This window comes from Anas platyrhynchos, chromosome 5 (assembly GCF_047663525.1).
Source record: "Anas platyrhynchos isolate ZD024472 breed Pekin duck chromosome 5, IASCAAS_PekinDuck_T2T, whole genome shotgun sequence".
Taxonomy (NCBI): Eukaryota; Metazoa; Chordata; class Aves; order Anseriformes; family Anatidae; genus Anas; species Anas platyrhynchos.
The window spans coordinates 19,313,171-19,385,259 of NC_092591.1; the positions used below are offsets into that span (position 1 = coordinate 19,313,171).

At 37.7% G+C, this 72,089-nt stretch overlaps 1 long non-coding RNA gene across 1 annotated transcript; it reads left to right on the plus strand.

Moving 5' to 3' along the window:
• Positions 1-11,486: 11,486 nt before the first annotated feature.
• LOC140002587 (uncharacterized) lies at positions 11,487-58,323 on the plus strand. The gene is made up of 3 exons (XR_011809547.1): positions 11,487-11,573; positions 32,879-33,205; positions 56,765-58,323. It is a non-coding gene; the product is annotated as an uncharacterized lncRNA (long non-coding RNA).
• Positions 58,324-72,089: the final 13,766 nt, after the last annotated feature.

Genomic DNA, 72,089 nt, shown 5'->3' on the forward strand with positions numbered 1-72,089 from the left:
CATTATACAGCATTGGTTAGTCTTATAAATTTGTAGCCATCTAGTCAGGGAGCAAAAACAACGCCATTAAGCTTAGGTGATCTGTTGCATGCTATGAATAGCAAATACCAAAAAAAAATAATACAAAGCCAGCAGTTTACAAATGAGCTCCAGTGAAAATTGTTCCTTCATACGTCTCAGTGAGTATCCCTGAATGACAAAGATAATAGAAAAAAGTCCAAATCAGCTTATGAAGGATTCTATATTAATATATTAATGTAAATTAATAATGAATAATACCAATAATAAGTACTTCAAATATTTCTGGTTACCTTTTGCACGCAGATCTGCTTTCAGCTTGTCATTCCCATGCTGTCTGACTGTAGATTCTAATTCCTCTACTCTGTAGTAGAATGAAATGATTCTACTGCTTTCAGTTGGTTCCAGTACTACAGTGGTACACAGAAGAATTTAATAAATTTAATAGGGCTCCTTCCCTTACAGAATATTTATTTTTTCCAGGAGTTATGACCTAAAAAGCCTTGGACTTCATCACAAAGAAGGCAGAGGAACAAAATATATAATGTAAGAAGAAGAAAAAAAAAAAAGCCAAAAAATCAGCAAAACAAACAATCAAATAAAATAATAATGAAACAATGCCAACCAAACAAATTCCTTCTGTAATAGCTGAGTGACCCTAGAATTTAGGGAAGGTCTGCATTTTATAAACCAGATTGGGAAATGTGAGTAGTTATAGGTAAAATCCATGCTTTGTAGTACCCCCACTCTCTTTAAACTGGGAATGAATTCTATGGCCCAAAGGACTCTTTGCTTGAATTAACCACCTTGTAATCTGCAGGGAAAAAAAAATAATAATAATCAGGCAAACAAATAGACCACATAATATTAATAAACTATTACAGACGTCTCCCACATTCTTCACACTTGGCTGCCTAAAGAAATCAATTCAAAGGGAGAGATCTAGTTAAGACTGGGATGAAAATCTAGTGCTTTATCTTTAAAGCAAGTCAAAACATAACAATTCAACTTTATTATGTACAGTGTGGTTCATACAAATTGCATCCCAAAGGCTTTACAGAGGTAGATAATACTCTTCCAGAGTAACATAATAATATAACAGAAACAGAAGTGATATCCACAAGTCCTTCTTTCAGTGGTGTAAATTGAAACTAACACCACTGAAATCAGTATTCTTTAAACCAATACAAAATTACTCAGAGGTTAGACTCACACCCTGGTTAGGTAACAGAGAAACTATGTATTTTCCTTTGAGAATTGCAATGGAATGGTAAGTCAATGAGGCAGAGAAACGGGAACGAGGTTTTCAGATAACATGAAACTTAAGAAAGAAATAAAGCATAAAGACACAAAGAAGCAATATGGAACAAGTGCATTACAGTTTTTAAAGTCAAGAGGAGCAAATTGAAAAGTGACTTGAAACAACAGTTAGAAGGATATATGTGACGTTCTCACCTTGACACTGTGGAACTCAATGGTTGTTTTTCATCAGCTTCAGAATTTTGTCCTCTGTATCACAAATCAGGGACCTCTTGCCAGGGTACAGAGAGTGCTCAGGGCAGCAGAAAAAGAAATAGACAAGAAGTGCAAAAAGTTAACTCAAGATTTTAGCTGAGATAATGCTGGATTACTTCATAGAATTAAACAAAATTAGATAGGCATAAAATATTTCTTCAGCACACTGAAGTGATAGTAAACTTTTTTATTCTATGAATTTCCTTTACCAAAAAAAAATAAAAAAAAAAAAAAAGAGCAAAAAGGTAGTACCTTTTTTCTGGAATAGCAGAGTCATTTTGAAATATTGGGGGTTGAAATAGCACTACCTTCTCCTACCAGCTGATGACAGACTTCTTGCTGGCACACTGTTATTGTTATGCAACCCTTTATTCTGATGTGGCCACCAGAACTAATCCATCAGGTCTGATGACAGATTCAGCTTCACCACATTCTATTCAGACATATAAGTACACAACACACAGTGTGTATATATATATATATATATATATATATATATATATATATATATATATATATTTCCTCTACAGAATAATAGCTTCTTCTCTTTGGGCAGTGGCTGCTTTTTTTTAAGTTCAGGTCAGCTGATTCTTAGTCTAACCATTGGCTAAGGAAAGAAACATTATCAAATTGCATTGAGCTTTTTGTCATTTATTTCCAGAAGTCCATGTTGTTTTTGTTAAAAAATAAAAAATAAAAAAAAATATTGTGAGTTTAAAAGTACTTTCTATCTCTTGCTCAAGGTGGAAAAGACACTAAAGGAGTCTTAAAACCTAACAACTACATGCTGTGCATTTTACACAGCACCTACAGTTCTAGCAGTGCAAAAAGCCTGTCTCTGATGAGTTTATGATTCTAAAAAGTCTCTGCAGCATTCCCTTAAGAAAGGATGTGTTTTAGGAGATCAATACTTTTGCCTGTTGGCCTTGTTGAACATAAACCAATGCATGTACAAAATCAGCTCAGCAGATGTGATTGTGAAGGCTACCAGGCTATTACACAGAGAGAAGAATGCCTAATTGGACTGACTATTTGAATAGCTCTAAGGTGGGCCGTTGAGCACTTCACTTTCCTCACACTGGGGTTGTGATACCTCAGGCTGTGCAGTGGTAATCTGTGTTGATTTTTTGCAAATCTATGTTGCTCATGAGAAGTTGGGATACTTTAGCTATTATATATTCTACTCCTCATCCACAATGGAGTGTTAATCAAATGAAGATGACAGCTATACCCTGCTCAGAGAATTCTACTGGCAGCCTCCAGCCACCCTGCAAAGGCTTAATGTATGATAAAACTTTGTGAACATTTGTCACGTTGGTGATGTTGTCTGGCCTGTTTTCTTATGTAGATGGTACTGTTAATGTTTCTGATGGAGTTGGAGATGCTATTTAATTTCACTACACAAGGAGATAAATCCACTAGTGTTCATAGTCTGTCAGTGAAGATTGTGTCACTAGCAAACTAAACAGTAAATGTGCCAGATTGCTCAGCAGAAACTGAGGTGGCAGGAGACTGTAAGGTAATAGGATGGTATGAAATTCATCCTCTTTATTCCTCACAGAAAGCTGCCTCCCTTGAGGAAAAATCACAAAATTCAAACACTTCTCCACAGCAATCTTTGAAAGTATATGAAAATATTACGCTCATATAGAGCAAAAGCACAATACTTGAGACAGATTATCAAAGGGAATTTAGACACTAAACTACCTACATGAAAGCCAAAATGCCCACTATATTACTATCTCAAAAGATACTGCTTCCCTAAGCACCTGCATTTCTGCTGCTGGCTATGTACAGAACTGTGTATCATTTAAGACTTGCATTACATCTAGTCCTGGCATAATTTGCAAAGCAGGTATTTCCCTGCCAGATCCAATCCAGTAGCCATACTGTGAGAACATCTGACAATGGACAAAGAAAGATGGTTTGCACAGTTTATTCAATTCTATGAGATCAAAGTTCTAGCTTATGATACAAAGGAAGAATTTAAGTTTGGCTTTTGAGTGTTTTTCAAATAGCATTCTCAAATAATTGAGCAGCTGGGATCCTGGGATGGGGTTCTTCTTCTCTTTCTTCCCCATTGAAACAAATCTACTTTGCCCAAGGTTTTAAATATTCAGTAGGTGATGGCAGAAGGGAAAGAACAACCGCGTAGATTGCTGTAAAGACATGCATGTGGAAGAGTTAGGTTTAAATCGTATTTTTGGTGATCCTTCAGTTAGTTGCAGAAAGCAAAGCATCTTCAGTGGGAGCAACTGACAGAGAGCTGCCTCAGAGCATTTTAGTAGTCCCCCTGCAAAAAGCATTTTCCTCAGAGACAGCAGAGTATAAATACATACTGCAGATCTGCAAAGAAGAAATTGAAACTGATTTTCTATACTACAGATGACTGTGCTAGCCATTGAAATGTTTGGTAAAGGGCTGCCAGAACATTTTTATATTTTTAAGAAAGAAATGACCTCACATAGGTTGCTAACTCTGTAATATTGTTCCTTGCTGTGAATCCTAAATGTGAGAGGCATTTTTCCACCCCGATAGGTCCTAATTCCTTTGGGGGATGAAACCACAACACTTCCCACAGTTTCATCAGCATTTCTCACAGAACATGCTTCTATCTGCTCAACATGTTGCCAGTCAGTACCTAGCTGTGTTTGTGCATGTTTAGCAAGCACAGACCGTGTAGTCAAAGACTAATGACTATGTGCGACCTACTTCTTTCCACTCTTTCCAACACCAGTTTAGCACCTCTGGATTGCAGGTTTTCTGAGACGTTCTTAAGTTTAGATGCCATAACAGTCTGAAAAAGTACAGCCCAAAGTACCTAACTAGGTGTTGGGAATTCCACTATCAAGTAGGAAATCTAAATTATGCCACTGTAAGGCTGAACATAAACAGTTCTTGAAAATATATCTTAATATCCCTTGAAGAAATTGTTGGCATTGCAAGACTTCACAAGGTTGTATCAAATTATACCTCTTTTTCCATGTTTAGATTCTAGAAAATATAATTAAATATGAGTTTCTGATACTGTTATTATCTCACAGAAAGCATTTCAATAAGATTCTTCAGCATGGAAAGCTGAATCTGACCCTTTACAGTATGATATAATATTTGATTATTTGATTACTGCAGCTCTTACACTTCTCTACCCCTCCAGATTTTTAAACTCTTAGTGCAGAAGACCTATTGTAGTGGGTTGAAGTCCACTAATTGAAACGCGAATATATTAGCTCATTTACTACTATTTCAAGTATTCAAAATGACATTAAGATAATAATGTTACTGGACATTCTGGCTAAGTCTAAGCACGGATGTAGAAAATAGTGGACTCATGAATTGATTAATGTGGCAGCAGCCTGCAGGTATTGAATTAGAATGCCTTTAAGATGGGCTTAAGTTACTGCAATTTGCACTGTCCCAGAACTCACCTTTTTTTTTTTTTTTTTTTTTCCTAATGTTAATACATTATATTGCATTTTTAGCTAACATTTTTCTAAATAACCATCCTGCCAATACTAATGCTAATCATTGTTTATTTTACTTTTTTGTTTATATGCACACACATGCTTCTCCTTCATTTTTTTCTCCCTCTTAAAAACACATACACATAAGTACAGAAACCCATAATTGTTACACATGGAATTTTACTATCAAGAGATACAAGTACAAATCTATGCTAATGGCAAGCACCCATTGCAAGTCACTGTCTCCATGATACATCTTACTAAGAACTCTGGCATATCCCCCCAATGGATCATTCCTGAGCTCTTTTGTCTGAGAAGTCAGGGCCAGCCCTCTCCCCAGCAAACGTACCAGAGATATTCTTTGTTCTGCTGGAGAAGACCCAGTGAGATGCTCCAAAACTGGTTAACAGCACGTGTTTCAACTTAATTTATCAATATGTAGCTTAATGCATAAAAGACTCCCTTTCAATGTTTTCCTTGGCTCACATTTCCTTTTCAGCTACTTATTTTCACACTATTTAGTCAAATTCCCTACCATCTCCTAAATTTGAGTCCTAGGTTGATTAGAGTTAATCTCTTTGGTCTTCTCTGAGAGTTCAGAAATGTTCTTTTCAGTCACAACAAAGTTTCCCTTTTCCAACAAAAGTAAAGCTAGCCTCTTTCCCCTCTTTCTGAATCCAATTTTAAATTATCTCCTTGCTTCTAATTTTCAAAGTGGGATTAGCAGTTCTTGTTGTGAGCTCACCAACTATTAGTTACTTGGAAAATGAAAGAGATACAAATTCTGATAAATATGATAGACTTCTCAAGCTAAATGTAACAAAGTACGGTGATGCTAAAGTACAGCTTTAGTACTAACTTAGTACTAAGTTCAAATTTAAGATTTCCAAAACCTTATCACCTGATGTAAACTTTGAAGATGCCAAGTGTTTATGTGTGGAGTGCTGACCTGAGTTTTCACAGTGATTCACAGTATGGTGACAATACGAAATTAATTCCCCTGGTATGAACAAATTAAGTGCTTTTTTTATTGCATCAGAGGTAGCTCCGTGTTGTAAACATTTTCACACCAATGCATCTCAGCCCTGTACAAATGATGTGTATAGTCCTTCCCCCAGACTCACTTTCATTATTCTGTCAATTTTCTGACTGGAACTGATTACCTGTTTCTATTCTTGTCAATACTTGTCTCATTATTTAATCATAATAAATAATCACTTAAGCTGGGACTTAGATTTTTTCAGTTAGCTTAAGACCAAGACAATGACTCCATCCATCCAGACTGTCTGTCTCTGTATGTGTCTCTATTCAACAGGTGCCCCTTTATTTAACCTGGGTTCTCCACTTCAGTTTTCTATGTACAAAAATGTCTATTCTGGAGAGATAATAGGAAGTCTTCACTTAGTGTAATCCTGTCTGACTGGACAGTCACCTAAGTTCTTAAATGCTACATAGCACAAAAAGCTGGGACTACATGGAACTTGATCTGATGATGTCATGATGAGGACAACTTTTTTAAAATAAACAAACAAACAAACAAACATAAAATTTATGTTTTAGAAACTCCAAGAAATTAGAGACTGAGATTCTAGACATAGATATCTGAACAAAACATTTAGGGCTAGTATACTAATTCCTATAAGATCAAAAGGATTTGATGAACTCCTTAAAAAAAAAAAAAAATACAGCCACTGTACAGTCAGAAATTGAAGAATCATGAGATTAGGCTAGAGAAAAGGCTAGAGAAAAGTTGGTTCTATCCCAGAAATTAGGACAGTATTTGGGAATGGGGTTTATATGTAGAATTTGTATCATCAGTCCCTAGATAGTTTAAGTAATCTTTTAGAATAAACAACATGAAGAAAGAATAAGATACCACAAGTTATATATATATATAAAAAAAAAAAAAAAAAAAAAAAAAAAAAAAGAACATTTAAGAGAATATAATACAGCTATCTAGATAAGGTTCACTGTTGTATTGTGACTGTGGCTGCAGGTTGGAATTCCTGTGTTAAAGAAGAAAGGAACCTGTTTTAATAAATTTCATTCTGCTTGCACAGGATAATGGGATAAATTAAGAAAAAGAATGAACAGAAATAAGAGCCCTGGCATACCGTGTGTATTAAAAACATAGTCTAATATGATATTTTCTCTCAGCCTAATTACAATTCTGTCTTGTTATTTTCTTTTTGTTAGGTGATGGAGGTCTGGAATGAAAGTGTTAGGGGGAGCAGGTGATAATACAAGAGACTCTTAACCTTGAAACTTTCTGAATAATTTGCTTTTCACTCTTGGCTGCTTAACATTAGTGCAGTACAATTATGAAGATGTAAACATTGCAAGGTCACATGGCACACAGCCTGTCACAATGAGTTAAACTTGAGTAGCAAATTCCCCAAGCAACCACGGAGAGAGAATGAGCTGCCTCATCAGGAATTCAACTGTGTCAGTTTAGGGAGAACACAGGATGGGAGGGGTTGATCTATCAAGATCAGACATGACCCTAACCAGCCTTCTGTTTTCCACTTTCATTCAGGCAGTGGAAGCAGAGTCAGATGATCTCAGTAAGAGAGAGCACGGAACATACTTTGATGTGTATATAAATATTATTGAAATACTTTTTTGCTGCATTTTGCTTGTTTTAAATGGCTATCAATTACTCAAAGAAGCAACTTGACTGGAGAATAGAGCATTTAATTGTTTTGTTTTCAAACCATTAGCAAATTTGAGGTGAGGTATACTGCAAATTTGATGGACCGCTAAGCTGTGTGCATTCAGGGTACTTCATTACCATGTTAACCTTGCTTCTCCTTTTTCTCTGACAGAAGACAAGGATTTTTAACTGAGAGAGAATAGGTAGTACCGATGAGTAAAAGTAATTTGGACTTTCAGTGATATTTCTGTATTATAATTTAAAAATCTATGTAATGAGCACTTTGCTGAATATACTTAAGTACACAGAAACTGTACCAGATATTTTGAGCAATTCTTTACCTCATACTCTGTAAGTAAGTTTTCAAGTATATATTAGAAATAGTGTCTTTCTTACCTTGTTTGAGAAAAAAATGATTCTCATCTCATTTAATGTTGGTACCATGTCAAGGTAACTTCAATGACTTCATTAAGGTCTCATTAAAGACAGTGGTATGCAAATAACACATTAGTAAAAATAAAATAATAATTAAGAAAGAAAAATGCTTGGGTGGGGGGGATGACATTTTTTCATTACTGTTTTTAAAATGCTTTTTCCTATCTAGATTATTTCAGCATAGCACACACACACACTCCTTCTTTCCTTCTCCATTTGTCTCTTTATTTATATGCCTGTACATATATTGTCAGCATATACATAACCTGGTTAGCTATAGCTTAAAATTGCCATTTTGCCTGAGCTATCCAACTCACAAAACAGCAATAAATTTTGTATAAACATGTCATGAAAATATGCAGTCATAATGGTAAACATCTTGGTAAAGTAAGCTGAAATTTTATGTTGCATCTATTGTTATATTTGTTCTAATTTTATTGTGGCTTACAAAGCAAAGCAAAATTTTAGACTATAAAAATCAAAATTCAGCCATAATTTCTGAATAAAAGGGTACTTACTTCCTTAGTTTAATAATTTTCAATATAATCAAACTGCTGTTTGGAGATATTTAAGAGGTGACAAAATGTCAGATGAAAGCCTCTCAAAACAGCAAGTAATCATACTTAAGAAGGTGTGTGTTTCTCCTTTAATTAACAAGAGTTGGGTTTATTGTGTTTTGTAGTATCTCTGCAACTGAACTGTGCATTGTTCTAGGAATAAAATGCAATTACTGATAGTGAGAGTGAACATGAAGCTGGATAAAAGATGGAGAGGAGAGGAGAGGAGAGGAGAGGAGAGGAGAGGAGAGGAGAGGAGAGGAGAGGAGAGGAGAGGAGAGGAGAGGAGAGGAGAGGAGAGGAGAGGAGAGGAGAGGAGAGGAGAGGAGAGGAGAGGAGAGGAGAGGAGAGGAGAGGAGAGGAGAGGAGAGGAGAGGAGAGGAGAGGAGAGGAGAGGAATTTCAAAATTATTACCTATATTATTGTAAGAAAATAATAAACAGCCAGAGTAACAGAAGTGAATCAGCTGAGTAGTTCTCCTTGTTTTTTACTCAATAGTGTTTTCTGGGGGGAAAAAAAAAGTCATAATATTGTGTTGTGAAAATTGTCTGTTACCTTAGCATCATTACTGCAGTTAGAATACGTAGTGTATCTTCTGGTAAAGTGAAGCTCCATCACACACACAAAAAAAGACATTTTTTAAAGTGAAATGTTAATGCACTCAAACATCTTGAGGTCCCTTCCAACCCCTACAGTTCTGTGATTCTGTGATCTTGGCTTCATGAAGTTTATATTCACTTCCAGAGAGATTTCCAAAGGGATACAATTTTCTGTCTTGATAATCCAGGCAAATCAGCTTCATCTCTGTGCCATGATGTTTCTAAGATCACTGGATCTGGAATGGAGCCAACAAGCAGTGGTACATAGAAGCCAAGAGATCTTCACTGAACAAAGATACTGAACAAGTTATCAAATGGGTCTGCATTAAATCTAGGGATCATGGAAACCCACAAAATCCAAGCCTGAGTGGTTCATATGGCAGCCTTTGTCATTTTTTGGCATGATGATAAGAGAGAAGAGCAGGGAAGAAGGGAAAGCTGATGCAGAGTGAAATTAGTATGTTTGTCACTTTCAAAGCATGTCAGCCATGATTCTGAACAGAAAGTCAGCTGCAGAGCCTGGGAAGCCCATTACTTACCAGAAATGTCCAGCCCTGGTGTTTTTATGCCAATTTTTATTAGTATTTCTATTCATAAGGAATTACAATTTGGGGAATTTTCTTCCTGTGGGGACAAACATGAGGCCCTGAACACCAATAAATAAAAAGCTCCCCTTTATCTTTCACAAACTGGAAGCTTCACTTTTCAGCAAGCTATCATTATGATTGTTACATAGCCATGATGGTTCTAGTGATGCTTTTTTGTCTTCCACAGCAAGCCACTATAAAGACAGGCAAGTGGAAGAAAAAGGTTATTTTCCATCAATTTACTGTTGTTCAGAAGAACACTAAAACAGCTTCAGCTGTCCAGAAATGTCCAGAAAAATGCATGTGAATTTTATCATTACAAATTAATTATTTTTTCTAAGACATTTCAGACAAATGAATTTCTTGTTGTCTATGGAATCACATATATATGTATATATATATGTGTGTGTGAAACAAAACTAAACTTTAGCTTCTGAATTCTGTAATAATTTGGGCTCTCCTCCAGACTTGATGTACTAACACTTAGCATTGCCTTTCTTGGTGCATTGCTGCTATGTTTTGTGTGTGGTGTTTTTATTTTATTATTATTATTATTATTATTTTTAAGTCTTCTTACTTGATTTTCTTACTTATGCTGTGCCTGGCTATACCATCACTCTGTTTCAAAACAGAGAAAGGAGCAACCTCAATAAAGACACTGAATTAGTGATAGTTGCAGGATAGGGCATCTCAGCCCAGCATAGACTATTGTATATAACTAGAACAGAACACTTCAAAATAAAATTTTGAAGTGTTATGGTCATAATTTTTAGGAATAGATGTTCCACTGCTTTTAATAACAGTGACCAATTTATGCATGGAATTATATGTTATTCACATAACATCAGCAATAATCAAAGTTATCAATAGTCTATATGGGAAAGTAAGTCCAATTGTTCACAGTGAGTAGCTGACTTTAATTGATAGATATGTTAACATAATTTATGATTAATCACTTATATCACTTATTCCAAACATTTATTGACTAAAAAGCATGGAACTTTTGTGAAAAATAGATATGTCTTTGCAGACATTTTGCAAACAAATTAATGGTTTAATCTGTTAACTGGTCCAGAGAAAGTGAGAGGATGTTTTCTGCTTTAAAGAAAGTAACACTTTTATTCACAAGCCCGCTTAAGGAATAAATTGATGCTTTTAGACTGAATTAAATATAACTTTTAGTTTGGATTTTACCATAATAAACTTGGTAAGTATTACTGTTAGAACAGGAGGACTTAAACTATACTACTGAGAGCATTCCACCTCCCCTTTTAATAAAACTGTATTTTGTGAGTTTAATGTGAGAAAAGAGGAGAGAGAATAGGAAATATACATTTTATAATATATGGCATTCAAAAGATAAACTGGCTTAAATGGCTCAGAACTACAACTTTGTGTAAGACCAGAAGGAAGCAATGCATTTTTAATGTACTTTTTGATGCTATACTCTATACATCAACTTTTAAGCTTTTATTTATTGTTTATTTATTTATTCTAGCAAATGAGAGAAAACATCCCCTTAAGTTATATGAGAAACCACTAAAACATATTCAGCCTTGGAATACTCTAAAAAAAAAAAAAAAAAAAAAAAAAAAAAAAAAAAAAAAGAGTTCTGGGTTACAACAGAGCAGTTTCCAAGCCAAGGCCTGACTAATACTCTAATACTTACCTAATGGAATATGCTGTGTTCATACTATTTTTACTGAAAAAAAGACAGCTCACTGCTCAATCCTACCGTCCCTCTGGTAAGTCTATTTCACTTATCGCATAAAAGATGTTGATAGAGATTCTTGTAATGTCTATTTATTCCTAATTTATTAATTTAAACACCTCTTTTCTAGTTCTAACCTGAAATAGACCATCCAGTTTAATTTTAAACTAAACCTTAACCAGTTTAAATGATTCAGTCACATCAGAAACCTGTTCCTGTAATAGGTGCAGGGTGTCTAAACCCCCTTGGGATGATCTTATACTTCTGATAACTTGCTTGCACTACTGTGAAATAAAACAAAGGCAAGAACCTTTATATGTCATAGGACAGATGGCTCTGGGACTGGACACTGTCACAGTGGAGTGACAGGGAGTGTGAGCTCTTGGTCAGCAGCTGCCAGGATCTCATTATACTGCCTGGGCCCCCAACAAGCAATTGTACAGTTCTGTGGAGTGAAGAAGACTCAAAATGTACCCCATATAGACCTAAAGACTGGTGCTGATATCAAGGAGTGGTCATTGCAATTTTCTAATTGTACTGGATCAGGTATAAGGACAGTCTCTGAGTGCAGTTATTTTTGCCACTGACTTCAGATGTTAGTGCCTAATATACCTAATATGTCATGGTAGGAGCTGACCAGATCCAAGTAAGACCAGTGGTCAAAGAAGCTTGAACTGTTCTCAACCTACGTTCCTAAAGGGAAGTAGCATTCCTAAAGTTACAGTGGCTTTGTAACAGAAAGTACAGGAAGAATGCAATGGAAAGGTAAAGGTCACAGCCAGAGACTCAATGCTTTTCAGATGAATCATTGAGATATAGAATGTAATAATATTTCTTATTCTGCATTTTCTCCCTGTCCCTCCTGCATTTCGCAGACTGTAATGAAGAAGCAGTAAGGCCTCTCATATTTTTGCCTTTAATCAGGTACAGAAGGCATACTTTTCTGTAAAAAAAGAAATCACAAATCTAGGCTCCAGAGGTTAAGAAGTTTTATTTATTTATTTATTTATTTATTTTGGATCAATAAACATATTCTAAGCAGTGGAAGGCACAATGCCACCTTATTTCAGACTGACTCATCATCTTAGACATTACTGTGTATAAATGTTGCTGTATGGCTTGGAGATTGAAACTGTTGTCACGTCTAATCAGCATGAAATGAAGGCAGCGGAGTTCGCATCAATGTACTTGCATATCCAAATATTACGCAAAGGAGTCTGAATCCAGACAGCCATCTCTTGTTTGGGTGGACAAGAATACCTTTTGCTTTTCTTTGAAGCTAATGTAAGCAACTAAAAAATGTTTTGTCTTTCCTGAGTATCTCACTATCTAGCTGCAAGTAGGTAATCTTACACTAAGACATGGGCTTTTCTAGTAAGTTCTGGTGGACTTACAGGCAGACATTTTTGATTTCAAACTTTATTAATTGTGGGTTCTACTATAGGTTTTTAACAACTGATCTCAAGTTAAATCAAGTAGTTCAATTTGTTTCCTATACAGTTTATTGTTATAAATTTCTCAATAAGAAAGTGTTGCTATATATATTATTTTAATAGTCCCTGTTACTTGTCCAAATGCTTTCTTTGAAAGGACTGTGAGGTTTTAGGCATCAAGAAATCTAGGAGCAAATGGACTTTATACAGTTTCTAGATTGATTATAACAATATAACAGTATATTGTTATCTGAAGGGTCTTTAGCCTTTCTGTTAGGAAGCTCTTGATTTCTGCCTATCTTTTCATGAGTCTTAAAACCCTTATAGATCAATATTTTCCAAAAATATATTCCTACTTGTAGTCACTGAATGATATGTATCAGTGTTCCCAGGAAGAAAGCACAGGACTGTAGGTTTGGTGTTGCAATAGCAGTATAAATGTTATTGGCTATTGCCCAGTTTCTCTCTAGTCTGGTTATTTCATGCAGTGAAGGTTGTCTTGTTCTGTAAATGCAGTCAGACACAAATAAAATTGCCAAACCAGCTATGGTTTACGTCAATGCTTTGAATTTGCTTCTGTCACTATTCACTAACAATGTAACAGTAGCTGAGACCAGATGCTCAAATAAACAAGTGGCAAAGAACAGCTCATAAGTTATTTCAGACTTGATTAGTTTACATTCATCTTCTTGCTGAAATCCTTTGGGCTTCATCTGCTTATATCTAATTAAAGAAAAAGGAACTGACTAGGAGAATGAGGTTTGGGAGGTGGTTTAGTTTAAAATTATAATTACCGCCAATACTAGCTTCATATTACTTAGCTAAGATTAATTGACATTTCCTGGGGCCATTTACACTATAGGTTTAATTCTGATGCTAAGCTTTTCTCTAAGCTTGTCTCTAGCTTGCCAAAATTACCCAGTATGTTAGCTCAAATTCAGGCTACTTCTCCATGTTTATTTCATTATCTAGCTCAAGGTGCAGTTTCAGATAACAAGAAACTTTTCCTGTGTTTGAAACTATATATTTTTGCAAGAACACTTAAGTAATACTGAAAAAATGGTGATAAAATTTTTCAGAGAAATGTTTCTGATATAGCTCATCAATGCTTAATTTACAAAGAAACCACTACTTAGCCAGCCACTTAAGTAACTTGCTTTTCAAATTCTAAGCAGTCATATTACATGTTTGATTAGAACAGTATACTGTCAATAAATAACTTGAAATATAGCTCTATAGAGCAATAAAATTCTATCCAAAATTCCATAGCACATGAGAAAGCTCCTAAAACTACATAGCCATTTTACCTGAAGAGATCTCAGTTTAACTTGGTGCTTTTCAGATAAGTGAGTTTCAGTTTTATCATTTTCAGTGTTTTCTTAGGATTAGGGAGGCAGGTCCAAACAGCCACCATCATACAGTAGCAACACTTCACTGATTTGATTCCAGAAATTAACCTAACAGAGTTTCATCAACAGTTAAAGCAGATTTTTATCTTCACAGTCAAAAAGAATTTGCAAGTATCCTAAAAATACTGTATTGTGTTCCATTATCACTACTTTCAATTCTGTAATGACTGAAGGCTATAGCATTTCTAATATCTTTTTTTTTTTTTTTTTTTTTTTTTTAATGCACAATGTTTTCTATTTGCCTTTTTCATTCTCTATTTTTCGCTCTCTCTATTTTTGGGGCTATCCATGTGTTATTTAATTTCTACTTACATTTATTTTATTCTAGTTAGAATTTATTTTGAGTTTGGTCAAACATATCTTTATCTTGAAGCAGCAATTAGTTGTATACATTATCTTTTTGTACTTCTCTTTGTATGCTTTGATACAACATGCAGTGAGGAATCTGTCAGCAAGCAGTCATCTCTGACATATATTTTTCTTTTTTTCTGAGAAAGATCAATTTTATTATTGGTTTTATTTTCCATATATAAGCACTTTCTTTTCTTTGGTGATATATCATAGAGTCATAGAATCATAGAATATCCTGAGTTGGAAGGGACCCTTAAGGATCATCAAGTCCAACTCTTGACACCGCACAGGTCTACCCAAAAGTTCAGACCATGTGACTAAGTGCACAGTCCAATCTCTTCTTAAATTCAGACAGGCTCGGTGCAGTGACCACTTCCCTGGGGAGCCTGTTCCAGTGTGCAACCACCCTCTCTGTGAAGAACCCCCTCCTTATGTCAAGCCTAAATTTCCCCTGCCTCAGCTTAACCCCGTTCCCGCGGGTCCTGTCGCTGGTGTTAATGGAGAAAAGGTCTCCTGCCTCTCGACACCCCCTTACGAGGAAGTTGTAGACTGCGATGATATATCTTACTTATCTATTAATATTTTTTCAGTCAAAATTCCTTTGACTTGAGTTATAAAGATTTTAAATGCTATATAAACAAAGGTGATTTTGGTGTATAGAACTACATGTATATGTTTCTGGTTTAGAGGTGATTAAGTATAAATAACAAAATAGTTTCTTTTGCTACTTTTGAGATTCTTTGGATTATATATATAAAAAAAAAAAAAAAGCAATTTGAAACTATGTTCTCAACTCATTTACTGAGAGGCAGCAACATTAATTCTTGTTCTAATAACATCTTTTCAAAAGAAATGCATTTGCTTTTTGAGTATGCTGAGTTCAAAAAGGAAGCTTCTCAGAAATTTTGTTTAGCAAATTAGAAATTCTGCATACTTGAAGTCCTTTTTAAACATTGTTGAAAGGTGCATAGGTGAAAGGTCCACACCTTTACTTCCTTTTCCTATTTTCTCCTACAATCAAAATTGCTTATTTATGTCTATATGAGATTATGAGGTTTTCAACATCAAATATACTTTTAATGCCAGGCTCTGATGACTCAGTATTTCCAGCCACAGAAAACTATGCTAATATGAGACACAATCTAAATAATGTATTGACTTTTATTTAACTTAATGTCCTGCGTTACATACAATAACATTTTTTTTTCCTCTAGTCAAGTGCTCATAGTTTGAACATAATTCAAAATTCAAATTACATTTATATAAAACAGTCCTAGATCAAGAATAACATTGGACACTGTTAAAGGAACCAGAATTAGAATAGAAGGTTTGACTAAAATACAATACAATTTGAACAAGCTGTAAAATCAGGACAAGTCTTTATAACAGAATAGCGTGAACAGAGCATACACACTCAGAGATAAAGAATAATGATTGAGATGGGTAAAGGAAGCAATTTTGGCAAAGAGATACCTTATTTCCACAGGCATAAAAGTTCACCATCTTGCCAAACTGGGGAAGCCAAAATAAATTACAGTAAACTCTCTGATATTCTTTCTAGCCAGATGTTTACCTAAAATCAAAGACTGATGTCCTATTTTTTTCTCCTCCACACATTATTTCTGCTTTTCAGAGAGAGGGAGTCCCCCAAATTATATCACTTTTATCTCCCTGTTCTTTCTCTATAATAAGTCCCCCACATTACTTGTTAGGAATTCAACCTAATGTATTCAGCAAAGCTTCCATGACAAATATGTATATCATATCAGCCTTGAAAGCTTGGGAAAGGATTTGATGTTGTTGTTGTTGTTATTATGCTTTGTTTTAAATAAAAACAGTCTTAATCATGAACCTTTCTCTTTCTGATTTAGAAGTGTCTCAGTGAGAATTATCAGGGGATGGTAGACTAATTTCAAGTCCAAACCATACAGAAGTTGGGAACAAAGAAAATACTTTTGACTATATCCTTTAATAAAATAAATTCTTTAGTCCATTCAATTGTTTTCATATCTTAAAATGAAAGGCTTGTGTTCAACAAGGTTCATCTGGCTTACACCTATACATCAGTTTAAACCTGTTTGAAATGTGTTATCATGTTTCCAGGGCTGCTTGAGTTGCCTTAGGACAAAAAGTTCCAGCAATCCAGACAGCCTCTGAAAATGTAGTCTTAAAAGTATGCTAAATAATGGATTATTTCAAATTTTATAGCAATATGACAGATATTATTTGGAGTGCTCTCCACTTTGGCACACTGTTAAGTTGTGCCAAAGCATCCTATGTTTTCCTTTTGTTTTCCTAATGTAACAGTTATTTTCAGAATTAACATTTTTTAAATTATAGTATTCATGCTACTTGACAGGTGCCATGAAAAAAAAAAAAAAAAAAAAAAAAAGGAGAAAAGGATGTGTCTTGCTAAGAAAAGACAAGTCTTTTCTTAAATGCATTACTTATACACTTAAAAGTATTCTGCTTCCTTCTAGCCCAATTACATCATCCACACCTACATCATCTCCCCACATACGTTATTTAATTATTTTGTTGACTTTCTCTGCCATCCTCTAATTTTGTACTCTTCCTAGTATTTAAATACCTAGCTCTAAATGTGGCAGTTTTAGTAGGATCAGCAGAGCCAAAGCTAAGCTAAAACAAAACAAACAAAAAGAGCCTTGCAAGATTCAATTACTTTTCTCACAGATACCGCACTTTTTTTTCATACACTGTTAAAATCTGCTCAGCCCATTGACTATAACTGGTATTGTCATGTCAAAGACAAAAATAAGATGCAGTTGTGCAGAAATTGTATGTTCTGCTACAATTGTATGGGTCATTTCTTATCCATATGTATACTTTCAGCACCTGGGGAAAATGTGAAAGAATGGACTGCATAGGCCTAAGATGACAGAATGTAAAAAACAGACTCCTTTTAAAAGAAGGGAGAAGAAATAAACGAGGATATAGTTTCAGTCTGTGGAAGCCAGGAACTACAAGCAGTCCTCTTAAATAAAGGAAAGAGATTGTCCTGATTGCAATTTCATATATAGGAGAAACAACTAAAACAGATCGCTAATGTATCAATTTCTTTTGGAAGTATCACTCAAAATCTTATACAGGTGGTATGATGTGTCTTTTTTTTTCTACTGACTATGGAATAACTGTAGAAATCTGCAAAATTATACAGCTTTTGCTAGAAGATCACAAACTGAATCAGTTGTTTTTAGGTCAAGCTCCAGGATTTTAATGTGTGTGCGTGTAGGTTTGCTCTTCAGTGAGATATCCACAAGATACTAGGTAGTTAAAATTCAGAAGGCAAGTGTCTAAGGACCATTTGAAATTCCCAGATGAAGTCTCCATGAGTATTAAAGGGATCTAAAAAAACTACCCTGTCTCATAATTCTTTCAATTTTGAAATATTTCTAGGTAGCAAGTATCTTTTAAAAAGGTTGGGGGCTTTTTTTCATGCGGTGATCAGATGAATTAAAAAATATATCATAAGATTTTATCACATCACTCATGTCCAGGTCAGATGTTGGTTTTGACGGTAAAATAAAATGTTTTTAAAATTAAATGAAAACTGTTTTAAATCCCTCGTCGCTGCTAGAATGTATGAGCATTGAACTGAAAGAAAAGCAACCTTATTATATAGGAATAGCTTAATAATGTGTTTAAATGCACAGTATATGGCCTTGTGGCCTTGTGGGTAAGTTTATCTTCAAATCAACAGCATACAGAATTATATCTTTGAGTAAAAGCAAGTACTGACAGTCCAGTAACTCACAAGCAGAGGGCAAGAAGGCTTCCAAACTCCTCCAGAACTACGTTACTGAGAAGCTTGGTGAGGAGAATATGTCTTTCCTCCATAATCTCACTTTGATGGTATCAAATATGGTTTGGATTGCTTAAAATGAGCCTCTGACAACATTCTGTTTACAAATATCTTAAATCTAAGGATGTTTAAAGATGTATGGGCATAACTTCAGAGGCAAAATCCAAATGCCATAATATAGGGGACTTATTTTACCTAGCTCCAAATAATCATAGGCAGCTGCTTATGTCCTGTTGAAATCTGTATTTATATAACCATTAAAGAAGACCTCTAAGAAAGCTGCCTCCTACTTATCTTCCATCTGCAGAACCATAATACAGATAGTGAAAGCTGTATCACACAAGACCTGTTGACATTACTTGCAGCCACAGCACATTAAAAATTCACTAATAACTTGCTGTTATGGCTTTACCTGACTTGAGGGCAAAGTGTGATGCTGTTCTCAGCATTGATGCTAATGAATTATTTTTGGGAAAAAAGTCTTAACCTATAAATCATAGTGATATCAGCTAAAAGTCCACAAGCAGGATAAGTCTGAGTTTTGGGGAGATCATGAGATCAGAAGCAGAGATTTTCCCAGGAGACTACTAAGATCTAAGAACTCAAAAACTGCACAGGACCTATGGGGCAGATGGAGAGAGACTGTTACATACCTAGGAAGAGGGTAGTTGCTACTGGACAGCAACTGAGAACAATCATTGTTTTTATTTATTTTTTACTAATAGCCTGATAATAGCAGGCCAAACAAACCGTTCTTTATCTAATTGCCTGCACTGGTAAAATAGGATTTGAACTGTAGCCATTAGATTGCTGAAACTTGGTGTTTGGCAACTGAATGAGTAGGAAGCTCTAATAGAAAATATGGTCTCTTAAACAAAAATGATTCCTGAAAAGTTTCTTGTAGAAGAAAAAACAGGGAACTACTGACAAATACTTTATTCTGATCCATGCTACATATGGAAAACAGCTTTTTATCATCGTATACTGTCTGTGTAAGATCACGTTAACATATTTCAGTTGTGTTTCTCATCTGAATCTCTGTTTAAAGTAAATGTCAGCATCTGCTGTTGTCTTTATTGCTAGTTAGGGCTAAATTTATTTATTTATTTATTTATTTATTTATTTTCCTTGCTCTGAAAAAATAAAATAAAATTAACCTTTTATTGTAAGCAATTTTGTTTGTCTGATTGAAGAAAGTTCTAGACTTCTCAGATGTGCACAAAGCTGACTTTTTTTTTTGTTTGTTTGTTTGTTTTGGTGGTTTTTAGTGATTAATCTTCAACCTAGCAAATTCAATTTCCTAATTTCAAGCAAATCAGCATTTATTGAATGTAAACAGTCAAACCACTGTAAACACAGTAAGAATTGTTCAAGATTTTGTTTCCTCTATTTCAACTGGCTGTGATAGAAATTTTGCTTTTTTGAAGCTATGGACTTGAATGGGTTTTCTAATCTAATGTCCAACTCCTGTCTAACTTCTTGACAGTAACTTTTTGTTTGAATCCATCCAAATTTATAGTAAGAGCATAAGCATTGTAAAATTTATTTTATTATTATTATTATTATTATTTTATTTTATTTTTGTAATATTTCTTAGGATCATTGGTCTTGGAATAAAACCCCATTGGTGTCCAAACAAACAGACAAAAGGTAGATTTTTCTATATCCTGGAAAGATTATGCTTCTATATTTGTGTCCTTATCTTGAACACTGTCTGAATTTCTTGTCTTTCCTAGTTTTAAGAAAGAGCTGTTCAGCCTGGAAAAGGGATAGTTAAGCAAGTAATGGATCTCTATAAAATCATGAATAATATAATGAGGTATAATATAGATCAACACTCACTGCCTACTCAAAAGAGCTAGAACATATTGAAAGAAAAAAAATTGTCAAGGTAAAGGTGGAAAAAGCAGGTTGTGTGGTGTGTGTAGTTAGGCTATGAGTGATGTTGTAGTGATGTTTGACTATTTCAAAAACATGAGAAAGAAAAGCATGAGAAAAAATATCTCCTAGGGTTATTGAACACAACAGTGAATAACTGTGAGCACTATGACACCCCACCCATTATGGACTTCGCAATTCACCAGCTGCTGTGGGGATATTGAAAAAAATATTGCTACAGCCTATCTACTCTTCCTGAGGTATCTATTATTATTAATATTCCTGTTGGAAAAAGAAGATGTAGCTAGATGGACCTTTTTGATCTGACCTGGAATAGCTGTCCTTTTATATTATTTTCTATTTATATTATGCTGTATCATCATAGAGTTAAGCACTTTGTTGGGAAAACAATCCAGTATTGGTTAGCATCATGTATAGATGATCTCTCTCTAGAAATATATGAGTAAATGTGCCACAGTCTACTGTTGATGTAGATATATGGGCACACTGAGTAAACTGTGCTTTGCCAATTGCCAGTAAGTAGCACTGGATCATGAGAATAAGGAGCATTTGTTCTCCTTCATAGTTCCCACATCCATATTACAACTCTATTCAAAAAAAATATTATCTCATTTCAACTACAGTGTTAATGGGTTCCTTTTTCCTCACAATATTGGATTAATCTCACTGAAATGCAGTCATATTAATATGAAAATCACACTAGCCTTTTGAGAGGCATGACATCTCAGGTAGTACAACAATTTCTGTTCCATATATGTTTAGGAAGAAGGCCTTTATAATACAACATTTTCCTCCTGGTGTATGTAATATACTGTAGCTGAGTGGGAAATATTTATGCATGTGATAAACAGATCTGGTTGCCTGCATGTATATCTGTTGAAGACCTATGAAGTTTATGAAGTGCTGTTAGCAAAAGGGTAATTACAACACTGTTTTCTTTTACAGGCTTGTTTTAAATAGTATTAAATCTCAACACATTTCATAATGGAAGAAAAAGATAAAGTTTCATTCCTTTATAGAGAAAAGGGATATTTTTTCTAGAGCAACTCTTTTCAAGTTTATCTTCACAAAGGGTATATGTAACTTTCTGTGTAGAGGAACTTATGCACTCAGCTGTTTTGCATAGCCAATACCATATATACCCATAGATGCATTAAATTATAGGAAATTTTTGGAATGATGAACTACTCTGGGTATTTGGTTTATAAACTGGAATCATTTGCTTGGGTACTAACAGGCTATATTGTACTGAAATCAAACCACGTGTTTTGAATAAACTTATGGTAACTGGGCTGTTTTTCATGGCACCTATCTAGTCATGAATATATTTGTAATTGTCATAAGTCTTTTCCCACAGCTGAAACTGTAGTCATTTAAATCAGATAGGTATTTCTGCAATCTGAAGCGCTTCATTATTACAGGAGAAAAATAGCAGGGAGTAGTGATTGCAGTATCCAGTCAAAATTCTATTTTTCCACTTCTATTTAATATATATTTTCTCCAAAAAAAATAAAAAAATAAAAAAAATTATCTCAGGACTTAGTAGCAGCCTTTTTCAATCCATGCACAACAATGAGAGTTTCTTGTGTCTTGTTTGTTAGCAGAAATCTGAGGACTTTCCAGATATGACTGCATTTGTTCCATCTATTTGCAGTAATATTGCCTCATAGCATAAGGAAGATAATTAACGACATGGGAAAAATAAAGCCAAAATTAAAAAATGTCTGTGTGTTTGCCTGTACATTATCCTCTGAGGACGAGTTCAGTTGCATTTACATCTATATATCCATCCATATACAGCAGAATAGTCATAAATACTCAGCCAAGAATAATAATGTTCAAAGAAAATGTTCAAGAAAAGAAGGAAACATGAAATTCCAGGAGAAAGACTTTTTCCCTTAACTTGTACCCCTTTTTGGCACTGAGCACATTTATTTATGGCCCTTTGGACCACGGTACTCCTGCATTAGGATCACATGAAAGCTTTGCAGTTTGCATTGTGTTATCTTAGCTTTTGGTGTGGCTAACGTGATAATGTGATACACCAAAATAAAATAAAAAATAAAAATTAAAAAATAATAAAAATTAATATATATATATAAAATATAAAAAATGAAGATTGCTGAACAGACAAGAGATGAATACAAAATCTCCCTTTGTGCCTTCAACATTGTCTTATTTCAAAAGCTATCTCAACTTTTCTCATGTTTGAAGAAAATCTTTCATCTTTCTGAAATTCCTGTTACAGTCTAAATTAGAAAAAGAAATAAATAAGAAAAAATCCCTAATGAGAATATGTAAAATGTAATAAATGTAATTTTCTGGCAGAATATTCTACTTGTATATTACTGAAACAAGCTTTTTTTTTTATTGGTAACTACTTCAGAAATTTGAGGAGGAACTAAGAGATTTTAAGACCTAAAGACAGATAACTGTACTCTTAAAGATCCATAGAAAATCCCAGCCTATATATCATTTTCTATGATATATATAAATATATCCATATATCTTTTACTCCTTCTCTATAATTATATTCAAGTCAAAGAAGAGACTGCATAGGGGTTCATGAGAAAGTGTTAAGTATACGCCTGTTTCTATAAACAACTGAGGCAAAACATTGCTTGAATCTGGCTGGGAAATAAGTATCAGCTTATCTTTGAATCTTGGAGCTACATCTACCAGTGCAACCCAGACCTCTTCCATCATTCTGATGATATTTTGTCCATAAAACTCTTTCAGAATTAGTCTGGTGGAATAGAAGTCTGATTCTGGCACAAAATTTGGCAGGACTAGCTCTGGCAGCATCAGAAAATCTTCCCCAATCATACTGGAGAAAAACAAAACAAACCAAACAAACAAAAAAACATATGTGATATAAATTGAGAACAGATTAACTGCAAGTTAAATACACGTGTCAGCAAGTGACATTTCTTAACTTGAAAAGTTGTGCAGCTGGCAGTACAAGCCCTATATTTGAGCTATATTTTATTAATGCTAATGACATTCTTGAATAGCTAGGGCTATGAATTATAAAATCCAGAATACTTGTGCATTAACCAAAACTAATAACACCTCTGATATTAGCCAGATATTCTATCTATTCAGAAGAATACTTGCAGCTGAAGATGGAAATGCTTTCATAGATCCATAGAAAAACAAAAATTAATATTTAGCATGGGAAAAGGAAATGGAACTGTATAACAAATTACCACATATGTAATAAAATGTACTGGAATATATACTGCACAGGACAGAGTTACAACTAACAGTTTGGTTTAAATTAAAAATGCTGGGTAACTAGACTTCACTGTACTGATGCCTTAACAAATGTGTACCTAGCATTTTCCCATTTGCTGTTTTATCTGAATAAATTAAATCAACATTATGATTTTGATATATAGTTTTTGGCTTAAGGGTCTAGGTTGCCTGTATAAAAGGAAAACTTTTGCAGAGTTTCTGATGAACGACAGAATCACAGAACTGTAGGGGGTTGGAAGGGACCTCTTGATCATTGGGTCCAACCCCTCTGCCAAAGCAGGTTCCTCAGAGCAGGCTGCCCAGGTAGGCGTCCAGACAGGCCTTGAACATCTCCAGAGAAGGAGACTCCACAACCTCCCCTGTCACCTTGTTCCAGTGCTCTGTCCACCCTTACCATGAAGTTCTTTCGTATGTCAGTGCAGAACTGCCTGTGTTCTAACTTGCAGCCATTGCCCCTCATCCTGTCCCCAACAAAGAGTACAGGAATATCCAGTAAGGGATGGAAAAGAGTAGAGGATTTTTATGATGATCCCTCCCATACATACATTATTCTCTGATGTAATGTCTGTGCAATGAGCGTGCATAATTTATGTCAGGATTTATAGAATCAAGTAATCTGGAAGGAACTTCCAGAAGCCATACAGGCCAACCTCCTGTTCAAAGGGTCTTAAAACGTTACTCATGGCCTTGTCCAGTTGAGTTCTTAATATCTACACCGATGGAGATTTGACAGTCTTTCCAGGCAATCTGTTCCAATGACTGACTATCACTGGGGGCACTGTGGTGAAGGAATTCCTAATTTGTACTCAGAATTTACTTTCTTGCAACTTCTGTCCATTGCTTCTCATGGTGTCATTGTTCATCTCTGAGAAAGGTTTGTGTCTGCCTTCTCCACACTATTCCATTAAATAGCTGTAGGCTTCCTTGAACCTTCTTCTCTTAAGGCTGAGCAATGGCAGTTCCCTTGGCCGTCCTTGTGTGCCAAGAGCTTCAGGTCCCTGTCCATCCTGGCAGTCCTATTGTAGGGTATTCTTGTCAAGACTATGTCTTGTGGGGTTTGGGAATATTTTCTAACTCCTAACACTGGATATGCACTCTGGTGACACCATAATAAAACATGAAGGCAAGACATGGGCATAACCTCATTTTTCTCTCCTTCTTTCTGCAGTAACAAACTGTCCTGGTTTCAGTTAGAACAGAATTAATTTTCTTCCTAGTAGCTGGTGGAATGCTGTGTTTTGGCTTAGGATGAGAAGAGTGCTGATAACACCTCGATGTTTTAATTGTTGCAGAGCAGTGCTTATACCAAGCCAAGGACATCTCAGCCTTTTGCTCTGTCCTGCCAACAGGCCTGCTGGGGGTACAGTAAGAGCTGGGAGGGGACAGACCCAGGACAGGTGACCCAAACTAGCCAAAGGGGTATTCCATACCATCTGACGTCATGCTAAACAATATATAGGGGTGGCTAGCCGGGGGGAGGGGGCCGGACTGCTCGGGGTTAGGCTGGGCATCGGTCAGCGGGTGGTAAGCAATTGCATTGTGCATCACTTGTTTGTACAGACTATTATTAGTAGTACTATTATCACCATTGTATTATTATTATTATTTTATTATTATTGTTATTATTATTTTCCTGTCTTATTAAACTGTCTTTATCTCAACTCACGGGCTTCACTTTCCATTTCTCTCCCCCGTCACAGAGAGGAAGGGGGGAGGGTGACTGAACGGCTGCGTGGTGTTTAGCTGCCGGCCGGGTTAAACCACGACACAAACCTTGATGTAGATGTCAGGAAGAAATTACTGTGTGTTTGAGCAGGGTGGTATTACAGTTTTCATTATGGGAAACAGCTGCACAAAAATCTAGCTGTACCTGTCTCAATTAAAGTTGTTAACAGTTTATTTTGTCAAGAATACTTCTGAAGCTTAATTTTACTCCTATTTACTATGTGATTTTCACAATTCTTATGCCCAAAGTACACATTTAATTTAAGAATGTGAAATGTTTTGTTGGTCTTAACATTGTATACATATGTATATATATTATTTTATTTTATTTTATTTTATTTTATTTTATTTTATTTTATTTTATTTTATTTTATTTTAATTTTATTTTATTTTATTTTATTTTATTTTCCTGAATGGGCACTAAGAAATTCAAGGATTATTGATTTAGAACTTTAAGGTTTACCCAAAATGTGCTGCACTGCAATTTACCCATGAATAACTCCTAATGAACTTAAATGTGATCAAACCACATTTCAGATTTTTGTGCATCTTTGCCTTCAGATACTTTGGGGTTGCAAGCACTCGGAGATTTCAAATAACAGATACTAAAATGCCAGGTGTAATTTGCATTTTGTCATTTTCCTTCATATTTTGCCTATTGGGCTTGAAAAAAATAATCAATCTGCATGGAATCCTTCTGAAAGCAAATTATTCTGTCTAAAAGTAATGAAAAGAGGCTTTAAATGGTTTCTGGTGTTTGTTTTTTGTTTTGTTTTGTTTTGTTTTGTTTTTTAGAAATGTCTCTCATTTTTCAATAAGTATTTGTTTGTTTGTTTTTAAAAGAAAAATAAGAGCCATTTGCCTCAGTAGACGTAATTATATAGAGGAAATATACACAGCTCATTAGGATGAGGAAATAAATTATTATTTTTTTTCTATCATTACTATTAAGAGTACTGTAATTATAGTGTATATATATATATATGTAACAATAGAAGTATGAACCCATGCCTATTGAAGGCTCTTACACATATTTGGCAAAGAATGGTTGGTTAGGGGCCCATAACGATTATGTATCTTCTAGAGCTTGCAAAAATGACAACTTCAGAAGATTCTTTTTGTGGGAGCAAGAGTAACTTGTAACTATTTCCTAGATTTAGGATTTCCATCATCAAGAATCCTACTTCAGCTTCAGTTCAGATCCCATGAGAGCTTTTCTATCCGGGACTGTCTGGAACAATAACAACTAGTCCCATAAAATGTATGTTTTAGGTCATTTCTAACCATCTCTACAACACTTGTCAGTTTCAAAGAAGCAAGGGACATGCTCTGCTATTTCCATGAACCTCTGTACCTCTTGCTCAGTTTTTTTTGATGACAGAAGCTATGCGACAATTCAGTAGTGTGAAATATGTACTTGTGACAGGTAAAATAAGTATCATGAATTGATTCTTAGTGAGATTCATCTGGATACAAAAAGTGTGAGGACTTTTCTACTCACGTAGAAGAAAAGATTTCCAAAAACTGTGCGGGATGATGTTTACAGCACAGCTCTTTTGAATAGACTTTGAGACCTCTTGGGAGTCAATTGGGTCTTTAGGGGAATACTGTATATGCAGAGTGGAGTTCTGTATATCATTCAATGTAAACATTTAATTTCTGATTCAGGTCACATTCATGAGTTTTTCCTGGGGCAACAGCACACATATTAGGGTTACTGATCTAAGAGTTAGTTGTCAGGGCAGAAACCAAAGGTATGCTTCTGTTGAATATCAACAGTTAAGACATACCACCTTCACTTGTACCTGTGTACTCTCCCCAAGAGAAACTATAGTCTTGCCACCTTCTGGCTAAAACATAAGATATTATTGAGAGATGTGAACAGATTTGTCTCATCTGGACAGTGTATTGTTATGTTATGTGATAAGCTGTTCAGAGACAGATTCTAAATGGAGGATATTGAAAACACGCCACAGGATGCTCCTCAACATAATATATATTTAAAAAAAATAATCTTGAAGACAAGTCCTAATGGACAAACAAAATATACACACATATGCTGCCAAAGAATATGCGTATATATATATTTATTTATTTATTTGTTTATTTATTTTTCACATGCTTCTCCCAGCCTCCTTCTCCCACATGTGTAAAACTTAAATGTTACCATTTTGGCATTTTGCCCAAAGAAGCATGACCCATCACCTACAACGCATGCAGAAAATCATGAAAACTGAATCATAGCATTCTTTTTCCTGATGCAACTGCCAATAAGGACATTGGCAACTTAAAAAAACTTCTGAAGGTAAGTTCAAGATTCAGAAACATAGCAATGATATTCAGATGAAATAAATTAACAGAATTTGTTGAAAAAAAAATCTAAACATATTTTATATCATATAGCCATAAAAAGGAAACAATGGGTAGGGGGCCTCACATTGTAATATGGAATGATGAAGAAATTCCTTTGCACCACTAAAAATGTAATCATATAGGTGAATCTAGCTGTCCATGTATTAAAAGAATTATCTCAATATCTTTTCCTGCCAAAAGTTTCATTTTGGCAACTGCTCTGGGTCCAAGTTTACCACCACATGCAGTTTGGATTACTGCTCTATAGCAATGGGTCATCCTTTATTTTCTTTCACTGTAGCTTCTTTTATTGAATATTTACTTTAAACTTACTTATTTCCAGTTAGTAAGTCACAGTTTACGTGCTGCTTAAAATCATTGAAGATGGGCAGCTCATGCATGAGTAACCAGATGAATAACACCCACAAAATCATAAAGAAAAAATGCTGTGCAGGTATGATACTTATTCTTCAAATGCCTACCATATTTAAATGCCTGTTTTAGGATCCTTGAAACAACATAAAATTAGATTTGTCTAGGGGATGTATACAGTAAGACATATATCTTAGTAAAGTTATCCAGAAAAATCTCTTTATCCCCAGATTAGGATATACAAATGTGTGAATTTATTTGAAAATCTAAATTATGTATGCTTATCATAACTCTGATTTCTTCCTAACACACAAAAGATATTACGTAATAAAGTTTTGTATTTTCTCCAAGAGACATCAGCCAAATATTTTTAAATTATGTATGCTGTTCATTCTTATCTAATTTATTTTCTCTTCCAGTTAACTTGGCCTGTTTCTGACAAGTTCCAGAGCTGTGACGGTGTCTTATATCCTATCAGCAACATGTAGTAACCTTGGCCCACAGTCTTCCCATCACTATATACATGTACATAATATGCCTAATGTCTTAACATTAAATGACCAGTCCTAAAATGGATGCATTGTTGCTCCAGTTTCTGTTCAACAGGAAGAATGAGGAACATTCACAGCATGATTCAGATCTAACCAGTAAGCTGCCATCTGAATCTGCTCATTTCTCTCCATTAAGAATGCAGACAGCCTACAGCAATTGTGCTCTTAATTTAGTCATGTACATTAAAGCGGCTAAGTAGAATGAATATAGGCCATGATGTCTAAGTCCCTACATACTTCATTAATGTTCTACACATGGGGGAACTTTACAATTTCACCCTTTAAATTACAAATCCATGTTAAAAAAGAGAAAATATTGTTTGCTTATGAATGTGGGATTTGTATGTGTGCTTATTTCTAGGAAATAGCTCTCATATACATAAAGAACAAGCATATCACTTTATGATTACACTTGTAGATACAAGTTAAGGAAACTAATGTTGTAACTACATTATGTTGCGCTCAAGGGACATTCACACTTATATGGAATTTTTTGATCTTCAATTAAAATTTATCTCCTCAATGTATATAAATATCTGAGGGGTGAGGGACAGAAGGATGTAGCCAACCTCTTCTCAGTGGTTTGTGGGGATAGGACAAGGGGCAATGGCTGCAAGTTAGAACACAGGCAGTTCTGCACTGACATACGAAAGAACTTCTCCGCAGTGAGGGTGACGGAGCATTGGAACAGGTTGCCTAGGGAGGTTGTGGAGTCTCCTTCTCTGGAGATATTCAAGGCCTGTCTGGACGCCTACCTGGGCAGCCTGCTCTGAGGATCCTGCTTTGGCAGAGGGGTTGGACTTGATGATCTTTCGAGGTCCCTTCCAACCCCTACAGTTCTGTGATTCTGTGATTCTGTGATTCTGTGAAAAGATCATGCTATCTAAGATGAGCTCTATTTATTTTACAGCTGACCATAACTAAAAACTAAAAGCCAATATTTATATATCAAATGCTTAATATTTTCATACTCCATGGACTAAGACATTTACGTATGTCTTAAAACATGTAAGCCATGGAGAGATGATCCAAGGTCAAAGTAACACAAAATATAGGTTACATGCCTCTGTTTATCACAGGAGATCACAGTAGGAGTCGTTTATTAGTAACGCTTGTTTTGAGCTTTTATTGATTGACCCATATATCAGTGAGATGTATAAAGTCATCATCAGTGTGTTTATAAGGCTGTATAAATGCATGCAAAAATACCTGCTGCTGCTTCTTGTCTGGTGTTTGCCCCAGTATGTTAATGGATTAATCAGTCCATTCTGCATATATTAAAGGCTTTACTGCAATTATCCTAAGTGTCATTTTAGGGTTGGATGAGAAATTTTATAGAATCTATGAGAAATCAAGCCAAGCAGCATGTCTGACTGTCATGAAAGTTCGCAACTATCACAGAAAATGCCTTGATATTCTGTCATGGATTTCTCCTGTTAATCAAAATGCTCAGCTAAATATTCTATAGAGTCTGACCTGGTTGAGGTTTTGTTTAACTCTTCATTCAGTCAAATGACATTTGGAAGATTTGCTTCTGGGTTATGCTTTGGGTTTCAATGTAAGGGATGGAAGCATCCATATATTTAGGACGTGACTGGTATCAAATCGCTTAAGTAACTGTTAAAAAACTTTTTGAAATCAAGTGATGGAAATACTACATGATAACTTATCTCATAGTCATCATCATCTCTCAGAAGTACTAGCAGTTCAGCAAATCATAAAAAGATTGAAATTGTCTCTTGGGAAACAGCTAAATACTGAGTCTCTTTTTGGTCAGTCTGGCCTGATTTAATAGTCTTTTAAGTTCATGTCAAACCTGTTGTTGGGGATGTTTTCAGTCATGTGTTCATGAGAGACAATGAGAGATACAAGTACTGGAAAAAAGAATCTGTGGACGCAACTGGCAACTGTGAAACAACCCCAGCAACTGCTGTGCAGCTGAAGATTTACAAGCCCTACTCTAACAATAGAAGTCCTATGCACCTAGATCTTGAGTTTCCTAGCTCTTGAGCTCCTGATCAAGAAATGTCAAAGTTACACTGCTACCACTTAGACTACTGTTTTCTATGTGCCCAGATCAATGGTGAAATAACTTAGTTCTCTAGAGCTGCCTTGTTTCTTTTTGCCTGAAAAATACACAAGATAATGCTCTGTAGAATTTGAACACAGTGCTCAACTACCAGAAAGTGATATCTAATCATTTGACAGCAACGTGTGCAAGCCAGCAATAGTGTGTATCACTAGCAAAATGCTGCTAAGCATTATGACCTAGACAATTGATTCTCTGACTTTTTAACTGAGCTTTCTTTCCTGTAATAACTTGATTTTCCTAAATAGACATGAAATAGACATGATCCTTCCCACCCTTACCACTTCCATTGCAGGCCAAACACATCACCACATCACCACTCTCAGTCATTGTCCTGTTCCTGCAATTCAGATTCCAGTTACTTTGAATATAATACTCTTCTTGGTTGATTTTTTTCTCCTTTTCCAACATCTGCACCTCAAATCCTTACATCCCAAGTTTCTTACACTGCAGCTCTCACTGCTGATAGCCTTTGTACCCTCATTGTTTGCTGTTCACTCTCTCAACTAGATCCTTGTATCCACAGCCAGTCATCCCTTAAGCTGTCCTTTCATCTTTACGTTGTTCCAACATCTTCACGCACGTTAACTAACAACAATGGTCCATTCATCATACCTGAGCTTTTTCAAGTGCATTCACTGAAATCTGTTTCTCATAAATTAACCTGGCTTAAAACTGTATTTAGAGAGGAGGCAGTCAGAAGGAGGAGAATCCTACCTAGCTGACAGCCACAATATGCATACTGTGAACTGAAGGCAAATTTTGTCCCCACTTCCCTCCTGTACTTTCTCTGGGTCATTCTTCATGTACTCACCTAGGAGGTGAAGGAAGAGGCAAAGGCTATTTGGAGTTTTTCTTACAATGCTTTCCTTTCTTTCTTCCCTCCCACTGAGGGAAGTTCCTGATCCTCTCGAAGTCTTTTATTTTCTCATGCATTTCTATGTGAACGGGGCACTGGGCAACTATAGGATCTCTGAATTTTTAAGACAGAAATTTCACATACTCTTCTGCCTGTTTCCCTTCCCTGTGCTTGGGGCTATTAGCACTTTAGACATATGGTATTTAGAAAGACTTGCTTTATTCTATGCTTTTAGAACAATAGGGCTCAAGTCCCATACAAGGGTTTAGGTGAAGTACAAATAACAAGTGATGATATTGTCACGATATTTTAGAATGATTTAATTACTGGTGAACAAGAAAAGATTAAGTTAAGGGCTAGCTACTGTTTTTTCACATTATTCTTAGAAATTATATGAACACAGAAAAAATCACTACTTTAACCAGGATAACCAGGATAATCAGACACTTCAGATGCTTTCATTGTATCCTCTTTGCTGTTTTTTTTTTTTTTTCCTTCCATGCCTCAAATCCTCTTTTTTTCACTACTAAACAATGTAAATGCTGGCTTTTTACTTTACAGGAGAAGAGAAAATAAAGCAGCTTTTTTGTGCTCATAAAAACCATTTCAGAAGTGAGTAGATAGCAGCAATATTTATGGCTACTGTAGGTTGGAAATTCCAAGGGAGACATATCAAAAGAACAAAGACAGTAAGAGTACTATCAGCAGCATGTCTAAAAAGCAGCAGGAAGTTTCCCGTGCACCAGAGCTCACAATGACAACTAGCTATCTAATGAAGAAGTTGAGAACACAACAGTTATTCTCTGTCCTCCTGGGAATTTTCTACTTTCAAATTCTATTCAGGTATCAAGCTAAGATGAGGGAGAGGCTACAGTGTAGGGTTAGAAATTAATGAAAATTGATGTAGGGTTGGAAAGGACCTCAAAAGAAAGCAAAATGATATTTCAACAGAGTACAAATTGTGATTTTGCTCAGCCTTATTGTATTTAATATACAAACATATAAACAAAATGTGCTTTGTGAGGTGGAGTATTAAAAGTGTTGTAGGACCTTGCCTTTATTTCTTAGAATCTGTTACCTTGAGTTTTTCATACAACATTCCTGACAGACAAGCAAAGCAATGCATTATTCCTTACAGAATGCTGTAATGCTGGAAACCAACAGTCATCTTATTGTTGATTTCTGTATGTTTTGTTTTGTTCTGTTCTGGTTTTATAGAGGTAGAAAAAGAAGAAACAAGGAACTACAGGCCAGTCAATCTCACCTCTGTGCCCAGTAAGATCATGGAGCAGATCCTCCTGGAAACTGTGCAAAGGCACATGGAAAACAAAGAGGCAATTGGTGACAGCTAACATGGCTTCACTAAGGGCAAATCGTGCCTGACAAATTTGGTGGCCTCCTATGAGGGAGTTACAGCACTGGTGGATAAGTGAAGAGTAACTGATGTCATCTACCTGGACTTTAACAGAGCCTTTGACACTATCCTGCACAACATAGTTGTCTCTAAACAGGAAAGACATGGATTTGATGGATGGATCACACTCAGTGAGTAAGCAATTGGCAGAATGACACTCAAAGAGTTGCGGTCAATGGCCCAGTGTTCAGGTGGACACTAGCAAGGAATGTTGTTCTTAAGGGGTCAGAAATGAGTGCTATTTAACGTCCTTGTCATTGACATAGATGGGGCATTGAATGCACCCTCAGCAACTCTGCTGATGACACTAAGCTGTGTAATGTGACATGCTGGAGGGAGGGGGTGCCATCAAGGGACCAAAAGTAGTTAATTTTTATTTATCAGGAACTTTTTTTTTTTTTTCCAAATTTAGCAATTGTCATAAAGCCAACTGTGGATCCTGTATTCTTGTACAGCCATAGACATCTTATTTTTCTGATAATTTGTTCTTGACCTGTTTCTAACATGTTCAAACCTGTTTCCTACAACAGACACAGAAAATTTATCATGTGCTTCGGAAGAACACTAGCTATATAGTTGTCTACCTTCATCTGCATTAAGTGTAGCACGATTTTATTTTCTAACTTTGTTCCTCTATGCCATACCAAAGTTAGATTCCTAAGAGCACTGTGATTTATGCCTCTGTGCGAATATCTCCTGATGGGCAAAAAAGAGTTTTTCATTACTTTATGTGTTTGAAATAGATCTTCCTACAATCAAAATCAAACAGCAGAATTCTTAACAATCTAGATAACCCAAATAATTCAGCAGTAATCCTGGAAAACTGTCTTTTACTAAAGACCATCAGGATTACTACTAAATCTTTCTGGGCAGAACAACAAAATGATGAAAGGTCAATTTAATAGTAATATCATGAACTGCACCATTTTCCTAATGTTCTCAAATTCAAGATTACATAAATCAAAAAAATGGATTAATTCAAAATTTGACAGTTTAAAAATCTGTTTTTTCCTCTAGAGATGTAAATTTGATCATAATGCTGTGAAGGGTTGATCACCCAGACCAGTTTTGTTTCTGAAATTAAATGTTGTAATCTTTGCTTATCAAAAAGTATATAGAATTACATATTCTTCAGCATTTTTCTTTCAGCTGTGGTTTTCAGTGAACATAAAAACTTTTATTTCAAGCAGCAGATAGGAGAAGAGGCCCTGTGGATTTTCCTGCAAGGAAAAAACAAACAAACAAACAAATAAACAAACAAACCTTCTTTCTTCCAGGAAAAAAAGGGGGGGGGGGAGGGGGCAAAAAAGAGCAGGCTGCCCAGGTAGGCGTCCAGACAGGCCTTGAATATCTCCAGAGAAGGAGACTCCACAACCTCCCTAGGCAACCTGTTCCAATGCTCCGTCACCCTCACTGCAGAGAAGTTCTTTCGTATGTCAGTGCGGAACTGCACTTGTCCTATCCCCACAAACCACTGAGAAGAGGTTGGCTACATTCTTCTGTCCCCCACCCCTCAGATATTTATATACACCAAGGAGATCCCCTCTCAGTCTTCTCTTCTCCAGTTTGAACAGACCCAGTTCTCTCAGCCTTTCCTCATAGGGAAGATGCTCCAGGCTCCGCATCATCTTTGTGGCCCTCTGCTGGACTCTTTGCAGGAGATCCTTGTCTTTCTTGTACCGGGGAGCCCAGAACTGGACACAGTACTCCAGGTAAGGCCTGACCAGGGCAGAGTAGAGGGGGAGGATCACCTCCCTTGACCTGCTGGCCATGCTCCTTTTAATGCACTCCAGGATCCCGTTAGCCCTCTTGTCACAAGGGCACACTGCTGGCTCATGGTCCACCTGTCGTCCACCAGGACCCCCAGGTCCTTCTCCTCAGAGCTCCTCTCCAGCAGGTCATCCCCCAGCCTGTACTGATACTTCAGGTTGTTCCTTCCCAGGTCCAGGACTCTACACTTGCTCTTATTAAATCTCATTTGGTTTCTTCCTGCCCATCTCTCATCCGGTCCAGGTCTCGCTGAATGGCAGCACAGCTTTCTGGAGTGTCAGCCACTCCTCCCAGCTTTGTGTCATCAGCATACTTGCTGAGGGCAGACACTATTCCTTCATCAAGGTCATCGATGAAGATGTTGAACAAGACCGGACCCAGCACTGACTCCTGGGGAACACCGCTAGCCACAGGCCTCCAGCCAGACTCTGCTCCTCAAAGGACTAAGTTAAAATCTAAAAAAAAAAAAAAAAGGAAAAAAGAATGTAACTTGTGCAACCAGTCAGTGACTTGTGATTACTGTCTTATTAGCTGCAGCTCATCCATTAGTCAGTTATTACATGACATATTCACTGTTAAATAAAATTATCTTCAGAAGCCTAGGTTTAAAGAATAGCAATACCATTTACTTCGGTAAGTGAGCAAGAGTTCAAAAACAATGTGAAAATTTTAATATAGTAAATACCATCTGAGAAATAAATCTAAACTGAGATTTATTTCAACTGTGTATTTCACAATCTTTCACAGTCAATTCTACAGTGTAAACAAAGAAAGAAAGACTTTGCTTCACACAACACCTAAGCAACAGAATGCTCTTTATTAATGAAAAGCTGAAGATCATGCCCAGATTCCTTGTTGTAATTTGCTAAAGGTCTTGATGTTTTGGGCACAAATGTAGAGGATTTATCTGCTGATGTGGCCAAGGAGACTCTTAACTTCTGTGACACATAAAATTGTATGATGAATTTGATGGGTTTCTTCTGACTCAGTGCTGTTTTTAAGATTGCAAAGGCTGCAGTTGGAAGACTTGTACTTTCATATTGATTTAAGCTCTTTCTATTGGTGTTTATGACTGCCTGCTGTTTTACAGCTATGTTACACTCAAACTATTAAAGAGAAATAAAAGGTCCTCTTTTCTCACAGTTGTTCTCTCAGTATCCATTTTAACATTACATTTATGTTCATTTTTATAGAGGAAGAATATTCAATCATTCATTCATTCACTCATCTATGTTTAAATTCATTTTTATGAACTTTTTTTTTTTTTTTTCCTGAGTGGTCCTGTGTTCGGGCAGGTGCTTCACTTCAGATGAGCTGGAATTAGAATCAGTTTTCAAAATACTGTAGATTCCAGCTTGTGCAGTCTTTTTCTCTATTAGTTAGAAAAACAAAACAAAACAAACATACAAACAAACAAACAAAAACAGGTTGAGATTTCCAGTATTCCTTAACTATTTCTCCTGTTCACTCCATAAAAGTGGAGCTAGGAGAAAAGAATAAGTTTCAGAACCTTCAGGAGAGGAGTGTTTTATTCATGGAAGAAATGAGTTCTTGGAAAAAGTGGAGACTTAAAGGTTTTTCCCATTTCAGTTAATATTGAACCTCTGGTTCCCCAGCGTCCAAGTACATCCTTTCCACATGATCAGTGATGACGATTTTAGATATTTTTTGCTGCTTCTGTACTATTTTGCCCTATTTGGTACCAGTGGTGGGATCATTAACCAGGCATTTTCCTATGTCTCCATTTATCATTCTAAAAGTGGAACTTTTGAATGGAATTAATTAATTAGGCTACTTTTCAGATGCTGATGAAGAATATTTTGGTACCTGTGAAAATGTTATTATGTTACCACTTAATTAGATCTAAAAATCAGTAAGAGACTTTTTTGAACTGTACGCATATTCTTTCAGTTTCTTTTAGAAAGCACCCATTCATTTACTCTACTGAGAGTGAAAAAACTTTTTCAGTCTCTTTGGTCAAAAATTGTGAAGAAGCTTCAGAAGACAAAATAGTACCTTGAGTCTCTATATTCTTCCAGCACTCAAGACTGTTGTCACTTGAAAACAGTTTCTGAGCTGCAGGAAACATAGATGTTGCTGTTCTTACAGAAGCAATTTGAAAATGTTTGCATGCTTCCCCTAAATTCTTTTGTTTCTATTAATTGTTGTGAATCACATACAGTTTGAACAAAGGCATTCAAGAAGAAGGAAATGAGTGCCTTCTTAAAAAAAAAAAATAAATTGAACCCAATTGCCTATTTTTCACACAACTCTCAAAAATTTAGTTAACTATTTTATCTTTGGAGGGGTTATTTATGGCAGAAACTGTAAACTACAGCCTTCACATCTCCCCAAGAGGAGAAATAGGATGCCTTATGCTCCCTCTAAACAAAAAAAAATGTTCTCAAGGAGATCAGCAATTCAAAATATTGTTAATTCAAAAAAAAATGTGATGATTCGGAACAGCACATTAAATCTGAACCTTTTTAGCTATGCCCATCATTAATGTATAATGGAAAAGTCAGTCAGGTAATGATGACAAAATATTATAGCTATGGATAAAAGGTGAGCTATTCATCACCACTACGGTACAGGAGGCTCATTTGTATTATTTAAACAGAGTCTTGGGCAGGCAGTACTGAGGAGGTGCTTCGCCCTGGAGCATGAATAAGCTGGTGTGTCAGAAAACATACAATGATACAATCAGCTTTCTGTAGCATGATTCCACCCTAATTATTGATACAGCTGAGGAGAAGTTATTTTCTTTCAGTTTCCCCCTTAACTCCACAGAACACTAGACACCTACCATAAGCTGATGTAGAAAATACGCTGCATTGCAAATTACAGATTTATTTGCCAATGCACCATTTGGTGCATCTGGATTTACAGCAAGCACTCAAGTATTAGGGGCCAGACACTATGGCCTACAAAAGAATGTGAAGCTGACTTCTTTTGCCAGTCTAATAATGGTCTTCATGATCCAATTACAATCTTATTAAGACTCGCTGATAGAAGACATTGTGTAGAAGGAAAAGCTTCTACACTGAGAGGATGGTCAGACACTAGAACAGGCTCCTCAGGGAAGGGGTCATAGCACCAAGCCTAGCAGAGTTCAAGAAGTATTTAGACAATGCTCACTGAATTCCACAGTCCTGGCCATCAGGGGAGGTCCTAGTCAACTGGTGGCTAGCAAAACGCCCATCTACAAGAAGGGCCGGAGGGCAGACCCACGAAACTATAGGCCTGTCAGTTTGACCTCAGTGTCAGGGAAGCTTATGGAGCAGATTATCTTGAGTGTCATCACATGGCACTTGCAGGGCAACCAGGTGATCAGGCCCAGTCAGCATGGGTTTATGAAAGGCAGGTCCTGCTTGACGAACCTGATCTCCTTCTATGACAAAGTGACACACTTGGTGGATGAGGGAAAGGCTGTGGATGTGGTCTACCTAGACTTCAGCAGGGCTTTTGACACCGTTTCCCACAGCATTCTCCTCAAGAAACTGGCTGCTCATGGCTTGGACTGGCGTACACTTCATTGGGTCAAAAACTGGCTGGATAGCCGGGCCCAAAGAGTCGTGGTGAATGGAGTCAAATCCAGTTGGAGGCCGGTCACTAGTGGCGTTCCCCAGGGCTCGGTGCTGGGGCCGGTCCTCTTTAATACCTTTATCGATGATCCAGATGAGGGGATCAAGAGCACCCTCAGCAAGTTCACAGATGACACCAAGTTAGGTGCGTGTGTCGATCTGCTTGAGGGTAGGAAGGCTCTGCAGGAGGATCTGGATAAGCTGCACCGATGGGCTGAGGTCAACTGTATGAAGTTCAACAAGGCCAAGTGCCAGGTCCTGCACTTGGGGCGCAATAACCCCAAGCAGAGCTACAGGCTGGGGGATGAGTGGTTGGAAAGCTGCCTGACACAGAAGGACCTGGGAATACTGGTGGATAGTCGGCTGAATATGAGCCAGCAGTGTGCTCAGGTGGCCAAGAAGGCCAACGGCATCCTGGCTTGCATAAGAAGCAGTGTGGCCAGCAGGGCTAGGGAAGTGATTGTTCCCCTGTACTCGGCTCTGGTGAGGCCGCACCTTGAGTACTGTGTTCAGTTTTGGGCCCCTCGCTACAAGAAGGACATCGAGGTGCTCGAAAGAGTGCAGAGAAGGATGACGAAGCTGGTGAGGGGTCTGGAGAACAAGTCCTATGAGGAGCGGCTGAGGGAGCTGGGCTTGTTCAGCCTGGAGAAAAGGAGGCTCAGGGGCAACCTTATCGCTCTTTATAAGTACATTAAAGGAGGCTGTAGCGAGGTGGGGCTTGGTCTATTCTCCCACGTGCCTGGTGACAGGAACTTGGAGGTCTCTTCCAACTTAGATGATCCTGTGATTTTGTGATTCTGTGACATACAGTTTAAGTTTTAGGCAGAACTCTGTGAAGCCATAAGTTGGACTTGGTGATCCTTATGGGTCTCTTCCAACTTGTGATATTCCATGATTCTACAATTGTAAGACACTTAGTCCAAAGTATTGTTTGGATGTACAAGGTTTATGGAAATGGACTTGTTCAACTGTGGGAAGAGAAGGCTTAGGGGAGTTTTCATTTCTGTCTTCAACTATTTAAAATGCAGGTACAGAGAAGGCTGAGACAGATTTTTGTCAGATGTTCCAAACTTTCCAGTATTTACTTCTTTTCTGGCATATGCCTGCCCTTCTTCTGTCCCTTAAATCCTAAAACCAGGGGATCAATGTTCTTTGAAGAGAAGCAGGATCATTTAATTACCATAAGTTCTTAGGACCTCAAGTTCTTCTGTGGGAGGATGACTGAAGCTGATGCTTCCTCCTCACTCTGGCTGTGCTTGGGGCTCTTTTACGTATTTGTTATCATAATGTGTTCTTTCCTCACTATTTTACAATTTGATAGTACACCCAAATTTGCAGTGTAAGGTAAGCTTCACATATGTGTGATACTTGTTCTTAGATTTCTTTTTAATCCCTGAAACAAGCTTTACTCAGCTCTCAGGTTCCAGTTTCTTAATGACCAGGAAATGAACATTTATAATCTGTGTTAAGGGACCTGGCACCTCTAGCACTGATTTTGCTTGCACTTTTCACACCCCTGCAATTATCCTGTACTTGAACTTTTGAGGAGTTAAATTCCCATGTTTTTCTTCAGCATCCTTCAAGCTGTGGTTTCCTGACAGCATAGCTAGTGTTTTATTAGCATAGCCTCATCACACATAAAAAAGAACCAAAGACATATGTATCTACAGATACATGTAGATATAAAGCTTTGGTAACTACGTGCAATATGGCATACCAACACTATTCAACATATTTATGTCCAAGTATTACCTCAGAATAATTTTAAGTCAAAAAAATAATAATAAAAATAAATAAATGGAACCTGTAGCAATTCAAAAACATACAAATTTTGTGAAATTTTTTAATGACTTACCTTTAGTTATTTGCTTAGCTATGTATTATCCATACTTTCCCAAAACATGTATATAAATAAGCAATGTGCTGGATGTAAAGCTGTATGCAAAACACTTAGAGGGACCTCTGACTGTGTTGGTCAGTTTAGCGTGGGTATCCTAACCTACTCCTCTACCCGTATATTAGGTAGTCAAGTACCTTGTAGTGAATGCAGTGATAGAAAAGCCTAGGAGGTATTATGATAATAAGAATGAAAATTGGATGACTTTAAATTGTAAGTCTGGAACAACCTAGCAGCAATATCGAGAGAAGCCAACAACACTGAATTTGAGATACATCTGGTTCAGTGTCAGCAACATTACACGATATGATTACAGAGACTGTCAGAATACTACTTCTGATCAGTTAAGCAGATATGAATTAAGCAGACATGAAATACTGTAACAGATTGAAATACATACCAGAGGATAAGACCAATACAAGACTGACACTTTCCACAAATTATATTCAACAGATTACAGGACTCCTGAATCTTCAGGTCACTACTTCTAGATGTTTATACTCCTGATTTTCCCCTTAGGGTCTAACTGAATTATTTACAATAATTCTCATGATGCAGGCATATGAAATTTTTGATTGTAAGTCAAAACTTGAACTTCTGGTCTTAAAAAGTGTGTATCCTAGTTAGCATCTTAAGGACGACAGCATAATCAGCAGCAGATTTTCTTTTTCTCTGGTGTAGAGTCTATGAATACAAAATTTCTCAACTCTCAACTGATCATTTTCTCATCGGTATGTATTGTGAGTTACTCTTACAGCTGCTCCCTAATTTAAACACATTATAAAGTTATGAATAGATTAAATAAAAATAACATGTTTCATGGAACTCCAGAGTCAACACAGCTAAAGAAACAAAGTATACTAGCATATTAGCTATCTTTTTGCCAGGTGGCCCAAACCTACGGTTATCTGACCCACCTCTGTTTCTGTACTTTTAGAAATCTCAGAACATTTCCAGAATTCTGCTTTACTGTTCATAGATATTATGTTTTACTGAAGGAAAGAGTTTTAATAACCTTCAAAGCTACCAGTCTCTGGTGTACAATATTCAGAAAGTTTAACATAAAATACCTAGAGAACATGTGTTTTCTTGTGATCCTAGCTTCTGATTCCTGAGCCTTCATGGCTCTGGAATCTTATGTTAGAATCACTTGTGTTAGAATAACTTAAGAACCATGTTTGTGGGAGAGATGGTAATGATACTGCCTTTGGGGCAAATAAATTATGATAAATGACTTTAAAAAATGAAGGCACAAATATACGTACTCACTTATTAGATTAGTGACCCCAAACACCTTCATGAAATTCATTGCAAGATTTTTAACAAAATGTGCAAATCAAAGGTGCTCTTCAGACATTCTGAAATAAATAAATAAATGAGATACGCTTATGGAATCTTTAACAGTTGATGCAAAATATTTGATTACTTTTAGTAATTTAATTGCTTTAATGAAAAGCTAAGTATATGTTTGACTATAAGTATACCTTAGATGCTTCAAGATTTGTCCAAATAGGTAGCCTAAGCTCCTCATCCTAGACACTTTCAGATACAGCAGGTAGCTGAGCCTGACTTGGAGCAGAATGCCTGACTACCTCACATCTGAAGGTCCCTTCCAGTCCTTTATTGTACAGTTCTGTGATTAGAACAATATCCCTAAGTATTACTGAAACTATGAAGATGTTACTACGAAAATTACTTCCTCGTGAAATGTACTGGAACATCCACTCTTTCATGTATTGTAAGACTACTGATAATAGAAATGTAAATACAGCATGATGTTCAGATACTATTCTTTGAACAGCCAACGTTGCATCTGGGTGAACCAGTTTTGATTTTGTTTTTCTTGCCTGCCAGCATGGAAGCTGGAACATCAGAAAATTACCAAAGAGACAAAGACAGAAAAAAAGTCAGGAACTCAATAATGCTTGACCAGGGGCATACAAATGGAGGAAGCCCCAGAATAATACATGTATATATAAGTTTTTTGTTTGTTTGTTTTGTTTTGGTTAGTTTGTTTTTTTTGTTTTTTTTGTTTTTTTTGTTTTTTTGACATGAATAAGGAGATTCGTGAGCTTTAGAAGGCAATCTGAACAGGAAAAATTCGTGATACAAAAAAAGGCATCATGACTTGTAGAAAGACGAATTTGGATTATATGAAACACCTAGCTCACTACAGAAGTGCTTCTGAGAGCTGATTGTAAGACAATGGTTTTGTTTAGATTTGTAGATTAGAATAATTTGAATCCTGTATAAAATCTGCCATTATGATAAACTAAACTAGGATGTACAGATACTCAGTAACATCCTACTTTCCCTAAAAGGCAATCTATTCTTGTAGTAAGATACTAAATCCAGTGCTTGAAAAATGCTCATACGATCTAAATGCATACCTTATCTTACCACATCTCATAGTATTTATGTAGCCACATTCCTCACGCACATGTAGCTGTAAAATGCAGTCCTTGAAGTCTTTGTGGCTGGAAAATTTGTACTGAAGCTTCTGTTACATACTTGGAGTTTACATGGATCCTAGAAACCTTTAATAATACAGGCTGAAATTCAATTTTTCTGCACAGCAGAGATTATCACAAGGCAGAGTTAAACACTTCAGTTCTCCAAGCAAAACAGATATAGACAGGTAGTGGTTCACAGAAGACTAAATGTTAATTACAGGCCCTTACTGGCTAACAGAATGCACCTAAGAGAGATGCATGGCTTAAATTCTTGTAAACGTGTAAATCTTATCTGTCAGATGGCACCAGCTTTGTTCAAGATTGATAATGCTATGTAATCTCCAGGAGATATGCGACTAATCCTTTCATTCAAAAGCAAAAATGAGGAATAAGTTCTCTTTAAAAAGGGTGAAGGAAAGAAAAATGAGGAAGCCAAGTAACTCAAAGGTAAAAGAGATCTGAGAGATCTTGAATGCAATTCTTATGCTTTCTCCTATTGTCACAGAGACACCAAGCTTGCAGCCAGGTGTTAAAATGCTGGATGTGTCTACTTCTGCCTGAGCCTTTTCCCCTTGCTGGAAGGACTGAGGAGACACCACCTGGGCTCCCCTGCCTTCCACCATCATCCCATGGGCCTGGAAGTCACTCTTAACATTCTCTGGGGACTCCTAGCATTATTGGTAGTGTCCACGCAGAAGAGCAGCAAAGGGTAACAATCAGAGGACCTAGAAAAACTGCATGGTCTCCGTGCAATATCCCAGTTGCTGGACTCTGGTGAGCAACAAACATCCTGAGGCACCAGGTCAGATCAACAGATTGCTGCCACCATTCCCTAGTGAAGGGAGTATCCTGAAACTATCATTCAACTTTTCCCCTCCATGTGGACATTAGGTTCCTCATACGGTCCTGTTGAATCCCCATCTGGTCTTGCTTGTTCTCCCTAGTGCCCAGCACTAAGGCTGTCCCGTGGTGATGGGTATGAGGATGAATCATGAACCTTCCTCCTGCTGCCAGGAGTCAACAGCTTCCAGCCTTCATCATGCCAGCTGCCCTCTGCTACCCATGTGACTACAGACAGCAGTGTACCTCCTCCCTTGCTTTATATGGCTCAGCCTCTCCTCTCTGTGTATATCACAAAGACTCTCTTAATCTCTCCTTCGCCTGCTAGTGCGCACCCCATTCTCCTCTCCCTGTGACTCAGGACTTCAATCAGAGCAGACCGCACAGGAGAGGCCCAGCCTGACCCATAGCCCTGGGCTTGGGCAGTGGTGTCTTCCCTAGGGCTCCCAGGGTCCAGGTACTGCTGTGTCCGGAGCACCAGCCCTATTCTGTGCTGTGTGGCTGTGGAAAGCACCAACACGGCATCCTTGAATCCACTGGGGATCTGACTGGTGTGCGCCTTGTGGGGGCCCTGCCTACAGCCCCCTCTGCCTGTGTCTCTGTGGTGTGAAGGCACTGTCCCCTGCAGCAGCTGATCTCCAGTGCCCCACACTGCTCACTCTGGAGCTGCCTCGTAGCAAGTGGTCACCATGGTGTGGCCCATTTACGCCCTTCCCAACTTGCTGCTGAGAGGCCCTCTGAGAAGAAAATAATATTATCTTGGAACAGGAGTGGGCACAGACATGCCTCACTACCATATCTGCTCAGTATTATACTTTCACTGGTCCCCTGTGGATGGCAGCTCCCCCAGATCACCTGCTTCTGCATGGGCTCCTCTCCATGGGCTGCAGCTCTGGTCTGGGGCCTGCTCCTGTGAGGGCTCTCCATGGGCCGCAGCCTCCTCCAGGCCACGTCCACCTGCTCTACGAGGGGCTTCTCCACAGGCTGCAGCGTGGTGATCTGCTCCATGTGAGACCCATGGGCTGCAGCGGGAGAGCCTGCTCCACCAGGGGCCTCTCCACAGGCCGCAGGGGAACTTCTGTTCTGTGCCTGGAGCACCGGAGCACCTCCTGCCCTCTTTCTGTTCTGACCTTGGTGTCTGCAGGCCTGTTACTCACTCCTCTCTCCCAGCTACTGTTGTGCTTTTTTTTTGCCTTTTTTTTTTTTTTTTTTTTTTTTTTCCTTTCTGTCCTTCCCTTTCTTAAATGTGCTCTCACGGAGGGCACAAACATTGCTTATTGGCTTGACCCTGGCCAGTGGCAGGTCCATTTGGAGCCAGCTGAAACTGACCCTTATCTAACAACTTCTAGACTTTTCTCACATAGGCCACTACTGCAGGTCCCTGCTACCAACATCTTTCCACATAAACCCAATATATATATACATCCTAATAATCAGTCATGAACTTATCTGCTATTTTTATGTATTTTTAAAATTATTTGCCTTCTGTAATACATTTGCCCCAAAGTAAAGGAAGGTTGCTAGGCTATTAAAAGTGGCAATAAATTTTACTTGGTCTATATGAAACTGTCTATGTTTTTTCTTCAAAATTTAGCTATAAGAATAAAAAGGAGAGAAAGCTTCCTTACTGGTATTTTCCTGTTTTAAAGAGAACAGCCTTTTATACAGTGGATGGAATTATGGTAGGTTTCAAGCAGTGACAGAAGAATTCAAAGGAAACAAAGCACATAAATCCATGGTAAGATAAATGTATGCATAAAAAATTATTTTCATGTAATCAGGCACTATACGAAAAAGGTTATCTGTTATTTGTTGACGCCAATGTATCTTCAAAGAGTGCTTGAATGTTCTGAGCAGTTAATTTGGTAATCTGGTCTTTGAAAAGTGTTTTTTCAATATTTTTTCCCTCATGATTTTTTATCTGTTATATACACCTCCAAGTTACCAAAATGTTGTTTCTGCAGGCATTGGAATATGTAAATCCTTATTCAGCCTATATGTCCCTTTAGGAAGTAATGGTCAGATGAAATTATCAGGAAATGTGCATGTTTTCTAATGCTAGAAGTCTCTGTCTTCTAACTGGCAAGGAAAGGATAATTATAGTGACTGCTTTGGTGAAGTGCTTTTTAGGCCATTGGATTTAAAATGCTATATAGGTATACGGTCTTTTATCATTTAATTTCAGATCCTGCCCAGAACAAAGAATTAATAGCCGGTGAAAATTGAAAACAGTGGTTGAAATAAAGTTAGTGCAGCAACCTCTAAAATGCAAAATGTTCAGATTCTGCTCACTATGATTTTCAGAGTAAATGCAAGATCATTTTTGTTCTATCTAAACCAATTTGTCTATCTTTAGTTATTGCTGTTGCTCTTACTGCATACTTTTTTTTGTCCATCTTGCTTTTTCTCTGTCTGAAGCATTTTTTAATTTTTTTTTAATGTACATAATGGGACATAGTACTATGCTGGAAAAGAAGTATCATCCAAATGAATAAATGATGATCATTTACAGATATAAGGATTTCGAGATTCACTAGCAATGCAACACGTAAGAAGAAATGTTGCATTTACTATTTTTAGTCTTGTATACATACACAATTAAACACACATAACCATTATGAAAAGGCTTGAATTCTAAATTTGTTCTGTGTTCTTTGAAAGAATTTTCCAAGCCCTAGTGACCTAAATACACAAAGCTACACCTTATATTTTAGTTGCCAACATAATTCAGAAATTTTCTATCCATTTTAAGAAACTGGACAAATTCTAATCATAGACCTATTAACAGCATTATTATTATTTTTTCAAATTTTGATAGATTCATTTGATTCCACTGGTTTAATTCAGACCATGGGACTACTAATGGTTATATCCATTATCCTGCTGTATCAATGCAATATAACTGGGGAGGGTTGAAATAGAGCATAAGCGAAATAGTTCCTTAAGGTAGTTGCATATAGTTAACTGCTGAGACTAGATAGCTCAGAGAAGAAAGTATTGTTTGCATAACTCAGTTAAACTGAATTACTTTGTTCTCATATTTTGTATAAACCTCCATTTTTCCTATGTTGTTGAGAAGCCCTAGTGTTCTCCACCTGGAAACATGGCTTAGTTAACATTGCTCCAAAAGTCGTCGTATCTAGCCAGGAACTATGCCCTCTGTATGATGTTCTCCACAGACAGCTTGTGTTAGTAGTCCTTGATGTAAGTGTGCAGGCCTCATCTTCAATTTGAGGAGAAGTCTGAAGCCAGTTTTGAAATTAATTTTAAACATTTTGCATAAATCTGGGTAGCAAATAAAATCACATTCATTTCCCTCCATCAAGATAATGATAGCTATGGAAGTGCTACATTGCCCCCCACTCAGATTAAAGATTATTTTTTAAATGAGTACATTTATAAAACTAATACTTTTAAGATTTGCAGGCCTGACCTTGCCTTGAAGCCTTCTGTCTGAATGCTTATGAGAAGACAGAGGTTTTTTTTCTTGTCTTAAATCTCTAAGAGAGAAGCCCATTGGCTTAGGCAGACTGATTTTCGCACTTTGCTCCCACACACTGACAGGCATGCATACACAGAAGATCGGACAAGTTTGTTATGTTTAGAAGCATTAGGAAATGTATAGTGTCTGATAGTTTAAAAAACATATCTTCCTATATTCATAACTGAAGCTTAGATATTCCTATACATATAGTCCTTGATGTGTCTTCTGAGATCCCACTTCAATCATTCCATCATTAGAAAAATATTTTCCAATCAACTACTTGTGAGATAATGGTACAGCAACAGCATTAACCCAATACAACAGAGCTTTAGGGAAAGGAAACATTTTGTTTGAATGTGTGAGGCAAAAGTAATATTGCTTCAGTGTCAGGGAATCTTTGCAAGCAGGAAAAAAACAACTAAAGCTCAACTTTTACAGATGCATCTTAGAGATGCATTAGACATACAAAACCCTGCAGGGACACAGACAGACCAAACACTGAGATGCATATTTGAATGAAAAACTTTCAGGTTTTGGCCCGAAGGTGTTTGGCTTGTGTTTTTGTTTCACAGTTCTCCAGTAAAGCTCATTTTTCCTTGCTTTAGAAATGCAAAGGACTTAGGTGAAATAGCTGGGATTGGAAATTCTGGCTCCACTGAGCATGAATGCTTAACTCTGAGGCTGAAACAATCTCCTCCTCAATGCAAGATCTTAAATTAAGAATAATTTGAATCATTTTTAATGGTTAAAACTCAATTTATTCTTTTAATTTAATCATCAATTTTCTTTAGAAAGCTGAACTGCAAAGAATAGCAGGCTTTTGGGGGGAGATGGGATTGAATTTAAAATTACTGCTTAAGCATTAAAAAAAAAAAAAATCTTAAAACAATGGGCTAGATTCTGCAGCCATGACAATATTAAAGAAGTGCATAAGAATATGGTGTAACTGCTTGTAGAGAGAACAAGTTAAGCTGTAAATTAGACATAAAGGAATTCTTAGACAACATTGGTTTGGTTTGGTTTGTGCAATAAGACCATGAAGAAAATGTTCCAAAATTATTCTTACACTTCTTACCATATGCTTCTTTCTGCTCTTTAACATTTGGTTTAGGTGGCATTAAATCAAAATTCAGCTGTACTTAAGAAAAAGTGTAGGTTCACTAATGTGCCTACAGATTTACAGGAAAATTTAAATGCAGGTTGATTAAATTACTTTTTTATATGAAGTGCAGCACCTTTTGCATAGTGTTAAGTATCTCATGAAATACAGCGGCTTTAAATAAAACTAAACTGACAAAGCCCCTGAGGAAATATACTAAACGGAACAAACTCACTTTGTCAGGATTTGGGGAACTGCATAGGGAAAAAAAAAAAAAAAAAAAAAAAAGGCTTTGGGTCTTTTAATTCTTTGGATCTGGTGAGAGAAATTTAGAAGGGTTAACCAAAGGTTGAACTTAGTCCTACAAGCCTTTCAGAATAGCATTCAGCTGCTCATGTGATAAGGTTAACTACAGAGTTCTGCTGCCGTTCTCAGGCTGCTCAATTAATGTTCATAATTTAAAACTAAAGAGGCATAAAGGAAAGATATAAATTATCATTTAGATGACAAATTATAAAATAAACTTAATGGGGATTTAATAATTTCAAGTACCAATTGGAGGTTAAACATGTTGAACAAACGTTATTCTCTAAGACACACCATACTCCATTAAAAACATAAAATGAAGAAATGAAGACTAGTGACGGCTTTGAAATTATTGAATGACATATGCTAATCCTTTTTAATCCTAAACTTTCCTACTAAGAAATGTGGCCAGTTTAATTAATATTCACAAAGCAGGTTTCATCTGCTTAGAGCTGGTTAATGGACCAAAAGCTGATGATAGGGTACATCTACTACTCATCTTTCTGTCTGTATGCTCCCTCCCCCTTAAAGAACTGGTCAGCTACAGATGTCAAAGACAGCAAACTACACCCTCCTAAGCTTCAAGACAAATTTTTAGGAGACATTTTAGAGCAACATTTGATCTAAAAAGATTTATTTTTTGTGTGTGTGTTCTAAATCATCCTATTACACAGTCATGATGATAATCAATGAGATGTTACCTGATTGCCCTACTGCTGTCTTTTCACTTCTATAAAAAAAATAAAATCCTGATAGTCTTTGTATTTTTAAAGGAGTAAATATTTATTTTCAAAATTTCAGTCTCAGTACTTAATGTGTAAACTGATACAAATCTTCTGAAATACATGTAGTTCAACTGAAAAACTAATTGAAAAGAGACCTTAAAAATTTTGATTTTTTAAATTATAAAATATTATATTATCTTGGAAATCCTGAAAATATATATTTTTAAATGGCCAATCTATCCACTGTCTAAGTAATATATTATTTATGAACACCTCCTCCTGTATTTTCTCTTCCTGTATTTCTGTAGTGTCCTTTAGTCTGAGTAGCTGACCTGCATCCTATGTGCCATTAAATAATAAATCAGTTAGTAATATTTCCCTTATCACTCATTATATACCAGGTCACACAATGCAACATTTCTGAGGATTCTCATTAAGTGTTGTGGATTACTAAACTGGAAATAGACTGTCTTATTGAAATGAAGGAAAAAGTTGCAAAGAGGAAGATCTCCTTTGTGGGTTCCAGTTCTTAGAGCATGAAGACTTAGTCCTGAAAGAGATTAGCAACATTTCATTTTGGAATTGTAGAGTTTCTCTTCATATGCTAGTTGTATTTTACAATGTGTTTGCTTTTACTACGTTAAACATACACTGAGTTATCTTTTTTTGTTGTTAATCTTTTCTGAGGGCAGAAGGAGAGAAGCAGAGGGGAATAACTTTTTTTGGACATTTCTTGGTGTGGTGGTTTTACTGTGCTAGGCAGCTAAACACATCAACCGCTCTCTCACTCCTCCTCTTTAGATGATGAGGGGAAGAAATAAAGGAAAGAACAACTCACGGGTTGAGATAAGGATAATTTACTTAAAGGAAAAAAATAAATAGTTATTAAGGATATATTATTATTAATTAAACAATTCAACTAAAGGGAAAATAAAAGGAAAGGGGAAAAGGGTGGGGGAAAGGGAAAAAAAAAAAAACAACACACACACACGTACACAAAAAGGCTATGTGGAAGTGCAGAGGAAAGAAATTACTCTCTACTTCCCACAAATGAGCGATGCTTGACCATGTCCTTGAAGCAGGGCCTCAATGCACATAGCTGGTGTTCGGGAGGAGGACCAACGTTTTCACAACTAGAGCCCACCCCTCTGCTCTTCTTTCTTTTTCCACCTTTTATTGCTCAGTGTGACATCATATGGTATGGAATATCCCTTTGGTTGGTTTAGGTCATCTGCCCTGGTGATGTTTCTGTTCTCACTTTTTTGCTCACCCCTAGGAGGGTTAGAGAGAGTCCTGATGCTGTGCCAGCACTGCTCAGCAGCAGACACAACAGTGGTGTGATAGCTACAGTGCTATTCTAGCTACAGTACTGTTCTAGCTACAAGTGCAGAGTACAGCACTGTATGGGCTGCTGCAGGTAAAGTTAACATCCCAGCAAGACCCAATACACTTGGCAACAGCTGACAGTGGTCACCCTCACATATGTGATCTTGAATGGTGTGAAACACTATAGAACCACTGATTCTGGTACAATTTCAATTCTGTCAGGAAAAGAAAAAAAGAGTAGGAAAAGAAGGAAAAAAATAAAGAACCATTTTTCATCAGAAGAAAAGCAGTTTAGGAGAAACACATTACTTTCCTATTTCCTGTACTTGCTACTAATTCAGGCTAAATACTTCTTCGGTTTGCCCCCTTTGTGTCGTGAAAAGGCATTCATTACTCTAAATGCAGTTTCAGGCTTTGTGTCAGCTTGTAATAGTGCAGTTTATCACCACAGCAAGAGTGAAAAGCACAGAAAAATTAGGTTAATCAATACTACTGCAGTGTGTTTGACATTACATTCAGGAAAAGTTTAGCATGTCATTCCTAACTACTGGCCATAAACTGCCTGAGGTCTGTGTATGTACTTGACATGAATGCTGGTTCTTCATGCAGATCGAGGGCAGAATATAGCCTTGAGCTTTTGCTAATAATGTACCCCCTGTAGACCACTAGCACCTTGGATTGTAAAATACATGGTACTTCTGCTTGCAATAGTCCTCTGCCTGAAAAAAAACTTTGAAAGTTTCCGAGTCTTGAGTTGGCACACCGAGTCAAAATCTGTATCCAAATGTTCTGTTTCAAACCTGTGCTTCCAAGCAATCCTTTTTATTTATTTTTTAACGTTGGTTGTTGACGATTATTGTTCAGGTTTTTATGAGCATTCAGTTGCCTTTACACTGGATCAATGTGAGAAACAAGAAACTGACAGTGTAGAAAGTGTTTTTGTGGCACTTCATTAGCATGGGATAGGTTGTAGCTCAATACGCTTACAAACAAGGAATTTAGAGGGAAAAACAACAATCATGTGAATCACCTTATTTATGGAAATAGCATGCTTTCTTATGCTGAATGAGAACTTGAGCAAATGCTAGTAAAGGCTGTGACAGTGACAAGCTTATGACAACTTTTTGTTCCAAACTGCCTTTCATCTAAAAATGTCCCATAGTCTTGTGTGTTGCAATCCCCTGGAAAGTAAGTAGTTTACATTTTACATTTATTTGTTGAAAGCCATGAATTTGCTTGAAGTTTGCTCGGAGCAAGGACTAAACATCATGGGTTTTAACATTGTGCAAAGCACTGGAATAGTTTGAAATATATTTTTTTTATCAGTTACTTCAAATAAGATGTTGAAGATATGTCCTCATTTATTGTAAACCCTCAGTAAAATCTGCTTTTAAAAGATATTGTGTAAAGTATGGACAATTAATAGTCTGAGATAAGGTTCAAACACTCAGGGATAAATATCACAAATTTCCAGAAACCTGTAGTTCAGATCCTTAGCAGGCTTAAAGAGACATTACTTCACTGAAGTCAGTGGAGCTATACAGACTTACTAACTCAGAATGTGTTTTGGAATGTTTATCTAAAGCTAATTTAAACATCTTTCATCTCAAAATTGAGGTAAGTAGTTCATAAATATAGGCTTTTCTACAAGAGTTTCAATATGAGTGGGATTTTTACTTGAATGAAGACAAAAGGGCTACTCTCAGCATAAATTAAGGATAAAACAGGAATAGGAGAAAGGAAAAATCAAAAAGATTGCACTGGTCAGCTGATAAGGCTTGACTACAAGTGAGATACGCTCAGTGAATTAACCCTAAGCTCTTTTAGACTAAGTGGAGTTTTGATGTGACATTAAAATTTCACAGCCTAAGGTTTATTTCTGATGTCATTGTTCACTTACACTTGTATATGCTAAAAAGCCCTCTCCCCACCTCTATCTAGATTAATTTATTTTAAAGTCAGAAGGGGATCATTCTGATCATTTTGTTGGAACATTTTTATAATGCCAGGACATGTTTTGAAGAAAACAAGGACTATTTTCTCCATTCTTGTTATGCCTGTTTTGTTGTTGTTGTATCATAATATTTCTGCAAAGTGAGATGGGGCACAGTGTTTCACCCTATGATTTAACCTGGCAACAACAGGTATCTGTCCCTGCTATTTTTTAATCTCTGACTATTATTTTTTTATTTTTTGGGTGGGCGGTGTTGGTCTTCTAAAGCCTTCCAGTGCTTGTACATGTATCTTACCTGCTAGGTCATTTGATTCGTGATATTGTAAATATTTATTCCAAAGTGTGTTTATTCTGAAGTGCTTAAAGACTTCTTTATAAGAGTAGGTCTAAAGGAACTCCTATTGATTTTTATTTATTTTTTTTTAATTTGGTATTTTAAATGATTTACTTGTTATTTTGTCATTTACTACTATTATTATCATAGTATTTAATCATGGTAGAATACTTATTTCTGAAAAAACAGAGGGCAAAGCTCAGGCTTCCAACTCTGAAACTTACTCCTTATAGCCAATTCCTTGTATTGTTTTGCTATATTACTGTGTCATTTGACAGAAGAGGAAGGACAGCAGCAGACTCCCTAGTCAACCATATATATTAGGATACTTCTCCTAAAGGAAGCAGTGTTATTCACACTTGCGGGCCCAAGTACATTATTCTCATTATAAATGCAAACTCAAGAAGGAGTCCAGCTGTGATTCTGGATGAAATTATCCAAAGGAATTTTGTAGTTGTAAGCCAAATGTCAAATTCAGTGAGAGTTCAAGGGGATAGTAATACAGCAAGGGTGGCAATAAAGGTACTTTGGACCACAGAGTGATTCACCTAGTCCTGGGGCTCCTTCAAGTGCTGGCAATGGTGCAGTGGATGCTTGTAGGCAGACCAGTGTCTTTGAGTATGTTGTTCTGGCAGCTAATAATAAATTCACTGTGTATTTTATCAGCTCTGATATTCTCTGGATAATGGCCAAAGTGAAAAGCATTTATCTACCATGTGCATCTACTTAAAAGCTGGAACAAATCTTCATTTTTATTAAACAAGTCGCTCACTCATGGCCTTCGTTTTTGCATAGCAAGTGCAAATGATTTTCTGGAGCATTTCTGTGCAATTATGCTCTTTCCTGGAAAATCTACATTAGGAAGGAGATACTGTATTAATATCAAATGAAATGTTGTTAACCACCTAAAAGCCAAAACTGAATGAGATATTGTAACCATTCCTCTATTTTAAATTTAGCATATATGTCACCTTTTTTGTGCCCTTTATATCATCCAATTTCAATCAAATGAATTTTATAGTGCCATATATTGTGATGAACTAAATAAAAGGAACAGGTGATGATCATCATGACTGGCTAAGTACAAAGATTGGAAAATCGAGATTGGACCCATTTGCTAAAATTTAGTGTTGCTTTTTATAGTAATCATAATTTTACTGAGTTTTCAAGTGATTTATTATCTGGGGGAAACAAACAAAAAAACAAACAAACAACAAAACAAACAAAAAAATGATAAAATTCAGAAATGCAAAGAACTATGATATTATCAGGCATTATTATGTGGGGGAAAAAAAGTGCTATGAATATGAAGGCTTTTGGAACCCAATGTTGGGTCTATGAAAAGTTATTACCAGAGTTGTATGACATTTTTGCATGGGGTACCAAGTGTATATTGATCATTTTGAAACATGGCAATTTTGATTTGTAGAGATTCATATGAAACTCTAGTTAAACTTAGTTCACATCTTCTCACACCATCTAACAACTCCATGAATGATGAAGAACAGTTCTTTACAGTTTAATAACACAATACGTGAAGAGATTATTAGAATGTTTCTGAATATTGATTAGTAGAGGACTGCTTGACAAGCATGTAGGAAGACAGAAGTAGGAAGACAAAACTGCAGACAAGCACTTCAATGGGCTTATTAAAAATGTGTTTTGAGCTGCTAGTATACATTAACAGAGTATAAGGAAGATTATACTTGTATGGCTGAAAATTTGGAAGAACAGTATTTGGAAATAACAGGCTGAAAACATAAAAGGATTTTCCCATGCCACAGCAAAGTCTTCTGGATATTTAAAACAGATCATTGCAAAGATCTCTGCTCTCCTTTGCTTGAGATATAAAGTAAAAAACTTATCTGAGCATAGATGATTATTTTAGTGTTAAGTATTTTTTCTTCCTACTATTAGGTTTAAGTAATATTTTAGTTTAAGAAAACTGCTTTAAAGCCCAGTTTTGCTGTAATGTTGGGTACCTCAGCCTTGCCAATCGACTGCATCAGATGGTTTCTTTTTAGATGCAAATGTGTAGATTTTTAGGTTGAATTATTTTCCTGGAGTATTTGCCTGGACCTAAGGCGTAACTCCTCTGGGGTACTATCGAGAGCACCTCACATGCACAATGGGCATAAGGTACTGTCCGTGGAAAGAAAGCACATTTTCTCTGAGGTCCTCAACCAACTTGTTCTTTGTGCATGCACAAGTTTATAATAGCAATGCTACAACAATAGAGATACAGAATCTCTAGAATAGAATAGAATCTCTAGAATAGAATCTCTAGAATAGAATAGAATAGAATAGAATAGAATAGAATAGAATAGAATAGAATAGAATAGAATAGAATAGAATAGAATATTAGAAGAATATTCTATAGAGATACAATCAGAGATACAGAAATTTGTTTCACATTAAGTATAGTTATACTTGCCTCTGTAGGACCAGCAACTGGTGAAAGCATCATTGCTAGTAAACAAACAATTAGATGTTTGGTGCTAGAATCATACCAGCCTGCAACACACAAAACCCTGAACCTTTGTATTATACAAGCTGCTAACGTAGATGACAATTAGTAAATTGATGTCCAAACTCATCTTACTAGATGAAGTATGATTGACACAAAGATTTCTATAACTGAGCACTTAACCTTGTTAGTGGAAAATAATCATAGGCTTCAAGTGTAGGAAAAGTTGGATGTTAAGGAAGCATTTTCAGACAAAGGGTCCCAGGCTGCAGTGTCCAGTACAAAATGTTCACTACACCCTAAATTTTTAAAGTACTTTGTTGCTATGGTTCCGCTTTCTCTTACAAGCTGTTTTGTCTGTAGCCTAATATGTTGGATTCATTTATGTCTCTTTTTCTGCATTTTTTCCATTAGCAGGTATCTTTGCTGCATCCCTCTATAAGCATTCAACAAACTGAAAGAGTCAGCTAACATCTACTGCTGTATTATTAAAAGCATGGTTTCCGTGGTACTTTGTCACAACATCTACGGGTAGCCAAAACATGGCATTTGATTTTCTCTTGGGATATCTTGCACAATATTCTCTAACTGTAATATATTCAAATAACTCATTTTACTCTATACCCGTTACAATAGAAATTACAACTACAATAAACAGAAAGATGTTTTCTGAATCTTTATCAATATATGGATAATATATTATTGTTAATATATTCTACTAGACGATATATGAAATAATATATCTGTGAAGGGGAAATATAAGAAATAGAGAACAAGTATTAGAAGTATTACAGAAAAGCATTTTGTAAAAGGCTTGAAACTTCCTGCAATGTCCTATAGCTCCTGCTCTGGTTAGTGTTGAGGGCATATGACATATGATGGGATGATGCTAATTATGATATCAATTCTAAACAAAGTACTGGGGATTGTACTGTGCCAGAATGAATGATCTTCTTTGAGGAAATGGATATATGTGAAATCAGCTGCTACAGCAATGTGTCAATACTCACAGTTTGAAAAGGGCTATGCTTTAGTCTTCATTTGTTCTTAACCATCTTTTATTCTTTTTTTCTTCCTTATGGGGTCAGTACCCACTGTGATTTTCTACTTGACCAAGACAGCTTTAACTAGCATCTTCTACAGAAGAATTCTCTTTTATATTCACCCAGTTGCTCAGGCACTGTGAGAAAGGTTTATAAGCTCTAGCACTGCATTAACAATGAGACCTACTTAGTGCTGATTCGTATATATCTGGCTGCAGTCAAACACAAAATGAGCTTACATCTGCTTGCAAAAGATTATGTAGATGCGCCATTATAATACTAATGGTAATCCATGCCACTATAAAAATAAAAAAGAGATTACTTCAAATTCTTAACATGAACTACTAAGATTTTTTTTTCTTTATATCTTGAAAATAATGTGGTGTTTTCATTTTCTCCCAATGACAGAGCCAAAGAAGATCTGCTGGAAGATGGGGATCCTCAAGTCATATACCAATTTGGCTTTGCCATTTTCAGGGAACATAAACTGTCATGTGATCTTGATCTTAACTCTGCAGACTTTGCCACAGTACTTTCCATGAGAGGGTAATTCGCCATTCTTCATAAAGGCATCTTGCCTGGGAAGCATCAGTTCTTCATTGACTATGGAAAAACATTACAGATGCAACTTGATCAGGATCTCATCTTTTGAAAACTAAATCACAATGAGATCAATCCCACTTTTGATGACTTCCTCAAAACCTTTTTTTAAAAAACAAAACAAAACAACTCCTGGTAGAGCTTAGTTTTATTGTACTCTTTTCTAAGATAAGGACTTGAAAAGTGCCAAATGATAAAAGTTGTGGAACAATGATGTTGTGGAAACTATGGAAGCATGGCCATGGACGGAATGCAAGATGTAAAATGAAGCAGTTTCCAAAGCATTATGAATAGAATTCGTGTCTTCACAATTTTGCACTGGTATCGTTAGTTCACCTGTGTGCTATTGGTACTGTAGATCATTGTTCTAACTTCCTGCTAAATAATAAGATATGTGATAGGTGCACTTGTAAGTGTATATGCTTTGTATATGAAATTCTATATATCTCAGAAGAGGAACATGCCATCTTTCATTAAACATGTGTGATCAAGACTTTTAAGCACAATACAACAAAGTTTTTTTTAAAGTACTGCAATCATATACATGAATATTTATATTTATACAGTACTTAAACATCTTAATTTAATCACAGCTGTTCCATTTGGTGTGCAGATGTACTTGCATTTTAATCTGCAAAATGTCAAGTTTGTGGAAACCTTGACTGGTGACTATATGAAAAGCATATTTCAAGGTTTTATTTTCCATTTGCTTAAGAAATGCTGTGAAATATGATGTGAGACATGGAATGTTCCATGAAATTGAATAAGTAAGTGAAAACATTTGTCCTTTTGATTGCCTTGAACCATGTAAATGCTGTCAGGATAAAATGGCTGTAAGGAAAATGGAACATAATTAAACCTGACTTATTCTAAATACCCTCCACATAACTAAATATGAGGAAGCTTAATATTTAAGAGGAGGCAATTAGGACAGCAGTCTTTTTGCTTAACATTTCTCCTTAGTGTTTCTCTGTCAAAGAGTTTGGATTGTTTATATTCAGTGTAGCTTCTGTATATAACATGACAGTAAATGCTGGCAGTCGCTGGGGCACTGGTAGTTTAATGTGTCTGTTACTATGAGAAAAAAGGCCTGCAATAACTTTGCTGCTCCTCTAAAATGAGGTCTAGATCAACAAATGGTTTTCATTCATTTTTTTTGCTTGAGTGTAAGTTGCTAACAGTTCATAAGTTTGGGATTTCATTTATTGAATCATTATAAACAAAAAGAGAAATACATTAACCAATACAAAAATTAATGTAAATAACAACAAAAACATTTACACATTTAAATGCAAATTTCCAATTGAATTAACTTTTTTTTTTTTTTTTTTTTTTGAGGAAGAGGAGGAGGAGGAGGAGGAGGTGGGGGGGGGGAGAAAAGAGAGGAGAGGCAGGGCCTGTAGCTTGTGTAGCCTGATGGGGCAAAAAGCTTTATACAGTGCCTGGAACCTGCAAGAACCTGCTATAGAGGCTTTCTTTCTGCTACTGAAGTAAAACTGGAAATTTGTTTATCTGTTTTAAGAAAATACTTTTATATCTTCATGTAAATTATGCTGAACCTGTCAAAATACTGAAAGTAAAATTTATTTATTTATTTATGATTGGACGGGTTATTTGATAGACCAGTAAATTTGAAATAAAATAAAAATAGAATTATCTCAAAACAGCCTGTATATGAATACAAACCACTTTACCATATCTCAAAGTCTGAGGGAAAAAAATGGGATTCACTCCATCTTACATGCTCATATTCAATTTATATCTGTGATTTATTATGAAGTTCTAGAATGTAATCAGCAGTATGTAAGATGTTGTGTTTAATTATAGTTTCTATATCACAGCTAAAATTATGGCTATTGTTATTTTAAAGTCAAACTGTGTGGAAACATGATGATTCTTATCTAAGTTTAGAGTTTCCTTAAACATTTGTAAATCAAATAATGTACAGACTATTTCCTCTAAACTTATCCACAGACACACTTCTTCTTGTACATTTCACCTAAAGTGTAGTTATTTAAGTTTGGAACTGAACAGTTTCATTACAGTGAGCATTTTGTGCAAATTTTAATTTCTCCACTTCGCCACTTGTCTCAAACTCCTTACTACAAGTTTTTCATTTGCATCCAAACTTGTTAGCCAAAAGTTAAGCTCAGTTCTACTTGAATACATCATGTTACTGTGTGGATGGAAGCATCATGCATAAGGCACCAAAAGTAGCAGAAGTCACCCATCAGAACAGACAGACTTAAAGGCTTAACTGTACAATCCTTGACAGTTATGACAGCCATCTTTACTGAGTGTTGCTAAGGAAAATAAAACAACATGAAATATGAAAGATTTATTGGTGTATTTGTGTATTTTTGTCCTTTGGAATGACAAGCATGTTCATGAAAGAAACTTTTTGTGAGCTCTGGTGGCTAAGTTTCTCTGTGCTACCAAAAGAATATCTAGTCCTGTATCACAGTAGTAAACTTCACTATGCTGCCTACTATGCCCTCGATTTTGCTTTATTGGAACTAAGTGTAGAACTGGTAGAATATTGAAGTTGCAGGTATATCCACTTTTTTATTTTTTTATTTTTTATTTTATTTTTTAACTGGGACAAAATAAACAGAGGATGTGGAAGGAAGTGTAAAATTAAACTTGGTTCCAATTACTTCCCATATACACTTACTTCCCTGAAATACACTTAACAAAGGACATGTGCAGTGCATTTATGCAAACAGTAACAAGGTAGTGATATAGGTGGATAGTAACCACTTCTGTATTAAGGAGAGAGCAGTGATGTAGAGCTCAAAAATTAGAAATAGTAAGGTCTGTCAGAATCATATGGTGATATGTTGATGATATTGATGATACATGTATGTTGGTGATACTGACTTGTTGAGGCGATCAGCTCTGGGGCAGACGCGTTCTGCAGCTGAGCGGGGGGTCGGGCAGACAGGGCTAATTTTTCCGGCACCGAGCCCACTTGAGGGAGCCACCAGCCCTCGTGAGGGAGGTGAATGAGGCGAAAACGAGGCATAGGCGGAGCCAGCAGCGTCCCCTCCCCGGCCATTCATAAGCTGCCCCTAAGGAGCACAAGCAACAAGGCGTGTGCGGTGAACAGGATGGGCAAACAGGGCGTGGCACGTCAGAAGGGTGTGGCGCATCAGAAGGGCGTGGTGAGTCAGTTCGCGCAGTCAGGGTGAGCAGGAAGGGCAGAGTGCTTCCCCCTGCCCATACGAACACCTTTAACGGCGGTTTACTGCTAGCTCAGCTGCAATGGTGTACACCAGGCACAGTGCGCTCTCCAGGAAGTCTGTACACACCCAGACCGACTGCCCGATCAAAACTGCGGCAGTTCAGGTCTCCGGGTGCAGGCAGTGCCTGAGCCTGTTGCTACCACCTGTGGGGGGCAAAGCGACTGTGTGGGTGAGGTGCAAGCAGGTGGATGACCTGGTCCGCCTCATGGCAGAATTCAAGGAGGAGGTCGAGAGGTCAAGGGATATCAGGGAGTGTGAGCGGGAGATAGACTTGTGGAGCGACTCCCTGCGTGGCCTGAAGGGCAGGCACCGGGGTGAGACACCCCAAATGGGGGTGGACCTCCTGCCCTGTTGCTGTCAGGCAGAGGCAGGGGACCTAGGAGTTGAGGAGGAATGGAACAATGGCAAGGCTGGGAGAGAAGGCAATGGCCCAGCTGAAGTGCATCTACACCAATGCACGCAGCATGAGTAACAAACAGGAGGATCTGGAAGCCATTGTGCGGCAGGCAGGCTACAACTTGGTTGCCATCACAGAGACGTGGTGGGTCGACTCTCATGACTGGAGTGCTGCAATGTCTGGCTGTAGGCTCTTCAGAAGGGACAGGCAGCACAGAAGGGGTGGTGGTGTGGCTCTCTATATCAGAGAGAGTTTTGATGTCTTGGAACTTGAGGCTGGGAAAGATAAGGTTGAGTCCCTAAGGGTTAGGATCAGTGGGAAGGCCAATAAGGGAAGCATCCTGGTGGGGGTCTGTTACAGACTGCCAAACCAGGATGAGGAGACTGATGAGGGGTTCTACAGACAGCTGACAAGAGTTGTGAGATCATTAGCACTTGTTTTTGTGGGGGACTTCAACTTCTCAGATATATCCAGGAAGTACAACACATCCCAGAGAAAGCAGTCTAGGAGGTTTCTGGAGAGTGTGGAAGATAGCTTCCTGACACAGCTGGTTAGTGAGCCTACCAGGGGAGGTGCCCTGCTAGACCTTCTCTTCACAAACAGAGAAGGACTGGTGGGAGATGTGATGGTTGGAAACTGTTTTGGGCACAGTGACCATGAAATGGTAGAGTTCTCCATTCTTGGCAAAGCCAGGAAAGGGACCAGTAAAAGAACTGGTAGAGGAGCTGGCCAAACTGCTTACCATCATTTTTCAACAGTCCTGGCTATTGGGGGAGGTCCCAGTCGACTGGTGGCTAGCAAACCTGACACCCATCTACAAAAAGGGCCGGAGGGCAGACCCACGAAACTATAGGCCTGTCAGTTTGACCTCAGTGTCAGGGTAATTCATGAAGCAGATTAACCTGAGTGTGATCATGCGGCACTTACAGGGCAACCAGGTGATCAGGCCCAGTCAGCATGGGTTTATGAAAGGCAGGTCCTGCTTGACAAACCTGATCTCCTTCTATGACAAAGTGATGTGCTTGGTGGATGAGGGAAAGGCTGTGGATGTGGTCTACCTTGACTTCAGCAAGGCTTTTGACACCGTTTCCCACAGCATTCTCCTCAAGAAACTGGCTGCTCGTGGCTTGGACTGGTGTACGCTTCGTTGGGTTAGAAACTGACTGGATAGCCAGGCCCAAAGAGTCGTGGTGAATGGAGTCAAATCCAGTTGGAGGCCGGTCACTAGTGGCGTTCCCCAGGGCTCGGTGCTGGGGCCGGTCCTCTTTAATATCTTCATCGATGATCCTGATGAGGGCATTAAGTGCACCCTCAGTAAGTTTGCAGATGACACCAAGTTAGGTACGTGTGTCGATCTGCTTGAGGGTAGGAAGGCTCTGCAGGAGGATCTGGATAGGCTGCACCGATGGGCTGAGGTCAACTGTATGAAGTTCAACAAGGCCAAGTGCCAGGTCCTGCACCTGGGGTGCAATAACCCCAAGCAGAGCTACAGGCTGGGGGATGAGTGGTTGGAAAGCTGCCTGACACAGAAGGACCTGGGAATACTGGTGGATAGTTGGCTGAATATGAGCCAGCAGTGTGCTCAGGTGGCCAAGAAGGCCAACGGCATCCTGGCTTGCATAAGAAGCAGTGTGGCCAGCAGGGCTAGGGAAGTGATTGTTCCCCTGTACTCGGCTCTGGTGAGGCCGCACCTTGAGTACTGTGTTCAGTTTTGGGCCCCTCGCTACAAGAAGGACATCGAGGTGCTCGAAAGAGTCCAGAGAAGGGAGACAAAGCTGGTGAGGGGTCTGGAGAACAAGTCCTACGAGGGGCGGCTGACGGAGCTGGGTTTGTTCAGCCTAGAGAAGAGGAGGCTCAGGGGCGACCTTATCACTCTTTGTAAGTACATTAAAGGAGGCTGTAGCGAGGTGGGGGTTGGTCTATTCTCCCTAGTGCCTGGTGACAGGACAAGGGGGAATGGGCTAAAGTTGTGCCAGGGGTGTTTTAGGTTGGATATGAGGAAGAACTTCTTTACTGAGAGGGTTGTGAGGCATTGGAATGGGCTGCCCAGGGAAGTGGTGGAGTCACCATCCCTGGAGGTCTTTAAGAGACGTTTACATGTTGAACTTAGTGTTATGGTTTAGTGGAGGACTTGTTAGTGTTAGGTCAGAGGTTGGACTCAATGATCTTGAGGTCTCTTAATAAATTAATAAAGTAGTTGTTTTTATCATGCACAGGGGATTTTGAGGTAATCTGAAATTGCAGTCATGGGAACAAATTACTGAATGACATATAAAAGAAATTCTCAGGGAGCACACCAAATACATATAGCAATATGCATTAATTCTAAAGCTGTGCTGATTTCTGAGCAATAGACAAAGATTATAAGAAATAATTCTCTGTGACAAATTCAATTAATTTTTTTAAAAAAATTGTTTTTTAAATCCACAGAGAGACAAAGCTACTTGTTTTTGGTTTTGGTTTTGTATGTGTGCATTATTTTTTCTTTTACTCTCATATATTGATGACAAAATAAATAGAAAACTCAATGTTTGCTTTAGAATCCCATTTCTTGCATATCTTAATGCCACCTGCAGCTTTTGGCATGGCATCCCCCTAAAGCTTATACCCTGAAAAATGCTTCAGCGAGACAAGAATCATGATGTGGCAGTGAGGACACCCCAGCAATATTTGGCTAGACTGATATAGGCACACCTGAGAAGGATGTTTCCACAGACCCTGTAAACAAAAGATTACAAAGATAAGCAACATAACAGCACTTGAAGAATGGGAGGAAACGCTGCAAGCAATCCTCTCATTTTATGGTCTCTTCAGGAGTGGGTGATCTGGAAGAATGCATCCATTTTATAAAACCAATGTACCTATTCATGATGTTTGTAATTGCATTCCTGACAAATTAACTTTGTCCACAGTTGTTTACAGTGTCTTGCTAAGGTGAAATTAAACTGAAGGTGTTTCTTTGTTTGAGTTTGTGTTCTTTATCTCAAATTTACTCAGTGTTTGACAGGTGGTTCTTATGCTCTTCCTCCAGCATAAAGCACAAGGTGTGTAAACGAATCTAGACAGATATATTCATTGCATAGGCTGTACTCTAAGGAATGTAAAATATGGGTTCAAATGCCATCTCCACATCACGGGCAGCTTTTTTTTTTTTTTTTTTTCCTGGACTTATAGTAAAACATCTAGTGAAATATAAGAAGCAAAATATTTAAAAACTCTGTGTGAATTGGCTTTGTGACTAAGCTGAAAATACCTGTTCTATACTGAAAAACTTCAGGTTTCTGAGACCAGTTACTTTTGTTGTTCTGTGTGAGATAAGAAGCAAAAAAAAAGTGAAATTCTAAAGATGCCTTAATCAATCTCCTGAACAGATTCTGTCCAAATTAACTGAAATGTATGAATTCAAAGTATCTGGAAGCTGGGAGGCTTTTCATTCAGAGCAAGTACAGCTACACTTTACCTGACTTATGGAATACCAAGGAAAGACTGCAGTCAATACTGTATTTAGTAATCCAGTTTAGTAAGCAATAATTTGACAGTACTTAGAATCTTTCTTAAAAATGCTGCCAAGTTGGATCTTTTGTTATAAAATGTAAAATAAGTTTTCTGCAAGTCTTTGCAGTTCTCCGCAAATCTTCTCAGATGGGAATATCTGCATTCATTATGATTTATTATAAAGCATTTTGCTTCTATAACAGCAGCTTGCCAAGAAATAAACAATATTCACTGAATCAAAATTAGAGACTGACCTTCAAAAGCATGAAATTAACCTCTTGGTGCATGAGGTATTAGAATTGAATATATATATATATATTTATTTTCTTTCTGGTTTTTGAACTTCCTCTTCTAAGTTTATGTGCTTATGACAATGTGTGTCATTCACCACAGCTAGGCATCTGGGGAATGCTAATATACAGCACTGGATGGAGCAGAGGTCTCTGCCTTTAGTGACAAATGAAGAACAATTAATGACAAACAAAATGAGGGCACAACCGAACTAAGAAAAGATAGAAAAACAACTAGACATCAACCTGATGAGGAAGTACAGAACAGCGCACAGAGGACATCTTCCTTGATTGATGTTGTTTAAACAAGGACAGCTACTGAACCAGGTGGGCTGAAGAGGACAGAAGACAGTGAGATGACCTAGCAGCAGAATCTGCAGAGTGCAATGAAGGAGTTGCCCTCAACAGTTACCTCTGACTGAGCTCATTTAAGCACAAGCATTCACCTGTGAAAGTTTGCAGCAGGGAAGATATGAGAACTGAAGGTGATATGGTATGCATAAAATAGTTCAAGGTTCTGATGGAGAAGAAGAAAAAAGAATGAAATAGCTGGTAAGATGTAAGACTGGAGTTCAAAGAAAAAGAAAAAAAAAAAAAACATTAAAAGTTTATCATAAAAGAAAGGGAAAGTATATGATGGTCACAAGAACGAAAGATAGCAGAAAATAAAAAAGACAATTTTACATCAACATCAAGAAAGCAGAGCTATATGATCAAGGATATTTTGTCAAAAACATTCAACAAGCTGTTTTACTAAAACAGAAAATTGCAAAGAACAACAATCAGTCAATAGGCATGCTATCATAAAGTATCATGCTTTGGAAGTGCCTGTTTTCCATAAGCCACCTGCCACAAAGAAAGACATAAGATTTGTATCAAAGAGAAATTTCTATTAAAGCTGACAATTTGTCAGCCTGAAGCCATATCTGTAGAAAAGAAAATATTTAATTAATCACAATATGAGCATAAGCCACTGAAAGGGCTATGGAAATTTCCTGTATGACCCTTGAACCAGAGAAATTATTTCCAGGAGATACCAGCACAGTGCACCAACGAGACACTACACAGAACTTCATGTAAAATCCTTCTGCCATTCTGAAGAGCTAAATGAAATCAGAGCTACTGCTTTCATTTAGTAGTCAGTTTTATAAGGTTTACATTGGTAACCAAGAGGCTGGAACATTTGTCTTAGTGAACAAGGAAAGATAGAAAAAATTAAGATTTTGTTGAAAAAAAAAAAGTATTTGCACTTTAAAAAATGCATCAAGTAAGTGTGTGCCAGAAAGGAAAAAACAAACAAACAAATAAACTAATTTCACCTAGCTGAAAAAATGGTGATATAAAAAGAAATGGATATAAACTGATGATGATGTTACGTTCAGTTTGTAAACTAAAATAGTAATTAAAATGAGGGAAGTAAGAATCTGGAAAGGAAAACAACCATGTTTTATTAGTCAATGCAGTGAATGAGAACCTAACTAACTTTAAGAAGGAGTCTTACTGATGTATGAAAAAAGCTAGATTGTGTGCATATTCCCAACATCGGGGAGCAAGATTTAGTAACCCAGGATCTCTCTTGTGATCCTGTGTCCCTGAGTTTGAAGGACTATTTGTGCAGTTGCAGATATTGCTCTTCTAACCCACAAACAAGCCTGAGCACTTAGAAATGCAGAAATAAAGCTGACAACCTTAAGGATAAACATGGGATACTCTTCATCCAAGATATGTCACTGCTGTCAATAAAGACATTGATGTGCTGTGGCTTCTCTGTCGCTGCAAATGATGAGAGGTGTGCTATGTCAGTTCAAGACCTACATGACATCAGTGAAATCTTTTGAACATAAATCCCTTGGCACTGGCACAACATATAATACCATTTCTGCTTTTTATTAATTTATGACTCAGGAAAGGGTGTGTTTTATTTCACTGCAGTTTTACTGATTATTTTGAAGTACTAAATTATCAATTTTCTGGTTTCTCCATGCAAATTAAAAATAATAGCATAGGACCAATGCTAATGAGGTTCTAGCCTAAGATAGGAGGGGGGAAACAAAACAAAACAAAACAAAACAAAATACAAACAAACAAAAAGAACAATACTCTCAATGGAGGATATGTCTTCTGGCTTACAGTATCAAATAAACCTACAGCATAGTTTATAAGGTTTTATGGTGACAAATACAATTGTAATGTCAATGGGACATAATGGGACCTGTATTGAAAGATCAGAACAGAATATCTATCAATACTTGGGGAGGTTACTACTGTAAGGATGTCCATGTGGCTACCTCTTGGTAGTATGGCCTGGATAACAACAGGTAATAAAGGATGAGTGTGGATGCAAAGAAACTGCTCTATCCACCTCTGAGGAAGAGGATTTTACGCCAAACCAATAACGATATGAGGAAATCAACAATGATGAAACTTGCTTAAGATGACTATCAGCCTGATTAAACAGAAACCAGTGTTGCCACAAACCTATGGAGAAAAGGAAGAGTCATCTGTAAATGAATTATAGAAGTACAAGTATTTTTAACAGTGGGAAAAGACTGGAACTGGAAGATGGAAACAGCAGCTGCCAAGAGTTTCCCTGCCAACATCACAACCCTGTCTTGGCCAAAAAGGGTGTCCTTCTGTGGGTGTCATCAAAGGACGTCGGGAACAGTCAGCATCCGGGACATGCACTAACAGCTCAGGGTATACACAGGTAATCTTGTAAGAGGCCCTTCTCACCACTGTGAGCATTAGAAGACTGTACGGTTTGGCATGGGGCATGGGTACACATGAAGTTGGAGTATCTGCATCTTGAACAAGAGGGGAACACCACTCCCTGGAATGTATGCATTCTTGTAACTAACACATCCTGTGAAGGAAAGGTGGGTATGGGTGTGTGTGGTTTTCTGGGGTAAAAACTTTTTGGCATTAGTTATAGAAGGATGTTTACAAATTTGGTGTTCTATTGTAACATCTGTCTAGTTTATCTGTTGTTTTCTTTCTTTGATTGCTAATATAGATCCTGAGTATATAAGTTATTGACCTCTAGTTAATTACAGAATCACAGAATCACAGAATTGTCTAGGTTGGAAAAGATCTGAAGATCATTGAGTCCAACCTCTAACCTAACACTAACAAGTCCTCCACTAAACCATAACACTAAGTTCAACATGTAAACGTCTCTTAAAGACCTCCAGGGATGGTGACTCCACCACTTCCCTGGGCAGCCCATTCCAATGCCTCACAACCCTCTCAGTAAAGAAGTTCTTCCTCATATCCAACCTAAAACACCCCTGGCACAACTTTAGCCCATTCCCCCTTGTCCTGGGGCACTAGGGAGAATAGACCAACCCCCACCTCGCTACAGCCTCCTTTAATGTACTTACAAAGAGTGATAAGGTCGCCCCTGAGCCTCCTCTTCTCTAGGCTGAACAAACCCAGCTCCGTCAGCCGCCCCTCGCAGGACTTGTTCTCCAGACCCCTCACCAGCTTTGTCTCCCTTCTCTGGACTCTTTCGAGCACCTCGATGTCCTTCTTGTAGCGAGGGGCCCAAAACTGAACACAGTACTCAAGGTGCGGCCTCACCAGAGCCGAGTACAGGGTGACAATCACTTCCCTAGCCCTGCTGGCCACACTGCTTCTTATGCAAGCCAGGATGCCGTTGGCCTTCTTGGCCACCTGAGCACACTGCTGGCTCATATTCAGCCAACTATCCACCAGTATTCCCAGGTCCTTCTGTGTCAGGCAGCTTTCCAACCACTCATCCCCCAGCCTGTAGCTCTGCTTGGGGTTATTGCGCCCCAGGTGCACGACCTGGCATTTGGCCTTGTTGAACCTCATACAGTTGACCTCAGCCCATCGGTCCAGCCTGTCCAGATCCTCCTGCAGAGCCTTCCTACCCTCGAGCAGATCGACACACGCAACTAACTTGGTCACACTAGTGACCAGCCTCCAGCTGGATTTGACTCCATTCACCACGACTCTTTGGGCCTGGCTATCCAGCCAGTTTTTAACCCGACAAAGTGTACACCAGTCCAAGTGTGGTGTATTTGCCTGAAGTAACTAGGAAAATAAAACTTAAAGAAAATGTACAGCACTGAAGAGGCTTTCAGGGTAGGGCATATTTAATTACCTGAGCATTCCCTAGGTTTCCAACCTTAGATGCTATTGTGCTCAGGAAACCTGGTGTGCTAGCTCTAAGGAACAGTATGGAGCGTAGAGTGGAGTGAAGACACCACGGCTAGACTCTATAACCAGGTGGGGACTCTATTGTTCTTGTGCACACCGAGACCAATAAGCTGCACTTTTTGCTACCCTGACCCAAGGACCTGTCATGTTTTGACAAATGCTGTACCCTAGTGTACTTTTGCTCATTACAATATCATTATAATACCAAAGCACACCTCCATCCCAAAAGCTACCCACCTCCAAGGTGTGACCACCCCTCACTGAGCATGTGCTCTGAATTTCTCACTTTAAACAGAGACAGGAGAACTTTTCACCAATCATAACTAAGATATGCTTGACTAGAGTCACTCAAGCTCCACCTAAAAGATAGAAAATAAGATAAATTGGCCAAAGAGAGAGGGGATGTTAGGGAAGATACCACCGTCAGGAGAGAATACCATCCTGAGGGAATACAACATCCTTAGGACCTCCTGACTCCTGGGACCAGTCGACGGGCTGAGCCTCTCTTCCCCCCCATTAGGATGCCTTTGGGTGAGATTTGAACACTTGGTTATAAATCTTTATAGAGTCTTTGATCCTTTTAACACGTTAATTTCTAGGCTGCACACCTGTAACACCTATGTATTTCATGCATGCTAGCTTGCTTTTGCAGACAGTCACTATCGCCGGCAATCCAAAGAACCTGTTGCTGTAATAAATCACACTTGATTGCATTGTTATAGCTCTCATTAAGTGCAACTAGGGTAAGGGTGGTTATACGTTATTGGTGAATCCATGACTGTGATAGTGACTGTGTTCTGAATCCAACCAGACCCCTAACGGTTAATGCATTATTGGTGAATATCTGACTGGACCCCTAACGGTTAATGCATTATTGGTGAATATCTGACTGGACCCCTAACGGTTAATGCGTTATTGGTGAATATCCAACCGGATCCCAGACAGTTAATGCATTATTGGTGAATCCAACTGGACCCCAGATGGTTAATGCGTTATTGGTGAAATCTGTGATTGTGATAGTTCAGTATCCTGAATCCGACCAGGCCCATAATGGTTAATCAGCTACACCCCTTAATGCGACACCAAGCCATGAGCAGCCAGTTTCTTGAGGAGAATGCTGTGGGAAACGGTGTCAAAAGCCTTGCTGAAGTCAAGGTAGACCACATCCACAGCCTTTCCCTCATCCACCAAGTGTGTCACTTTGTCATAGAAGGAGATCAGGTTTGTCAAGCAGGACCTGCCTTTCATAAACCCATGCTGACTGGGCCTGATCACCTGGTTGCCCTGCAAGTGCCGCGTGATGACACTCAAGATAATCTGCTCCATGAGCTCCCCTGGCACTGAGGTCGAACTGACAGGCCTATAGTTGCCTGGGTCTGCCCTCCGGCCCTTCTTGTACGTGGGTGTCAGGTTTGCTAGCCACCAGTCAACTGGGACCTCCCCTGATAGGCAGGACTGTTGAAAAATGATGGTAATCCACCTGCTCGCACCTCACGCACACAGTCTCTTTGCCCACTGCAGGTGGTAGCAACAGGCTCAGGCACTCAATGCACCCGGATACCTGAACTGCCACAGTTTTGAGTGGGCAGTCGGTCTTGGTGTGTACAGACTTCCTGGAGAGTGCGCTGTGGCTGGTGTACACCATTGCTGCTGAGCTAGCGGTAGGCCACTGTTAGAGGAGGTGATCGTACGAGCGGGGGGGAATGCTCTGGCCTTCCTCTGTGAACTGCTGTGAGAACTGCTGCGCCACGCCCTTCTGTCATGCCACGCCCTTCTGTCGCACCGCACTCTGTTTGCCCGTCCTGTTCACCGCGCTCCTCGTCGCTCATGCTTCGTTGGGGCAGCTTATGAATGGCTGGGGAGGGGGCACTGTTGGCTCGGCTTTCACTGCTGGTTCCGCCTACGCCTCGTTCTCGCCTCATTCACCTCCCTCGGGAGGGCTGGAAAGCCTGGTACTGGCAGCTCCCTCGAGTGGGCTGGAAAAATTATCCCTGCCTGTCTGATCCCCTACCCCGCTGCAGAACGTGTCTGCCCGAGAGCTGATTGCCTTGGCAAGTATCATTACGTATCATTCAAACCTATTTTGGTTAGACTGAATTCAGTTGCTTTTTTTTTTTGTGATATCTGCTGTTTACGTGTCAGTATTTGTATGCAGGAGATGCTAATAAAAGCATGCAGACACCCCAAGACCTTGTCATCAGTGTACCCAATGTGTTTTGCCTTAAAGCCTATTCCCGATATAAAGTTGTTAGATCTTCAGAACAGTCTTTTCTGTCATGGAGTCTGGACACGTTTACTAGGTCACCTACCCAGGGCTTCCTTGTTCATTATCCTTTGGAAAGGGTCTTTGTTCTTTTCTCTGTCAATGTTTTCATTCAGTAACTGTCAGCCATCTTTCAGCATTCTCAAGAGCTTCCTCATAACAATCAAGATGGTCAGTGAAGTTTGCAAATAAACTTCTGTGCATCTTAAGAGTAGTTTCTTATCAGCTGCTTTCTTTGTGACTGTTCTCATTCTGTACCTTTAACTACACTTGATGATTTTTCAGCTGGGCAATCTGATTGAATAGTGTTTGTGCCAGGTATTCTGGCCTATACCCAATCCCCAACAGTAGTTCAAATGGTACAGTAGATATTTGTGTAATGAAATAGTTTTTCTTTTGGAGGTCTCTGAGGGCATATAGCTGGAGGGAACCACAGGCCATCATGCAATAATTCAGAAGTCATCCCTTTTTGTGTGCCACCAGAAATCACAGGCATGCATATACTTCAAAACAGTCCATAACAGACTTTCAAGTAGTTAAAGATAAAAAACTACAACTATTGTGTGCAACAGAAGACCAAGAGAACTTAAAAACATATTTTTAAGCCCTTCAGAAGACTAGCTAGCCCCACTCGTAACCTCAAAGAGAGCTTTCCCCGGCTTAGGTATTAGATACAGTGAGAAATAAAATGACTTGCCTAAGATTCATTCTTGTGATGAGAACTTGCGTAAAAATTGCATGATACCTACACTTTTAAGGAAATAGGAAGTATTTAAGTAATGCATAGGCCTTCTGCTCAGAAGACCTTCTGCCCAGAAGGGAAGAAATGAAGATGTCATACTTCTGAATGTCAAAGTTACCTGAAGCAGCCAAAAAAATGCATTTAGCTTTTACTTGCTTCAGCATATTGTACTTTGCCACTGACCTCAGGCCCTTTTTATATATCTTCTGAGCTAGTTCCATTTAGATTAGGTACTTTGTTATTATTAATTTTACTATTCTACTTTTTTTTTTTTTCTCCCCACTGACTTCAAATATATGACTCGTAGTCAGATCAAGCCTTAAGAGGTATTACTTCCCTTAGCCATTTGGCCACAGCCTGGACAATACTTGAAGTTCAACTTGAATTTTAACTTGTAGAATTAATTAAATCAGCGTTAGCAGCAGCCCATGAGGAAAGTGTCTACCTAGTAATTCATTATCACCAGCCTGTCTTTAATTTGCCTGTATGCATGGTACCCCTACAGTAGTGTGAGAGAGG